This window comes from Melampsora larici-populina (assembly GCF_000204055.1).
Source record: "Melampsora larici-populina 98AG31 unplaced genomic scaffold MELLAscaffold_7, whole genome shotgun sequence".
NCBI classification, from domain to species: Eukaryota; Fungi; Basidiomycota; class Pucciniomycetes; order Pucciniales; family Melampsoraceae; genus Melampsora; species Melampsora laricis-populina.
Window position 1 is genome coordinate 251990 of NW_006768771.1, and position 70490 is coordinate 322479.

Consider the following 70490-nt stretch of genomic DNA (forward strand, 5'->3'; position numbering starts at 1 on the left):
AAACAAACCTGGGGTAATCAAGTAAGATGTGAGTACGGCAACAGGCCTTCACAAGCTTCAAAGAGCAAATAAGAAAACAAACCTGTGCTCAAGCAACAGGTATTGATGAAGGATCAGGTTAGGAAGAGTAAGTAAATAAAAAGTAAGATTCTTTTTGATAAAGAAAAAGAATCTGGGTGTAACAAAGAGGAACTACTTACAGCTGTTCTGCTTTTTTGTGTCATGTTCACAAATAATTTTTGTTTGTTTGTTGCACGCCACCAACCAGATACAGGCTGTACAGGGCTGTACAGGTGGTAAGTACAGCCTAGCTTAACCTAGCTCAGAAGGTCCAACATACTCGACACCTGTCTCACCCCCGATCACCGGAGGAACCCATCGCCCTCTTCGTATCCACCTATCAAACCATCGCAATCCCATTTTTTATATTGATTTCTATTCCCGGCGTCTTGACCTCACTCACCACAACTCTCCAGGTGAGCCTCATACCTTTCTTCACCTCCAACCAGAGCCTTTGGCTGAGCTCTGACCCTCACCATCTTCCTTTTCCAGCCATGCAAACTCGTTTGATGCGTCCTGGGAAATAAGACGCCGGGATCAAAGTCCTAGCGGTTCAATACCTACGCGAGGGAAAAACCATCGCACAAGTTCGACACCTATTGAGGTCTCCGGTCAGCCAACGTACTATTGCCCGTTGGCACGCTTTATACCGATCTACCTACTCGGTTGTTCGCAATCCTGAACACTATGAGACCGTCGGAAGGAAGACTGCCCTCACTGATGAAGACAGGGATTTCATTCTTGAGCTTCTCGATGGCAACCCTGGACTTTACTTGGACAAGTACCGTCTAGCTGTGTACCGCTGTACGGGGACTTGGCTCTGCCTGTCGACAATCGCCAAACATCTCAAGACACGCCTCAACTTGACGGTCAAGAAGGCTCGTACGGTTCATCCGAGTCAAAGCGCTTCCAAACAAGCCAAATATCTGCATGCGGTGGGCGCTCTGACCCCTAACATGCTTGTACTTTTAGGTGAGCCCCCTATACTGATGCTGAGTCAATTACCTATACATCATCACTCACTTACATTCTCTTGCAGATGAATGTTCAATTCAAGAACGCTTCCTACGCAGAGAAAACGGTTGGGCCGTACGTGGGCAGCATACCAAACGGGTACCTTGGAGCCGAGGTGGCAAAAGGTTTTTGCTGCTTCCCGCAATATTCAGGGGTGGTATTCTCGCTGTGGACTGCCAGGAAGGCAGCTATGTTCGCAAAGACTTTGAGGGCTTTCTCAAGCATCGGGTGGTAAGCTACCTCTCCAGGCCTAGTTCAGTGTTTGAGTGGACTATCACTGACAGTTTGAATGTGGTTAGTTCCCTGTAATGAACTCTTACCCTCAAGCCAACTCTGTTTTGGTTATGGACAACTGTCGGATCCATCACAGTGGCCGAGTAGCCGAGCTCGCCGAAGAGAGAGGGATCCGCATAATTTACCTTCCCCCTTGCTCACCCGACCTGAATCCAATTGAGAAGGCTTTCTCAGTCCTCAAGTCTCACTTTCGAAGAACTCAAAGTCTCATTCAAACCCCCCACTTAGATAAAATCAACCACATCATAGATACAACTTGGGAGATCTTCTTGGGCGCGCTCATGCATTGTTTGTACTCTGTATGTGGCTATTGGGTGTAGTTAGATTTCTCATCTTTGGCTATTGGGTGTAGTTAGATTTCTCATCTTGTTAGATAGTGTCATAGTCCAATGGTTTGTCCAGTAATGAAGTCAATACTTGAACGCAAAGTTCCCCCCTTTTGAAGATGAGTTCAACCTGAAATAACGTAAGACCACCTACCTGGGCAAAAGTCCCTTTCCTCGGACAAAGTCCGATAAAAATTCCAAATGCAAAAGACTTGGAAAGTGACTTTCCTCAGACAAAGTCCAAAAACAGTTTGTTTCCTAAGACATGCTTTGATAGTGACTCATTCCAAGCCTGTCTCAGGAAACAAAATTTTTTCGGACTTTCCTAAGACAAAGTCGGAAAAAATTTCCAAGGAAATTTTTGGTCTAGTAGGAGAGCAGTCGCTCAGCCACTCTGAACGTCTCACCCTCAAGTCAAGAGGTAGAGTGGAGCAGTGTTTCTTTCAGACACTCTGAAAAAGTCTCAACCAAAAATCAAAATAAACATTGGAAATTTGTTTTTGATTGCAAACGGAGATCACAGGGCATAGCAGAGACAAAAAAAAAGCGAGCATTCATATCACAAAGCAAGGCCACACATGAACAAACTTTGAGGTTAAGGGGATATCTTTTTGTTTATCTTTGAGGAGACAAAGGGACAATGACAGAAAACAATTTAAAAAGAAAATTTGAGAACAAATAAGGGGAAATAAAGAAGCGATCAAGTGCTTTCCGCGCTTTTGGTTTGAAGGTGATGTAAGAATTTAGGGACACCCTTGTAAATGTCTTCGGCATGAGCAAACGGCACACCCATGCGGTGAAACAGATCGATGGTGTAAGTGCCACGGTCCAAAAGCCGACTGAAGGTGTCGATACCTTTGTTTTTCAAGACATCGCGAGTCTTGGTCATGTCCGTATGGATACCTGTAAATTGGAGGAACTCCTTAAAGTTGGGTGTGACACCTGGGGGGAGCGAGAGAGAGCGAGACACCGGGGGGGTCACCGAGGGCGGTGTTGCCGCCACAACAGGGGCAAAACACGGGGGCGGATTGGTGGGAGGGAAAGGTGTGCCGTAATAGTTGTTGTGCACCACGGTCGAACCAACAGGCGTGGCTTTGGCGGTCGACGCTGAACCAGGGGGTAGACTCAAGCCGAGGAGCCGCACCTTCTCGCGCTCGTAGTCGCAGACGTCTATCCACTGAAAACCGGGGCGCTTCATTGGCGGATTAACCTTGTCCACACCGGGGACTCCATCGGCCTGTGAGGCATGAAACATCAAGTCAGGTGATACAAGAGGATGAGACAGGCCAAAATCAGAAAAGGAGAAGAGTACGTACCCAGTCGTTTGCCCACGTCCGGATGCGTGAGGTGTTGAGGAGTACCACCTTGCTCGTATCTTTCGGATTGGGAACGCAGGTCACGTTCTCCCCGGTTTTGAAGTCCTTTTTGAATTGGGTCATGAGAGTACGTCGGTTGCGCTCTCCCGCCTTCAGAATGGCAGACTTAAATAAGAGGGAACAACCGGGGTCAGTTTGGTCTGTGTCAGGAGGGAGAGACGTAAAGTAAAGGAGAGAAAATGACCCCTTCAGAGGCGTCGGAAGCGTCCTTGTCAGACTCGTCAGAATTGGGCGCAGTGTCTTTGCAAGCAGCCTTCAGAGCTCGCAGGGCCATTTGAGTCTTGACGGGATTCTCATGGATTATCTTGAATCCCATGGTGGTGGACTCGGGTACAGACAACGCCGCATGAATGAACTCTTTGAAAGACTCGTGATCGGTTATTGACACATTAGCCTTGGCCTTGTGCTGCTTGGCCCGATGGATAAAACCCTGGATGGCCAGCTCGTCAGCGAGCCAAGCACGGTGGAGGGCCTCAGATACTTGCGGGAGCTGTTTTTCGCAAGCCTGGAACAGGAGACGTTTGAATATCACAAAAGGTGTATGCTTTGCCCAAAGAATGAGCTTGATAGTAAGCCTGGGGTTGAAGTTAGAGTACTTCAGCTTGGAAGACTTGACACGGTTAGCTCGAGGACCGCCTGGAGTTCGTTTGCGACGTGAGTTGGGTGGGTCCACCTCGGGTACGACAAGTTGCCAGAGGTTGAATTGAACCGTGAAGGTTCGTTCTTCATTGGGCACATCCGGTACATTCGAGGTGGTAGACAGAGCAGGAGTAGGTAGTCCGGAGCCACTGGGTTTGTCATCAAGGCCGTCACCGGAAAGCTCTACATGTACCACATACTCGGAAACATCAGTTGATGTTTGTCCTCGAGGCTTCCAAAAAAAACTTACCATCATCAATAGGTGCCAACTCGTCCTTGTCATCAGACAGGTTGAGCTTGGAGGCCCCTCTTTTCAGAGGAGACCTTTGCACAGGGCGAGATCCAGATGATAATAAACGGCTTGGAGCCAAAGGAGTGTATTGTGACAATGGGGACGCAGTGAAGATGGAAGGGTTAATGTGGGGATTGATTGAGGACATCAAGGACAAGGGCGACATGGTGCAAGGGGACAGGTGAGCAGGACTACGGCCAATAACATGGTTCATCAATGTGTGATCATAACGGGGGGGTGGAGCATCACTGAAACACAACAAATTTGCCAATCAGTTTCTCAACTGTTCAGCGGAGGTCATCGCATGACTCACCGGGTTCCGGGACGCGTGGATGCTTGCATCAAGGGCATGAGCGGAGGTGAGGGTGAGATCCTACATGGTGGAAAGACGTCAGCCAAACCGCATGGTGACAAGAACCAATTCTAGGAAAAGCTCACCGGTTGCTACTGTAACTTTGAGATTGAGCCAAGAGTGCCTGGTAACTACGAGTGCGGATCGGAGGTGATCTGATCTGATTGATACGTCCATCGGTAGGCCTGCAGGTTTTTTCGAATATGAGGAGTTTGGATTTGCAAAGTTAGAAATCGGGGAAAGGCAAGGCAAGATTGAGACCAAGGCATACAATGATTGGTTGGGAATACGGTGGTGGACCATGATGCAAACTGCTGTCTTGATTGGAAAATAGGGATGATTGTGCGTTTTGAGTTGACCACATGATAGCAAAAGGCCTCTTTTGTAGTCCTTGAAGAGAACGAGCAAGTTGTGGTTGAAGAAATCCCTGGCTGGGTAGAGATTTATGGCATGGACCAGATCCATGGGTGGCTCGAATTCATTGGCTGGCTTAAGATTCATGGCTGGCCTTCATTTGACAAAATTGGTTGATGATTGAATGTCAGAACCAAAGAAAGGGTGTCCGACCGGTGATGGATGCTGAGGTGGGGTCGAGTTATTTGTGCATATTGTGTGAGATTGTTTGTCATGAAGATGGGGTGTAGAGAGTTGAACTGCGCGGACAAACAACCCAAGCGCTATCGAACTGGATGTTGGGGTGGGACAGGTGTCGAGTATGTTGGACCTTCTGAGCTAGGTTAAGCTAGGCTGTACTTACCACCTGTACAGCCCTGTACAGCCTGTATCTGGTTGGTGGCGTGCCACAAACAAACAAAATTTTTTTGCGAACATGACATGAAAAAGCAGAACAGCTGTGTAAGAAAACAAACAGCGGAAAAGCAGAAAGCGAAGCAACACAAAATTAAAAGAACTACTCAAGTCACATAGGACTTATTCCCAAAGCAGCCAACATACATAATCATAACACCTTTTCGTAACTATCTTCTATTTCTAACCTGATACGTAAACAACTTCACAATTTAATTTGATTTCTAACCTGATTCGTAAACAACTTCACAAATTTAATTTGTTGATGATTCTGTTCATGATGTTGTATTCTCTTCGAGCGTAAACTAAAACAAACACCTGAAATCCTTGACACATAAGCACAACTAATACCACAATAGTTTGGTTTATATTTGTTGAAGTTTCATCATGATGGCAATACATTGCCCAGATGTGGATGATCCATTGGTTCACTTCAAGTTGAGCCAACCACAGCAACAGATACATGAGGAGCATTCTTCAGAGAAGAAACCAAACATTGATTGCAATAATATGAAGTGTTTGTAACAATCAGTGGCACAATGCGTTATATGTCTCTTTGCCTCATTGAGATGGAAAGTTCCAGAGTTTGAACCATGGAAAGTTTTTATACACCTTCATTGAATTTGGAGGATAAATTGACCACATTCCACTCTAAATCTTTGAAAACTCTACATCCATCCTGAAGCCTGACATTCTCCAAATCTATGTTAGAGCTTAAAGCAAAAAGACAGAAAAAAGATTCTTGAAATGATTCAGAGGCAAAATATCTCACTGGATTGCAGGGAATTTGGACAACTACCGTGAATACTGTAGATCTCTGCATTGGCTACAGGAGAGATTTAGAGCCAGAGGTCTGGATAATACTTCACAACATTAAGTGTGTTGCAGAAGTTATGTAGCTCTCCCTCACCATTATTTCAATTTTCTGCCGGTCCCACAACCACTGTATGATCTTCTCACTAAGGACCATCTCAGTAAGTTATGTTGGACTCAATGAAGTGAAGGTTGCATCTACTGGCAGTTTAATGAAAGAAGTCTCAAGTTTCCAACTTAATATCAGAGCATATCACAATGTGTGAGATTCACTTTTTTAAAAGGGACTCCAATGGATGAGTTGGTCATTGGTCATCGTTTCAAAATAAAAGGCCACTGGGTGCCCAAACATGGTTCAATTTTATCACCACCGGATGGCGGATATTAAATATTGCTTTGCCAAAATATATATAATGGCTTTCAAAATTGTAGATGAGGTGTGGGCTGTGGCATTGGATAAAGATGCCTTGCTTCAAGATTGATCCAGTGATTACAAAATAACTTTATATAGATTTATTTACAAGTACAATCCATATACCAAACAGTTTAGAATGGCTTACAATATCAATGGTTGAAAGAAGTAAAATATTGTGTGATGTTGTATGTGAAATGTGTGAGGATGTGAAAAATACAGTGAGCGCGGCGGGCTGCCCATGTTGCTCTAGTTACAGATTATCTATAAACATTTAACATGTGATTGAAACTTACACAAGTGAAGCAGCTCATTAGTAACATTTACATCTATACATAGCACATCATTTATAATCGAATCAATTATTACTCATCATTGTTAATAAGAAAACCATTAAGATAAATTGAATCACTGCAAGATCAGCTTATTGGTAAACTTCACAGTAGCATCTCACAGCAAAATTGATCATACTAAAAGACTTGGCAGAGAAGGATTGCATAAGAAAGCTGGGTATATGAGCAATGAATCACTTGTAGAAGATTTACATATCACATTACATCATACTACATGTTTGTACTAGCTAAAATGGCTCAAAATGGTGAAACATTTCAGTCATATATTTGGTTTTTCAAAGCTGTTGACCATTATTAATTGTAAAATCAGCTATATAAGGCTTGGACTTTGTCCCACTTTTGTATTTTTCCCTTTCTTCTTCATCTATGATAAAGTGTTACCACAGTCCTAGTTCATTTAAACTGCCCTTATTAATCAATAAGAGAATTTGTTTTATTGGTCTTATAAGCTAAAAGCTTCATTTGGAATAACACTTTTGTGTTGAGAATTTCTCTGGTGCCTTTTTATCAAGATACTTTTCTCTTTTATCATAGTCCTGGTTATTTTTCTCTGCTATCAGGAGACTTGAATCACAAAGTCCAGTTCGTTAAAGATTCTCAGAAAGAGCAGTCTCAGACACCTTCTGTAAAGGAATTATATTTACAGATTATACTCTTTCAAGGACTGTATAGCCCTTGTTGTGCTATCAGTACCACATTGTTTGAGAGACTTAATGGTAAATTGGCTAAGGATCCCACTATTTAGCGCCCTCGGAGCAGTATCCGGCGCCCCTTCTCGGGTCGGACACCAGGCTACAAACCTTTCTGGCGCCCCTTCCTACAAAAAGGGGCTCCTTATTTGATCATAAGGGGCACCCACGATCTTTACTTCATCTCCTCTATTTATCCTCCATTGATCTTGGTCAGTCAAGGATTTCCTCTTTTGTACACGTAGACAACACCAATCTAACTATCTGAAGTAAGCAAAGTCGATACAGAGCCATTGTCACTTTGATAAAAGTGCAACAAGCTGAGCTCGATGAACACCCAAGACCGTATGCATTGCATAAACATATCTCAATTAGTCAACCAACAAGTCGCTCATCATCTCCTAGCTTTCAAGATGATCATTCCTTTACTTGAAAACCCCACTGATGATTCAGTCCAGATTGCGGTTGGTTTCACCAAAGAAGTTGGTGCTTTCTTTTCGGAGGCTGAACCTAAAGCCAATAACAGTGTTTATGAACGATCCCGTTCAATATTACATGAAGCTACTATTAGCAAACGAGTTCAATACATGATTGAAGTCTTATTTCAAGTTTGTAAGTATTGATTCAAGGATAATCCAGTCTTGCCTGAAGGATTGGATCCTGTTCAAGAGGACAATATCATTACTCATCATACCAGAGGCAGAAAACAAAACAAAACAAAACAAAAGGACACAAACTACAAAAACAAACATACCACAACTGTAGAGTGTCCAACATAAGAAACAGACTATCAATCCTGATTTATTGAATTCACAAAGTAAGGAAGAAGATTCATTGATATGGACTTTCAAGCTGTCTGATCTGATTTGTGACATGGTTTGCAGAGCGAGCTCGATATGCTTGAGCTTTAGCCTTGTAAGAGTTGAAGTGAAAAACTTTGAGATGATTCCAGACCACAAGAGGATCATGAACAATTTGCATATCTCTAGTAGTTGGATCTCTAACAGTTAGTTCATCTCCGACATGTTCATCATTGACTCCATCACCAAATTGAGAATCGAAGTCGTAATGTGAAATTTGATTTTCTTCTGTTTCTCATCAGTAAGAGATTCATCTCGATGGACCTTCCTGTCTATTTAGTCTCCATATTGTAAAGATTTGATAGCTTCATGAAAAAGAAGACTGGGAGAAAGTGGAACAATGGTAGGTAATGCAAGTGAACAAAGGCCTGAAGAGCTCTTTACAGTTTGTCAGGTGATGATGATGATTGAAAAAAACGAGTTGGATTTGGTAAAGGACAGGGTTCATGAGAGCAAAAGTTTTGTCTTCCGGATCTGCCTCTTATCTCTATAGGTTGTTGTGTAGTGTGTTGTTGGGGTGGGTATGGTTGTTTGAAGTGGTGATCAGTGGGTGAAAGGGATAGAAGAAAAAATTGGACAAGGGAAGAAAGTGCGAGGGAGAGGGCGCAAGGGGCTTACGTTAAGCTTGGTTCCATGGCTTGAAGGGCCAATGTCCGTGCATGCAAAGGGCCGGTCCGGGCACAAAACAATTTAGGTGCCCTTTTGTTTGTTTTGATGATATTTGCAGCCCCATCAAGGATGGAAGGGCACCAAATAGGTCAACTAACAGTTTAATTGGGGCTCATTTGTGAGTTTGTGCCCTCTTAGGGAGTTGGGTGTCAGCGGGTCACACGGGTTTTGGTGAAAACCCGGGGGGCTCCGGATATCAGCCAAGGGGGCGCTAAATAGTGGGATCCATTGGCTAAACTACCAAATAATAATCATCCTAGTAAGTTCGTAATATCAACTAAATAAAAGATTTTGTCTGAACTGACAAAAGTACGGTAGATTCCCGCAAATTGACAAGACTCAGGAAGTTCACCTTAGAGCAGAACCTGCGGCCAGTTGTCAATATCTTATGCAAATCTCTTCCAGGAGACATTGCTACAAGGATTTTGAAGTTTTTGGATCCCAGTGGTGGACCATGAGGCAGTACCTCCGGATACAATGCTCAAACAGGCATCCCTGTACATGCGGAGCCCGTCTATCACTACAACAAGAAAAAAGCCAAGACCCTGGACTACAACACCCACGAGAACCTGCCACGCCTTTGTGGTGATCTATATATGGGATCAATCAAAGAATTCATCATTAGTTAGTTTCCCAAGTTATGAGAAAACTTCAGTGTAGCAGAAAATTCAAAATGGGGGTTTTAGATCAATTGAAGCTCTTCTAGGCTTATGTGTTGGTCATTCGGTCAAGATTATGTCATCATATTTCACAAAGATCATTACAATCATCATAGTTTATTCACAATCATATTGCAAGAAGGCAGAACAGAAAAAGATAAGAACAATTCAAAAATATAGGTATACAGGCTTGGAAATGGGTTTTAGGGTAGTAATATTAGGTTTATAAGTTTTTTTTAGGTTAGAATATGAAAGAACAACACTGTATTATACTGCAACAACTTTAATCTCAAAGTTTGATAAGGAGAAACACAAGTTATTAGAGGAAAGGTACTTTTGTAAGGATGGTAAACAAGGGTTATACGTGTAATTTACATATGTAATGGTGGTAGTAGTGAAATTTAGGGTTGTCAAGAGGATTTTCTGGGATTATTAAGGTTATAGAGGATGATTTCATATAACATGAGCAAGAAAGAAGGAGTAACAGCTGTGAAAAGTAGTGAAAATGGGTGAATTTTGTTGAAAATGAAGGTTTTCAGCGTATGACATATGCCAAATAACATCCAATTGTGATGGTAGATAGCTCATTCAATGCAAAAGAGTGGATCACATAATGTATAAGCTTCAAATCACTAGTAGTGGAGGTGTATAAACAAAGTTATAAGGGAAATAAGAAATTGGTGTGAACTTTGAATTTACAGTCACAAGCATACATGTAACACTAAAACCCTTAACTTTACAGCTCAATAACTCAGTCATCACTCATCAGAAACACATGATATGGCACCATTTATTGATCAGCATCACAACCTCTACAAGATACACTTTAGTAATCCAAAATTGGACCCCATCTGAAAAAATTTGTAATCTCAAAAACTGGGTTTCAGCTAGTTTACAAGGAAAAAAACACCTGTATTCATCATAAGAAGTGCTGTACATCATATAACTACATCATTGATCACTTTTGGCTGTGTGAATTACATCATACATTAGTGATCATTACATTGCGTCATCATATGGTCTTTAGGGTTCTTCAGGCAGATTTGGCTGTTTTTGAGGCTGTTGACTATTGTAGGAGTTTTTACATGTGGATATAAATACTCTCTGATGATTTTGGGATTGTTGTTTCCTTTTCTGCATCTTATCCCTTTGTTGTAGTGTTATAAATCATTATTTATTTACTACATTTGTACCAAGATCACTTAAATACGGCCTTTCAAAACAAGGAGAAATTTATTTATGTGTGTTCAAGGCTATAAGTCTCTTTGGGAATAATACTGACAACAGTATTGCTAGTAATAAAAATTGTTTGTAGACCTTTGCGCTTAAGATCTGGAATAGTACTTATACAAGTACTGAGAACATTTCTCTGGTGCCTTTTATCTATTTCTCTGTTATCACAAAGTGGTCAGCAAGTGCCCTTGTGCTGGTTTCCTTGAAGAAGGCAGTCTTTAGGCAACTTCTACTATTCTTACGTAGTAGATTATCCCTTCTTAGGCATTGTAAAGCTCTTGTTGAGCTTTAAATACTACATATTGGTGACTCCGCTGGGGCTTTTACTTTCAACAAGCAACAGCCGTCATTTATATTTAATAATTCCCTTAATCATTATCTTAAAACATCCACAATTTATTATTAAAATTAACTATCAAATTAACAATAAATCAAAACTCAACATTTCAAAATACAACTATTATCATCAAGAATTAATTATAATTAATCAATTCATATCAAAATTAATCATATATATACTATTCAACAATAATTCATCTTTGAAATTCATAATATAATTCAAAAACCATGCATATCTTTAAAATAATTACCACCTTCAAAATCATCAATATTCTGAGTTGTCTTTATTCAATAACATATTTCATTATATCAAAAGAATAATCTGTCTTCAGTTATTCAAATTCATCATCAAGAAGTAGCAGATGAGGGAGATTCAGAATTAGATCTACCACCAACATCTCATTATAAAAGAACTTCATGTGCAAGCAAAACTTATGTTCAAGAAAATCTTCTTAATTATTCCACATCTTCACCATCTGGATCTTTACCACCACCTCCAGGACCTGCTTCAAGATCAACAATTTGTGGAAAACAACATGAAGAAACTGTGTCTGAGGATCCAAGACCTCCTACAGCAATTATTGGCTTTAGAGAACAGGAAGCATTATTACCCTCTGACCAGGAGGAAGAACCTGATTGGCAATAACAGTTTTTTAATCAACAACCATATTATTTACAAAGAGAGAAAGAAATGGCTGATATGATAAATTTAATAAGAATTAAGGAAGAAAATGGGAAGAAGGAAAAGAGTGACGAGGTTATTAAGGTTGTGAAGAAAGGAAAAGGAAAGAATATAACAAAGAAGATTGTTAAAGAAGAAGAAAGTGATGGGGATTCTAGCACCTCAAGTAGTTCAAGTGATGAATCAAGTTCTACTCCAGAAGAAAGTGATGAAGATAAAAATAATGAAAGGTGTAGAAGTCATATGAAACCACAAAAAATTGACAATTCTGACACAAGTGTGAGATTTGAAGTTGGAGGAAATGTCAAGAAGTTTATTATCAATTTGGTGCTTCAGAACTTGATATGGTTAGACAATTTACCAGTCTTGTTGTTGGAGAGGAACTTGAGGAAGAAATACATGATATGGAAGGATGGGGAGCGGGAGAATGGAGTTGGAAGAAGGTTAAAGAACAATTAATTGCAAGATATCAGACTACCACGCAGCAGCCAAGATATTCTATTGATCCTTTAAGGACTTTATCTCAAAGGACTATGAGAAATGGAGGTGTTATGTGGAAAATTGAATATCAAACTTTTAGAATTAACTTTGATAAGATTCATCAATATTTGGCTAGACATGATTTTATGGATTCAAATGACAAAGAGGTGGCACAGTATTTTTATAAACACCAGCTCCATTCTCGTGTAGCACGTCGACGTGCACACACGAAGAATGTCCTGTAGAAGCGTGATACAAGCTTCGAACAGGTCTTTAGAAAACAGCTAGGACTCCCTTTGTTGAATCAATCAGACGGTGAGACCGTAAGAGACATAGGGAGTCTGAGGTGTCTGATCTTGTCTGTTCAGCGTGTTGTCTGCGACAACGGCTAACGGCTGTGCCGGGCACGTCACCAGTTTGGTTTCTTACAAAATACCTCGACTATCTGATTGAACAGTTGAAAAGCTTGCCTTTGAGTCCTACCATAGACATCTGTGGACTATCACCTGTCTTGCGAGCAGTTTCAGTTTCTGTTTCAGTGACCTGAAGTTGAACAGAGCGGTCACAATGTCTTAGGCAATATATACCAACAAAACTGCATAAACAGCAATGTGATGCTCGCAAATGTGTCTTAGAATCGAAAGAAACTGACCACCTGTGGCATGTTCTCATATTCGGTTTCTGTTGGTGAGGAAGTTCAACAGAACATTCTTGAATTTATATGAGATAAAGCCGCACACACAGCGGTCGTTTGAATCTGACTCTCGCCTAGGCACTTGATGTTATCACGGCAAACGAGTCTTAGCTTCAACAGAAACCTCTCTTCAATGTTGATCAACAAAAACTACAAACCTTTGGCTTGCCCGCCCACCTATTCCGAGGTACCTTGAGACATACCATCGTGCTTTCATCACATATTTATATTGTGGTCTCTTGCTCTCGTGTGGGCTTCAAACTCACAAGACTTGTTGATTTCCTTGTGATCATCCGCACACATCATTCTTTGATCTGAATAAGTTCATTTTCATTTTCCAAATCGTCGTATATTGCTACAAAAGATTCCATTTCATTGCTACATAAATTCAAAATGCCTCTCAACCCTTACAAAACTTCACCATATCACTCAAAGAGTGTTAAGAGATGGCAACATCTTGTTCGTAAAAACGCGTCTCTTCGCACTATGTCGAAATATGAGATGACTATTGTTCATGTGAGTTTTTCTTACATTCAAGCCATAACCATCCTTTCCGATTATTCCTGTCTGATTATCTTCTATATTTTCCGTTAGTCTCTTGTTCGCCGACACCTCCGTGTCTTGATGGGCCGAGAGTCCAATCAAGCACCCATCCCACCCTCGCTTTCAGGACCTGAGAAAGAGGGTTTGCTCGAACGGTTCCCGGAAGGCGATCCAATGCCTGTCGGCTGGTCTGTCCCTCTAATCAACAATACAGACCTTGTGAAGACTGGCCCTCACATAAGCAACGAGGAGTTTCGAGAAGTCGAGAACAAATTGATGTGATGGGGGCTCAGACGTTTTTCATTTGACTGGGAGGCGGACCTAGAAGCCCCGGTGAACGTCTTGGCCCGCGAAGTATTATGGAATTTGTTTTATCACGCAATCAGACATCGTGCTTATCGCTTCACTATTAACGAACACCTTCTCAGGCGCCAAATTGTCTTGCCTGTCATCTTGGAACAATTCAATCTCCTCGCTCGGAAGTATAAAGATCAATGCAACAACCCAGAGGTACTTGAGTATCACTACGTAGTTGCCCAGAAAAAAAAGGTCAGCAAGTAATCTATTTTTTTTCAAATTCATGGTGCTGACTAAGTTCTGAGAACAGGTTTTGGAACAATATCGGGCTTACATGATCAAATCGGGTGCTAGTCCTCGCTTGGTGTCCATCTTTCAGCCTAGAAACTACTCCCTTCTCGGAGATTTCTTCGAAGTCAAAGTTTCGGCCGCGATCACTTCCGTCAATGAAGTACACTTCTTGGTACCTAAATGGTGGTCTAAGGATACCTTGTCGTTCATCGAGACGATTGAGAAACATGTCCACTTTAATTCAACCTCTCGCAGCGATTATCCCGGAACGATTCGACCTGCTCACAAGTACATACCCACGGACTCAAAGGATTACGGTGTCGTAACTCGTCACCTTCCTTCCGATATGTATAGCAACGATTTCGAAGGTTCCTTACTACCAGCTGAGCTGTCAGACCTCAAGATGAAGGCTCCTGTCTTGCCGGACCTTCTCCACATGGAGTTAATCTTCCCTGTTTCTTGAATCGATTTCTTTCCACATCTACAAATTGATGGAGACGCGGGAAACGATTATTACACAAGTGACGAAGATGTGTCTGATGTAGAGCTTGAAGACAATTCCGAGATAGATTCCAAAACACACCCGTCTGATACTACTAGACTCCAAGATGAAATCGAGAGCTTAAAGGGCGACTTACAAAAATCGAACAACACTCTTTTGGAGTTCCAAAACCAAATACAACAGTTGATGCCCATACGCTTGGAAGAATTGATGAAAGCAAAGGAAGACATCAATATTATCAAGGCGAAGCTTGATTCGTTGCAGAACGTGGGAGGAGGTGCTCAACTCGAAAATTCCGAAGCTGAAGTGCAAGGAGTTGGTCAACTCAAAAATTCCGAATCTGAAGTGCAAGCTGGTGCTCAATTCAACACTGCCGAAACTGAAGTGGATGTGGGAGGAGGTGCTCAACTCGATACTTCCGAAAGTGAAGAACTTGATGTTCCACAACCTATGCACTTGAGCATTGAAAGCTCTCTCTGAGATCGACTGCACTCTGTTACCGGCAACGTTGATATTGAGTTGACAATGGAATTTTCTTTGATTAAAAATTATGTATCTATCCCCCCATCATGTTTTCTCCACTCCGATACAAAGTCTTGTACAGCCCATCTGTGTAACGGGTCCTCAGGTCAAGCACATGCAACCATGTTGTTTTCTGGTTTGACTGATTTCTTGGAGCGCTTGGTTTCCAAATGTTTTATCAATTGAAAGATGTTTGTGATGTGAAATTTGGCTGCGAAATTTGATTGATGTGATGTTATGGTCTTATGATAATGAATATTACCTCGACAATTCTGCATGCCAACTTCCCGAGCTCCAGGTGCTCGTTGTTCTAATCTTGTGCATATGTATCAATTGCCTTCAATTCATCAGAATCTTTATTGTCTTGTTTGAATCCAGCATTTTTTTCTTTTTGCTCTGCTTCTCGTTATTCTTTTTGGTGTGTGCTTTCTCACTATTTGTGGTACTAGAGTCTCCATGGGGACCTGAAGTGGGATCCTCTATATTCGACCGAGGGCTTTATGGGGCAGATTTAAAACTATCCGTATTGCCAGAATGTTCCTGTGGCAAGTTCATAGTCGAAGGATCCTCTTCGAGATCCACATCGTCTCTAATCTGGTTCTTTCCAGTTCAGATCATGGTGGGATTCATGGGAACTCATCTCAAATGAATCCTTTGTGACTGAAGGAGTCTGTGTTGGACTCTGCGTGACCTTTTTTGGATCTTGTTGATCACCCTCCAATTTTTTCTCTACATATCCATCATGCTTCTTCTCTTTGACCCATGTATTTAATCCAGGTGATTCTCTTGGCGATTCCATCTTCACTGGATAATCCACACCTTCTGAACCTCATCCCTCTGGGTTGGTTGTTTCCACGATGACAAGATCCTTCTTTGATCCGACAAGCTTTGGCATGCCAGTTTCTTTGAAAGCCTCGCTATCAGGACTGCCGCGCAATATTTCCAGACGTATACCCTCTCTGGGAGTGGATACTTGCAGCTTCGCGATTACTCCTCTTGCGCGCGACGCTTGCTCTGCGTTTTCAAGTTTATGCTCCTAGCCATCGAAACTCCCCCCAAGATGCTGGGTTGGATCCTACAACTCAGCTGTCTGATATTCTAGAAGGCTATTCGGGGGCAACCCCTTCAGGAGATGTAGTCGAGCAAGGGAATTTTTGGTTCCGCCCGCATGTATAGGAAAGTGGAGGCCGATGCATATTGAGAACCTAGGCTTTACAAGTTTGGTGGTGATCAGTGGGAAACATCAATTTATCGATTTAATGATCCGATACCTCAGTGGTTGTGAGAGGGCTTTTTCAGCCACATCAATGGTGGTCATCAAGATCGAGTTCTCAGAAATCTCTTTGAAACAAATATCGAGGTTGTGGAGGTTTCAGAGCAGCGTTAGATAAATTTGATCATGCATTTCTTTTACAAGGGTGGATATGATCGAAGTTGAAGGACACCAGTAACGGTACTGGTGTGTTTGACCAAGTTTTAAACGTGGCTGTGCTTGTGGTGGACAGTCCACAGGTGAGAACTGTTTGTCGAACAGCCCAAATAGGAAGACTGATAACATATTTGTTGGTGGGTTCTGTAGCCGGCTCTGTATTGCCACATCAGCTCTTACGAATTGTTCAAGAGCTGTGAATTTCGCCTATTCCTCCTTTATTTCAGTGTAACATATCTCTTCAAAGCCTCTTTATTTTTTTCTCACTTCAAACTACATTCACTTGGATTTACTTATTTCGTGTATATTTTTAATCATGAGTCATCAACCCACTGGTACACAGAACACGGCATGTAACTCACAAGGAACTTCGAAAAGACGTCGCTGTGAAGACGATCCACAACAAGAAGGTGTGCTCATAGTTTGGTCGCAATCTATCGTATATGTGATGTTTGGTATTGATTTCATGGAATGCTGTCTCGATGTTTCCTGAAATTTATAGATCAAAACAATGCTGGTCTAGGAGGCGTTTCTGATTCTGATGATGAAAATAGTTCAGGTTTGTCTTATCTTCCATGTAATCCGATACAATTAACGTTGAATATGCCCTGAGATTGTTATTATTTTTCTTTGGTATCAATTTTAGATGGAGACCTTACACATGAAGATATCATGGAAAGAAAAAGAATGAAGGCTGCACATTCGAAAGTACTTACACAGATCTGACAACGAGATGAAGGGATTGGGAAGATAGCTGGTTCCCATCCGGTTCCGAAATCGGCAACTCCTCTGGCAAGAGCGATTCACGAGTTCACACGGACGATCATGGGCATCCCAAGGAAAGCAAGGGGCTCTTCAGCATTTCAAAGCGCTGGTACAGCAAAACTTCCTGATCCTCCCACCGACGACGAACGCCACGATTGGCTGACTCGAAGACAGGTCCGAGAACAATTTATTCGGAATGCACAGGATAAAGCTTTAAAAAAATACATTTTGAAAAAACCCATGGGTTTCAAACCAAACCACAAACAAAAGAAAATGGTCGAAAAGGACGCCGCCGAAATGGCAACTTTGTCGAATCCGATGCAGCCGGTGGTCTTCAAGTCTCGCATATTGTCTAACAGTCGAAGTAAATACCCTCATCATTTCGCAACTCAATGTGAGGCAAGCTTAGCAATGGCCGGTTTCCCAAGATGTATGTTTGACTGGGAAGCTTCTTACGATACACCTTGGAACTCCGCAACGGCTACTATCATATTATCGCATTGGCTTAAGGCCTACGAAGCAAATGGTGCGAGAGAGTTTGGAATTCTTACGAAGGACAATACTGCTCCGAATTGTGAAGAAGTACTTCGACGCTGGTGTGGAAACAAGGCTACAAAATTCAGAGAACAATCTCGGAATGTGGAGTTGATGAAGACACCCGAGGGTCAAAAGAAACTGAACGATAACATATTAATAGCACAAAGTATCACAAACAAAAGACGTCAGAAAGACAAGGTTAGTGGCTGCTTTCTCTGTAGTTGGAAAGAAACGTAGCCAAAGACTCATCTTAATCTTTTGTATATCAGATTTACCAAGCAAGGAGGGCCACAGGTGTCAGGTTGTTCGGCGAAAATTCAGCAGAGGTGCAAATGTTGTCTCACGAAGAAATACATTCTGATGATGAACTGGTCGTATCTAATACAAGCGGCTCTCGTCAAAAGTTACGCCTCGAATGGCGCAGCGCAGCATTGGATACTCTCATCAACCTGCTGGACCAAGCCCATTGGAAGCGCAAGAGGATCCCGAAAGACATTAGACAGGCAAAACAGCTGGTTGAAAGAGGGGTATACGCGCCTGAAGCTGATAAAGATCGGTACCCACCAAAGGGGTTCCAATTGTCTCTGGTTTCTCCTGTCTGGTATGATCAACAAGAGGGTTTGTTGTTGGAAGAATTGGCTTTGAATGAAGAAAACCCCGTCCACATCGCCAATGCTATCCAAGGAGTGATGCAAAGTTTCAGATCTCGTGCCAGTATGGCTGCTGAAGAGGCAGCGGGGAGTAGTTCGGGAGTGATGGCAACCCAATTGTGATGTTCTCATATTTGCTTCTTTTTTATCTTAACATCTTATATACAATTACCTTCTTGTTTATAAGACTGCTTCTTATATATATGTGAATAGTGTGAATAGTGTAAATAGTTATAAGTGTTGATACAATTACCTTCTTTTTGATCTTACTTCTTATATACATGTGAATAGTGTGAATAGTGTCAATAGTTATAAGTCTTGATAGTGTATAAACATGAAATGTCTTTGTCATTGTTTTAAGACTACCTCATATTTTTCAACATCCTCGTCAATTCACCTCACCCAAATTTTTGAACGAAACAGGTTACAAGGTTTGTCATTGTTTCAAGACTACCTCATATCTTTCAACATCCTCGTCAATTCATTTCACCCAGATTTTTGAACAAAACAGGTGACGAGTCAATTATATTGACTCGTCTTCTTTATATCCTGAGCATCATCTTATGATACTCAGCATTTCGCCAATCAGGGCCGGGGCTGGTAAAATGTATTGAAGCTTCGCATTTCGCGAATTGCCAAGCTTCAATACAGATCCACATTTCACTCGTGCCAAACTAACGATTGCTACCTGAAGACCAAATTCAATACACCTGACGATCAATACCAGGGTGAGTTTCACCTCGTAAAGCGAGGACAGTCAATTATTCGGTTGGTTTCAATACCAAATAATCGACTGTGACCGATATGCCTGAAGATCGGTACCAGGCTTGATACACCTGACGATCAATACCAGGGTGGGTTTCACCGAGTCAAGCGATCACAGGCGATGATTTGGTTGGTTTTAATACCAAGTAATCCACCGTGATCACAGCCGATATGCCTGAAGATTGATACCAGGCTTGGCTTGCAATGACACTTGCCGATTTCAACAGTTTCCATAACCAACTGTGATCATAGCACCGATATGCCTGAAGATCGATTCCAGGCTTTCAACGGTTTCCATAACCAACTGTGATCATAGCAAGCAAGCCTGAAGATCAATACCAGGCTTGCTTTACCGCGGACGCTTGCCAACATGTATATTTTCAACGAGCTCAGCAAAGGTTGGCAAGCACGGGCCTTCCACTGGCGCGATAATCTTCAGACCAAGATTACCATTTGGATTGAGGGTCAATGTGATGTGCATGCAGGGTAAAATGTCTAAGCACCCATGCATATATTGATCAAACACTCTTAGAAACATAGTTATCTTTACACATGTTTCTGAATATAAGAATTGCCCTTCTCATACTTATCTTTCCCACGCGCCCCTTTTGGTTTCTTCAACTTTGATCTTCATATCGTCATTTTTCTTCGTACTCCCTGTTTTCTCTTCCACTTCTGGTTTTCAACTCTGCTATCCAAACATATATGGCGTCTTTTGGGCCAGATCACACCTGCTGCACGTGTGTACCTCTTGGCTGTTCCAAAAGACAGTTTCAAAAGCACGGAGAGATACACACAGGGCGCCTTTTCCATCGCACAAATTACCCTCGACATCTGACAGAGTCTACTGCTTGCTCTGCGGCTGACATAGGCAAGTTCATCAAGAAGTTTTGAAAGAAGTATGATTATTTGTCTCATCATATTTCCTTCACAGCTGTTGTTCCATCGAATATCTGTACAAACCGCTCCGATCTTGCTCCTGCCCCTCCTATACTTGGGAAACGCGCTCGATCCCCCAACATCTCAGCCTCTGGCCCAACCTCTCATGTCTCTGCCGAGGAACCACTCCAAAAGACCACACGCTTGGCGGTCTCAGTTGATCCGGTACTTGATTTACATCCAAATTTGGATTCACTAGAATCCACCTCTTGCCAGGCTAAGTGTGCCCCCCTTCCACTGAATCAACAGTTCACATTCCAACTTGAACCTCAACTCCATTTCAACACAGACACCTTCTACACTCCGCGGACTCACTTACAACATCCATCATGTGTTCAGTCCATGATTCAAGTCTTGAATGAGCATCTCATCAAGAACGGTTCTGTGCACGATTGTAGAACTTCACTTAAATTAGAACGTCACAAATTTGAGGCTGCTTTTGCCAGGACCGATCCCAAAGTGGTATCTCTCAGCACTGAAATTCCGCTTGGTGTACTCAAGCTTTTACGCGCCTTTAATCTTGAAGCACGCGTGCATCAAAGTGTCACATGCGGCAATTGCTTTTCATTATATGGCCCCCCCGAGAAAAGTCCAAATCAGCCCACCTGTAACAATTTTCAATTCTCGACCACAAAGTCAAATAAGCCAAAGTTTGAATGTAAAACCGCACTTTACAAACCAGACACTAAGAAAGCCGATTCAGTGCGCCCTCGAAAGGTTTTCTATCACCAAAAATTTGTCGAATGGCTTGCCACAATGTTACATCACACAACATTTGAAACCAATCTTGACTCCTTGTTGACTCGTCCCAGCCCACCCTCAGGGATCTTACAAGACATATGGGATGGGACCCTCTGGAACACGTTCAAAAAAAATGGCGCAGTCTTCACGCGGACTTCTGGGAATTTGGTTTTCGGATTCTATGTAGATTGGTTTGACCCATATGGCACCAAACGAGGACGAAAGCATAGTTCTGGCCTCATGATGCTGATATGTTTCAATCTACCACCGGATATTCGATATCATGCCGATAACATGTTTGTATATGGCATCACTCCCAGCCAAAGAGAACCGACCAGTACCCAGATGAACCCCATATTAGCACCCTTGATTTCTGAGCTTAAAGAGCTATGGAAAGGTATTTATTTCAGCAAAACATCCCTTCACCCCAAAGGCAGAACAATCACGGTTGCTTTGTGGCCGCTCCTTGCTGATGTACCAGCAATGAAAAAAATATCCGGGTTTTCTGGCCACAGCCCAACCAACTTTTGCTCAAAGTGTTATATCACACTAGATGACATCAATTTTGTTGATATCAAAGTTTTCAAAAGTCGAACGGCGCTCACCCACAAAAGGCAAGCCCAAAAATGGCTTGAAGCCGATTCATCCAAGCTCCAAGATGACCTAATGAAGGACAATGGGGCCCGATATTCAGCGTTTTACGAGCTTCCTTACTGGCAGCCTCTTGATTTCGCCACTGTGGATGTGATGCATTGTATCATTCTTGGCTTATTGGCCGACTTCTCAAACACATACCTTCAAATCGCATCCGCAGGGAAGGATCTGAAGAAGCAACAGGATATCAAGCTGGGTCATGGCGATTATCCAGTCTTTGAACATATCTCAGCTCTTGGAACTCTTGACGCTGAAATGAGCGAGCCTGACACAGCTTCTTCCTCACGCCACAATGATCAATCTGCTCATAGCTCAACCGCACGAGCCAAATATCCACGCGCTGCTAAATCCTGGACCGACACAGAAAGTTCATTTGCTCCCAGCGGAGAAGGATCCGAAACGTCTCAGCAATTGCATAGTACACTCAAATTCTCTACCGGCCCAACCCTTACTGTTCACGAGCTTGAGATTCTTCACAAGACTGTCTGCAATACGATTGTTCCATCATGGCTTACTCGTGTTCCACACAAGGTTGGCATGCCAATGTGTGGTACTCTTAAAGCGGCGGAGTGGCTGAGCCTGTACACTGTGTACATGGTTCTCTCACTTGTAGCATATCACAACGACGCAGAACCCCACTCTGACGCGTCCAAGATACATTTAGGAATCACACTCGCCACACAGATTGTCAATATCTGTTTCTCACGTAGTCTGACCCCCGATGATGTCAACACACTGCCATATCTACTCAGTCAATATCGTAATCACCTCTTGGACGCTTGGCCTGACATCAAATCCAAACCCAACTTGCACTTTGCCCAGCATTTGCCAGCTCAATGCCGACTGCTTGGCCCACCTTCATACACTGCTTGTTGGGCTGGAGAGCGGGTCATAGGTAACATGGTTGCGACTCCAAAAAGCGGGAACCGTGGTATGTCTTTTCTTCCAATATCAGATTTTTGGTACTTCAAAATCTAATCATCAACCTTTTTTAAACTTTATTCTAAAGGGGTTGTCGGACAGACAATGATAAAGAAGCACACCCAAAGAGGGTTCTTTCTCAATTTCCTCAGGAACATACCTCCGAAGTATGCCAAAGAAATAGGAGCTAACATAATCCTCAGAGCTGCTGCAACAAACTGGAAGCCGTATTCGCCATCTTCGGAAATCGCCGCCGCAATCAAGCCAATATTACACGAAATGGATTGTGACACCGCACTCCAGTTCCAGATGACTTCAAGTTGGAAATTTGGTGGCAAATGTTTCAGCACATATGCTGAACATCATGGGGATAGTTATGTTGAGTTCATCCATCAAGGGACCAAAGGATATGGTGTCATTCATTACATAATCAGGTCTCATGAACATGCCCAGCCTATGTTTGTTCTGCACGTTTTCCGGGATCTTGACTCACAAGATGAGCATAAGAACCCTTACCGATTGCTACCTCACCTAAACGCAACAGTCAAGTATAATCACAATTTGATACTTAAGGCTTTCCTTACAAAGGATATCATAGGTCACTGCGCTGCATTACACAATCCAGCACAAACCTTTTGCATAAACAAGCCAACTGTCTCTCTTGTCGGTCTTCAAAGTATGGTGAGTTCAATTTCATCCATTGTAGGGACACGTGTCTAAACTGACTAAATTCTTATGTGATTAGAGTATGGCAGACATGTCTTCAAGTGATAATCGAAGGTCTTGAAACTAAGCTGCTTGTTTGTGACGTGGGTATTCATGTACTGGCAGTCAGTGGTTAGTTTTCCTTATATGATACGTGTAGATTACATGTATGAATACTTTATTTTATTGCTTGATACACGTTACAAATATATATATATATACATATCAGTCTCTCAATTTCCCGCCACATATCTATTTGTAAAAAAAAAACTATATCTGGTACTACCTGATTTAAATACGAGCGAGATACTAAAGTTTTGTATGACATTAGGTAAAGTATTTAACAGGCTTGACACAGGCTTCATTTGAAGTGCAGCTTTTTCTTCGTCTGTCAGATTGAAAAGGAAGAGAGGATCATAACAGTTTTCGGGAAGGCCCGGACAAAAAGCAGCATTTGAGTCAACCTGAGTGGCCTTTGTTCGACATTGGTCAAATCTCCGAGAGGCACGGAGAGGACCCTGGGTAGATGAACAATACTTGAAAGATAAGCCGTCTATTTGCTGGATTATTGAATTGTACTGTTGACTTCGCCAGACCAGGCCTATTGAAGGATATGAAGTCTCTTCAGGGACCCACTCTGTTTCTGAACAACAATCATGATGTGGCAAAAGTTCGGCCGCCTGGTCGGGAAGATTACTGGCTCGTAGAAGGCGCGATAAAGATTCGACTCTATATTTAAAAAGCTGGATCATTGCCAAATTAGCATCATGAGTTCTGTGAATGATCTATCCCAAGATGAGAATCTGTATCAACTCACCGTCCTTTTCTTACGCCGCATCTCTTTCTGGAGGTTTTTTTGGGCAGATCGACAATTTTGGCGAATATCTACACGCTGACCGCGTACCCATCGAAGCATAATTCCAAGGCAGTTTTCTTCTGTTTTGTGTTCTGGAGTTATCGATTGTTTGTCAAATGCACCTTGCAATCTAGCATATTGCCAATGCTTAACGATGAAGATTGCCATTGTTTGGTTCCATGGATCCCTGTCCGGCATCCCCCAATCAAAGGTCAATTGGCTGAGACCGTGGTTTTCCAAGTCAGTGCGGCAGAGGGACTTGAAGACATCGAGTTGTTGGGATGGTACGCAATCAATTAAAGTTGGCACTGTTGAGAAAATTCGCCGATCACTCATGATTTCCTTTCGAGTAAGGGGTCAAAGTCGGCATCTTTCATCGGGTGTAGGACCAGGTGGGTAACTCTTAGTGGACTTGTTGTATCCAAGCAAGGACCTTGCAAAGCTAGCCAGTGAGTGGCATATTGCTTCATTCGAATCTGGAAGCAAGTCGCGAACCGAAGCATTTAAAGCTTTGAGGGATTGGACTGCAGCCCCTCTCTTCCAGTGATGAGATGCTGAATGGTTTGAAAAGAGATAAAGGTAAAGATAAAGATCTTTACAATAGACCATGAAAGTAGAGAAATTTAGGACAAACCCATTGCCAGTGCCTTTAAAATTTATGTATGGAGATGCAAGGTGATAGAATGATGATTATGTTCCGACGACACAATCTGCTATCTAAATACTTGTATTGATGAGCTATGATGCCTTCAAAGGCTCAAATCATCACTGCTTCAATTCAAAACATCTCAGTATGTATTTACGATGGCCGGATATCAATCTAACGGACAGTCAGTTAACCTCAGAGTTAACAAAGGCCGAGTCAACCCTTTCTGCCATGATCCAACCGCCGCCGAAATTCTTTTTCGTGCGAATTGTTTCTCTACAAAGGGGTGATCAGGCCTGTATTACAATCTACGATTTGAAACTCAAACAAAAAACATTCAATCTTGTTTCAAACGTCTCCGTGTGTGCACGTCGACGTGCTACACGGTGATGGACGTGGTGAAAGCTTTTTCAGATGAACTTCACAAGAAATTTGAGAAGAGAATGATTAAGGAGAAAATGATGAAGAAAGTGTCAAGTGGAAGATATAAATTACCTAATTTGGAGAAATTGGAGCAGGTAGTTGATCATTATATTGAAGAAGAGGCGCTTTTGGTATTTGAAGATGTTGGAGAAGAAAAATATACTATTAAAAATGAAATTGCTGGAGTTCACAGTGAAGTTATTCAGAAGGATACTAGTAGTAAAGTTGCAAAGAGTGGTGGAATTCAAGGTAAGGCTAATCAGGAAATGCAGATTTTGTGTACTGATTTGAAGAATCTACAAATTAATCACATCCAAAATCCTTCACAATTACCTCTTAATAATGCTTATAACTTTGAAATTCCCATTTCAAATGCTCTACAGAATCAAATTCATGAACAAGTTGTTCCTCACCAAAGGGATAATGGTCAATTTCCGTCAAATAATAATTCCAGGCCTCAACAATTTAATAATAATCAAAGTGATTTTCAATCAAACAGAGCCCCTAATAATCAAAATTCCAATAAGTTGAATAATAATAATAACAGACCTGTTCAGAATCCTGTCAATAATAATGGGCATCAAACTCCCGCCATTAATATAATCAAAACTGTATGCCTCAACAAAATACTATGCCATTTTGTTCTTATTGTAACACGGAGGGACATTGTATGGGAAGATGTAAGTGGGTTATTCAAGATAACCAAGCTGGATTGCTTCAAGATAGAATGGATGGATTATTTTTACCTAAAAGTATTGAAAGAATGTATAAGAAGGCTAATGAACAAATTAGACAACAAGTTATTAAATATTCTGAAGATGAAGCAAATGCTATGGCACGGAATAATATGCAACAACAACAACAGAATGCTCCACCTGTAGATAATTCACCTGTAACTAATACAGAAGTTGCACCACCTGTAGTTCCCACGAGTATTTTAACCAGAGAAGAAGGAAAGGATAAGGTACATGAATTGAAGACTAATTGTAGTGTTTTGGAGGAATGGTCTGTTCCTGAATTGACTAAGAAGTGTGCTGAAGTTGAAGCTGGAGCAGGAAATGAATTATATGGCGTGGAGATGAAGACAAGCAGTGGAAAAGCTGTGGATCAAGGGGTTGTATTAAATAAATTGAAGAAGAAGAAGGAGAAGGTATCAATCAATGATATGATAGAAGAAATTGATGCTATGGACATGGATGAAGAAAATATTGGAGAAGAACAACATGATATACTGGATGGAAGTTCAAAGAGAATTTATAGGGATGAGGAAATTGATAAGAGTGGAAATGGTTCAGCTCAAACAAAGAAACAAATGTGTATTATTCCAAATAATGAAGATTTTGTGAAGAGTAGAACTGAGAAAAGATTACCTGCTTTTGCACATAAGGCTAAAATACTTTCTGAGGTTGTAGAAAAAATCATGAAAGGTGCTATTGAACTTCAAATTGAAGAATTATGCGCCATTTCACCTGTAATCTCTGATGAAGTTAAGAAATGGGTTTCAAAAAGAAGGCTTAATTTAAATCAAACAACTATGGCTTCAGTTGCAAATACTTCTATTTCATCTGACTTTGAATATGAAACAGAATCTGATTTCTCTTTGGAAGTTAATGTGCCTCAAGCAACTCTTTGGTCAACACCTTTGGGACATGTGGAAATTAAAATTGGGAAGATGAAGGTTAAATCTCTTATTGATTCAGGATCTGAAATCAATATTATTCCTTTGAAAATTATGCAGCTATTACCTGTTCAGACTTTAGTTAATTTAAAAAGTGGTGTGAGAGGTATAATTAGTGGTCATAGAACTCCTCTTTGTGGTATTGCTGAGAATGTCAAGAGTCATGTTGGCGCTAATATTGATTAAATAGTACATTTCTTTGTGGCAGAAGGCAATGACATGCCTATCTTACTTGGAAGACCTTTTCTCTTTGATTTTGAAGCTCAATTCAATTTTGAAGAAGATGTAGGGGAAAGAATTACTATAAAGGTTGTAGAGGTGTATGGATGAAAATCAGATTATGTGAACCTGATAGAGGCACGTGGGAAAGGAAATTAAATGTTTCAATTGAAGAAAGACAAGTGTTGATGGTGAAGAAAAATGAAGAGAAGGATTTATTTGAGGAATTACATGAAGAATTAAATGAAGATGAGATATATGGACTTCAATTTGAAAATGAAATCAATATGGAGCAGACTTTAATTGATGAAATTAATATTATTATGAACTGGGAGAATGAAGATATATTTAGAAATCCAGATGGAACTGAATATAGAAGTTTTGGTGCTAAATATAAATCAGTTGATAAAAAAGTCAAGCCAGTTAATGTGCCTATGCCTCAATATTTAAGTTTTCCTCTTCAAAGACCAATTTTATCAAGGGATCCTTATGTGACTCCTTCAGTTCCAAATCCTCCAGAATTCATTGATACTGAGAAGACTACAGTGGAAAGGTTGGAGCGGTGTAATTTTGGACCTTCAGGATGGCTTTCAGATGAGGAATGGAAGTTATTTCCTTTTATTTTAATTTTATAAGAAGGAGCTGTGGCTTATTGTGAAGAAGGAAGAGGATTATTGAAGCATTCTTATGGCTTACCTTATGTGGTTCCAGTAGTTGATCATGAACCTTAGCAAATTAAACCAATTCCAATAGCTACAGCAATCAGAAATGAGTATATTGAACTAGTAAGACAAAGAATCAGGACTGGTCTTTTTGAACAATCATCTTCAAGTTATTCTAGTCCAGTGTTTTGCATTCTTAAAGGTGTTGGGAAGTTGAGATTTGTTCATGCCCTTCAAGTATTGAATGAAGATGCGGGAATACCTCCTTCACCTGAAGAATTTGTGGAAGGTTTCTCTGGAAAAGCTTCTTATGGATTAGGGGATATTATGGGAGGATATGATGTAAGAGAATTGGTGCAAGTTTCAAGACCTTTAACTACTTTTGATACTCCTTTGGGAAGGTTACAATTCACCAGATTACCTCAAGGTGCAACTAATTCTGTGGCAGTTTATCAGGCACAAATGATGTGGATATTGCAAGATGAACTTCCTTAACATGCAGGAATATTTATTGATGATGGAGGATTTAATAGACCTGAAAGTGATTATAATAATGAAGTGTTAAAAGAGAATAAAGGAATAAGGAAATTTTGTTTGGAGTATGCTATTATATTGGAAAGATTATTATTTAGAATTGAAGAAGCAGGATTCACAGTATCTGGAAAGAAATTTGCCGTGTGTGTGCCAGCTGTAGAAATTGTTGGACATATAGCAAGCGGAAAAGGAAGAAGTGCAGCTGTTAAAAAGAAGAATAAAATTCAAATTTGGCCAACTCCAACAAATAAAACTCAAGTTCTTGAATTTTTATGCACATATATTTATGTTAGAATGTTTATTCCTAGCTTTGGACACCTTGCTGCACCTTTAAGAAGATTGACAAGAATGAATGTTGATTGGGAATGGAATCAAGAATGTGAAGAAGCTTTTAATTCATTAAGGAAGATAGTAGGAGAGGATATTGTTTTGGCAGCTTTGGATTATAGTGAAGGAGCAAATAAAATAATATTGGCTGTGGATTCAAGTTATATTGCAGCTGGTGGAATTTTAATGCAGGAAAATGATGAATGAGAAATGAGGCCTGTGTTTTATGAATCAGAAGTTTTTACTGAAGTTGAATCAAGATACTCTCAGCCCAAGTTAGAATTATGTGGTGTGGCAAAGGTTATGAGGAAGTGTAAAACAAAATTATGGGGTTAACATTTTGAATTGATGTCAGAATATAACTCAATTCATCAAACACGTCAAACCACATAAATACATTATCAAAATACATTACATCAAAATTCAATTAACTCAAATACATGACATCAAACCTAATTCATCATACACATGATTCAAACCTAGTTCAAAAAAGTATCACATATAAATATGATTTTCACTTCTCCACGTCAGCCTCTTTTCCCTCATCAGTTCACTGAGGAAAAAGAGGCGTGTAAGTGGATTTCTCATACAATTTCTCAAACTCATAAACTCTATTAAAACTTTCTATTTTATTTTACTTTGTTGTACAGACTGCTCCTGTTATCTTACCTTTATAGGTTTGTCATCCATTCTCGTCTTCGGTGTTCAGAGCCGCTAGACTCACACCCGTTTGCTGGTGTTATAAGGTTAGAGATATTAGTTGACTATATGAAATATAATCATCAGTTCACTGAGGAAAAAGAGGCGTACTGCTCCTGTTATCTTACCTTTATAGGTTTGTCATCCATTCTCGTCTTCGGTGGTCAGAGCCGCTAGACTCACACCCGTTTGCTGGTGTTATAAGGTTTGTCATCCATTCTCGTCTTCGGTGTTCAGAGCCGCTAGACTCACACCCGTTTGCTGGTGTTATAAGTCACCATTGCAGGTGACTTGAGTTTATTCAGATTCTCTCATGGTAGCGAGAGGATAACTCGATTCACAAAACCCATATATGTCCTCACCTTTGGACGCACCATCTCCTACAAACTCCTCTGTCGATCCTACCGACGAATCTCCTGAATCTCTTGAAAACCAAGATAATCCTTCTCCGAGTTCATCTGAAAAATCTTTCACATCCATTCAAACTCTTCAACGTAAACCACCTGCCATCATGTCTTCTCAATCCAATCAAACTATACCCTCCACTCAAAAAGAATTTGCCATAGCTTTAAACTTCAATCTAAGTAAAATCTCAGCCACCGTCATTTTGGGAAAGAACAATTATACCCATTGGGCGATTGGAATTAAGCGTTCATTAAAACACTTATGTCTTGATCAATACCTCATCTCACCAAACAAACCCGATGACATAACCGTAGAAGAACATCTCGCTAACAAGGAATGCCTTACGAATTTCTTAATTAATCGAATGGACGCATCTACTTCAGCTTTTGTAGAATCAAAACTTCAAATCAAAATCAATGAAGAAGTAGATATTGAGTACGAACCTTCAAAGCTATGGAAAATCATTCGAGACAACAAAGCTCCTGTATCCGAAGCTGCACGATTTCAACTTGATAATGAATTAGATGAATTTCGTCAAGATAGTCGTACAACCTTGGAAGCTCACTTAGCAAAGTTCAGAGAGATGAAAGATGAATTGATGCTCGCAGGAGGAGATCTTAACAATGGTCAACTAGCAAGAAGACTCATCAAATCTCTTCACCATAACAACCAATTCATTCTATCTAATGTATTTGATATGATTAATCCTTTAACGTATGATGGAGTTGAACATTACATCTTAAAGAAGGAGAAGGAAATTCGCAACTTACCTCAATTTTCAAATTTATACAAGAATCAATCATTTGTACCAGGAGCTCATTCTATCAATCGCAATAACAACAACAACCGTAGTAATCAATACACTCGACCCAAATGTACAGTCGATCAATGTGTATGTAGATATGGGAAAGATGATTGTTTTGAGAATCCTAAGAATCACGCTAAGAAGGTAAAATGGCAACAGGAGTTAATTAAGAAAGGAAAATGGAGAGGACAAGTTCCAAATCACTTACAGCAAAGTAGTTCATCAAAGACTTTTCAACATCGTCAAACATCTAATGTTGAAGAAATATCGAATACCGAAACCAATAATAACTTTGACGATCTAACTCAAGCAATGAATTCAATGAACGTATCAAATGATGATGGACCAACAGTTTTTCATACCGATTACTTCTGTAGCAATAAAGCTGTCGAAGCCAAGCTTCCGAGTAATTCCTTTGGTCTAGCCGATACAGGATCTTCTCATCATATGTTTAACAATCTGAAACATTTTGATCGAAATTCACTCGTTCCGAATCCTGATCCAAGCAAACGCCTCAATCTAGCCGGTGGAAAAGACACACTTGAAATTGAGAAGATCGGAACTGCTTATTTGCTGGATGCCGATGGAAGCGTCATGAAATTCAAAAATTCTCTATACGTTCCGTTATTAAACAAAAACCTGATCGCTGCTGGAGCTTTAATCAAGAAAGGAGTTACCCCTTCCATACATCCAACTCAATCTCATCTTTTCACTTTAAATCTCGGCAAGAAAGTTTTATTTCGCGGCTTCTTCTCTGGTAATCTCATGGTCGTGAAATTGATTGAATGTCCTGTAGGTCAAATTCCAGTTCAACCATCATCGTCAGCCACAAACTCTCAATCTGATAGCCTGTTGAATCTACATCGTCGACTAGGTCACCCTAATTTCGCCTATCTCCAGAAAATGATTAAGCATAAGATGGTTGATGGTATTTCGGATAATTGTGACATGTCTAAACCAGTAGATTGTATTGCTTGTATTAAATCTAAAAGCGAAAGACTTCCATTTTCTCATTCTCGACCTCGTGCTCAAAACAAACTAGAAAATGTACATGTCGATCTCAGTGGTATTATCAGAGGTTATATAAACAATGACTACCTATATTATATCCTCTTCACCGATGACTTAACTGGGATGAAATTTGTATACTTTCTGAAATCAAAAGATAAATCATCAGTATTCAACGCCATATGTGCTTTTATAAACTTTGCTGAGCGACAGAGCGAAAGAAAAGTGAAATGCTTCACCTTGGATCAAGGATCCGAATTCTTCAATTCTTTGTTTGTACCTTATTGTCGAGAACAAGGTATTTGGCTGCATGAAACCGCAGCATACACACCAGAGCAAGACGGAGTATCAGAACGAGCTAATAAAACTATCACTTACAAAGCAAGAGCCTTACTCCAACATGCCAATGTTCCACCGAGTTTCTGCTTTGAAGCAGTAAACACAACTGTATATCTCGACAATAGAACTATATCTTCTGCTTACAATAATGGACTAATGACACCATTTGAAGCTTGGTATGGTCGAAAACCATCTATATCACACCTTCGTACCTTTGGATGTGGTGTTGAGTACCTTATCAGGAAACCACAAAGAGAAGGCAAATTTCATTCTATTACCCGTACCACCATTTTACTCGGTTTTGCTACAGACAACTTCAACTATCGAGTGTACGATCTTGAATCAAAGAAAATCATAACTTCCCACAACATCATATTCCGTGAAGATTTCTTTCCATTTAGAAAATCAATCAAATTCAATTACGATAATTTATTCTCAAAGAAAGAAATAGAAGAACTCAAAGAATCAAATCCCGGAATCGATACCGTAATCAATCTTGATGACGATGATTTCCCTTTTATCAAAACCTCCAAACCCGGTGACAACCAAGATATTATCCCAGAGTCTGAACCTCTGCGTGATAATGTTGAGGACACCCCAAATCCAGAACCACCAATTCCATCTGAAGCAACCAAGGAGTCTGAACCTCCTGTGGAAGCAACAATAGATGATGTGAACAAAAGCTTAGATCAATTGAATGTCCGACGATCAACTAGGGAAAGACACCCTCCCGATCGATTTACACCGTCTAGCCAGCATGCTTTCTGGGCAGATATAAATGCTTTCATTTCAGAAACCGATGACGACGAATTGTACGCTTTCAGTACAATGCCAACTGTCAGACTAATCAATGAGCCTAAGACTTACAAGCAAGCGTTGAAATCGAAAGAACGATCAGAATGGATAGATGCTATGAACAAGGAGTTATCTTCAATTGACAAACGAAAGGTATGGAAAATAGTCCCTCGTCCAAAGAACAGAGCGGTAGTTGGCGGAAGATGGGTCTTTCGAATTAAATCAAATTTAGACGGTTCAATTGCTAAATACAAGGCTCGATATGTGGCCAAGGGCTTTTCTCAAGTGCCTGGGGTTGATTATCATGATACCTACTCTCCAACAGGTAAACCCGCATCTCTCTGTGCCCTAGTTGGAGTCGCCGCATTAAACGGATGGCCAGTTCACTCCATGGATGCCATATGCGCCTTTCTCAATAACTATCTTGATTACGAAATTTTCATGGAGCTTCCGGAAAACCTCAAAGAAGAATACGGACCTGATATGGTAGCATGCCTCCTTCGAACCATTTATGGTTTAAAACAATCAGCAAAATACTGGAGTGATGATGTGACTAAATTCCTACTGTCTATTGGATTCAAACAATCAGAAGCAGACGCTTGTGTATTTGTGCGCATATCAATGAAAGGAACAAAATTCTCTGCTTTATATGTACACGTTGATGACATGGCAATCACGGGAAATGAAATTGACGATATAAAGAAACTGATTGCTAATAGATGGGATATGGAAGACTTAGGGGTATCTCATTGTATAGTTGGAATTCAAATATGTTGAACATCAGATTTTTCTTACGCAATAGGTCAACCTGCAATGATAGAAAGCGTACTTGAACGTTTTGGTATGGCAAGTTGCAAAATAGCTAGCACACCTCTCCCAGCTGATCTCAAGCTTGTTCGAGCGACTAACTTTGAAGTTCAAGACTTTTGTCGACAAAATTTACCTTACCGCAACGGAGTTGGTTCCTTGATGTATCTCTCACAGTGCAGTCGTCCTGACATTGCTTTTGCAGTTGGTGTACTGTCTCAACACCTTGACCGGCCATCCCGAGCTCACTGGAACGCATTTATTCACGTCTTACGATACCTTAGAGGAACCACCCATCTTTTCATTGAATACAGCGCTGATGATAAAGGCCTATCAGGTAATCAATCCTGGAACTGTCCGTATGGTTTCTCAGATGCCGACTGGGCAGGTAACAAGGACAATCGCCGATCAACGACTGGATACGTTTTCAAGTTTCTAGGTGGAGCAATCAGCTGGAAGAGTCGTCTCCAACCGACCGTGGCGCTATCAAGCACAGAAGCCGAATATCGAGCGACAACAGAGGCCGGACAAGAGGCCATCTGGCTTCAAAATCTTCTGAGATCATTTGGCTTTGAAATTCAAGAGCCAACACGTTTGCATTGTGACAACCTTGGTGCAATACACCTCACCTCAAAGACTATTTTTCATGCTCGAACTAAACATGTAGAGATACAATATCATTGGATCCGTGAACTAGTTAAACAAGGAGCTGTTGAATTACGCCACTGTCAGTCTCACAAAATGATTGCAGACGTCCTAACCAAACCATTAAGCAAAGCACCTTTTCAATGGTTACGCAAAATGATTGGACTACACCATAGGGAGTCAAATTAATCTCTTTTCATCTTATGTTTCTTTTTTTTCTTTTCTTTTCTTTGATTTCTTTTTTTATTCTTTTTGTTATCCTGTTCTTCTTAATTTTGCTAATTTGTTTGACGTGCTTGAGGGGGCGTGTCAGAATATAACTCAATTCATCAAACACGTCAAACCACATAAATACATTATCAAAATACATTACATCAAAATTCAATTAACTCAAATACATGACATCAAACCTAATTCATCATACACATGATTCAAACCTAGTTCAAAAAAGTATCACATATAAATATGATTTTCACTTCTCCACGTCAGCCTCTTTTCCCTCATCAGTTCACTGAGGAAAAAGAGGCGTGTAAGTGGATTTCTCATACAATTTCTCAAACTCATAAACTCTATTAAAACTTTCTATTTTATTTTACTTTGTTGTACAGACTGCTCCTGTTATCTTACCTTTATAGGTTTGTCATCCATTCTCGTCTTCAGTGTTCAGAGCCGCTAGACTCACACCCGTTTGCTGGTGTTATAAGGTTAGAGATATTAGTTGACTGTATGAAATATAATCATCAGTTCACTGAGGAAAAAGAGGCGTACTGCTCCTGTTATCTTACCTTTATAGGTTTGTCATCCATTCTCGTCTTCGGTGTTCAGAGCCGCTAGACTCACACCCGTTTGCTGGTGTTATAAGGTTTGTCATCCATTCTCGTCTTCGGTGTTCAGAGCCGCTAGACTCACACCCGTTTGCTGGTGTTATAAGTCACCATTGCAGGTGACTCGAGTTTATTTAGATTCTCTCAATTGAAAGTAGATGCAAAGGCTTGATTCAAATGATTAATGTGTCTAGTTTACCAAATGCAGCTATGACAAGATGGGTAGCATATATTCAGTTATTTTCTTTTGATCTTTTTCATAAACATGGAAAGAGTTTGGGATGCCTGATGGATTATCAAGAAGAGAACCTGGGAGTGAATCTGATGAAGCTGAAAGTTTTAATGAAGACAAGAAAGAAATCAAAGTATATGAAAGTTTTCCATTACAAGTGGGAAGTTCAGAATTAGAAGAAGAGGAGGGTGTACTTGAAGGGAGTTCTATATGGAGTCAAGAAGGAATATGGCATAATTTAGGAGAATATTTAACAACTTTCATTGGACGAAAAGATTGTGAAGATGCCAAATTTCAAAAGATAAAGAGTAAAACTCCTTTATTTCATGTGGATGGAAATAGGTTAAAGGAAAGAGGAGTACCTCAAGCAAGATTGGTAATATCAAGAATAGAAGCACAAGAACATATTTCAAAGAAATTACACAAAGAATTGGGACATGAAGGAATTGAAGAGACTTATGGAAGGTGTTTGATTAGGTTTTGGTGGCCTGAAACAACATTGGGCTGCTGCGTTACGTTGCTGGCAATGGGGGGTTGCCAAACAATGCAGCGGTTTTTTTTTGGCCCACCCAGGTACAACGCAGTGGGCAACTGTGAAAGCCGCTGCGTTGCGACACAATGCAACTAACATTGCGTACAGTTGCGCACAGTTGCGCACCCGCAACACGAGATAATGAAGAAACGAAAAAGAAAAAAGACAAGGCCCGTTTTTGCGGTTTTTTATTGAGTCATAAGACTAAGACTACAACAACTTTCATTGGTGTATTTAATTGCATTCATGTACAGTCAATTTCATAAAGGTTGAAATCAAGTTGTTTTGAAAATCGAGAGGTGGACCGTGCGCCACCTGTGACAGGTATCAGATATGCATACAGAAATGCTGATATAAACAGAGTAGCCACGAAAGGTCCAAATAGTCTCTGGCGCAGTTGGGTGAACGCCCTAGTGCATCTCGGTATGAGCTTAGTGTAAATGCCTTATATTTTTGGGTTCGAGCCCCAGTGGCTTTCTTCTAAGGCATCACACTTTTTGCAAAGTTTTTCGTGTTTTATATGCTTGTTGTCATGAACTAAAAGAAAGAAACAAGCCTCGCTGTGTTTATTTGCTCGCATTTTCTCCCCTCATTGATTGTAGACAAAAACACGGGTAACAAAAGCAAGGTAGCAAGTCGAACACGTGATTAACCAGCAAAGTCAGGCCAACCTGCATTGGCACGTTCAAACCACTACACCACCAAGGATTTATGATGGGGGGTTGTTAAAGGTTTGGATACAGTATGTTATTCGATCTCAAAGGTAATTTTGAGACCTGTCACGGGTCGCGCACGGACCACCTCTTGATTTTCAAAACGCCTCGATTTCAACCTTTATGAAATTGACTGTATTTAAATGAATTACCCCAATGCCTCAATGGCTTCATTCACCTTGGTGTAACTATGTGCCAAAGGTACACCTTGACAAATCCAAAGGCGCAAACCGACGTTGTACTCAATGGTTCGCGGAACCAGACAAACTCAATCACACAAACAAATGTCCGCTGCCGCTGAGAAAGTCCGTTCCACGATTGCAGAACTGGCCGAGAGACTTAAGGAGTCTCGCGCAAGAGACGCTAGGACGGGGAAAACGGTGCAGTTCACCTACAAACAGTTGTATAAACAATTGAGTTGAATGTTTGACTGACAGAATGACACAAGCGAGATCACTTACACTCCACCATGGTAGGACCGCTTTGCAATCCCTTGCGTTGTCAGAAGCAGCCATGGGATGAGTTCCCTTCAAGTAGGAAGTGACTTTGTCACGCGCCACTTCAGGATCTTGACTTTTGAATAAATCAAATACACTTTTCACTCCGGAGTTGCTGGAGTTTGAGGTTGCTGGATCAGATACTACTGTGATTTCATTTGCATTGGTAATTGAATTGTGCTCCTTTTTACGCTTCTTGAATTTTTCTGGAAACCGGTTTTGTGCTCGGATTGTGTAGCGATGTTCTGGTCCAAACCCTTGCTTGAAAATCTGAAGCCAAAATAAGGGATTGAGAATATCAGCCATGGCTGTTGTATCACAGTTCAAAGCCTCATCCAGGTATTTGTCAACACGTGATTGCATTGAGGAAATCATTGGCAAAAGAGCCTCTCCCATGGAAAGCTCTTTTGCTCGGCTGTCCAGATGAGCCTTGAGTGCATAAAACTTGGCAATAACCATTGAGCCAGTGGGCCCGTTGCCCTCCATGAGCTTTGTGAGATCAAGGAAAGGCTGATGAGAAGTGGCCATCATCAGCAAAAGAGTAGATTTGGAAAATAATGTTTCAAAGTCTTACCGCGAGCTTGTTGGTCAAATCCGCAAGCATATCCCAATTGTTGTGAGAAAAGTTGATCTTGTGGAAGTAGCCTCGGGGTTTGTTTGAACCCTTAGATTGACGCTTCTTGGCTTTGACACAGTCAAGATCCTCAGAAAGAAGCTTGCTCACAACCTAAGGATTTCAAAATGTTAGAATATGAAGCAAAGGAACTAAGCTGTTGAAATGAAGTTAGAATCCCCTGAAAGTTTGAAGGCTAACTCACCTTCCGTGCCTGAACCAATCAATTGAGGGAATCAAACTCTGCATTCCAACATGTTGCATTGTATCCAGGAGTTAACAGTAAAAGTTTCATATCCATTTATTTTGCTTTCCTTGAGAAGTACCTTCTCCAAGCGGCCGAGCAAGAGACCCGACAAGAAATGAAATTAGCCTGAAAGTACCAGAGTGTCAGTGTAGTTCATTAACAGTGTTTAGTGGCTAACAATACCCGTCCCATCAATACATTTAGACGGTTTGCCTGTTTTCTGGACTCTTGGGTATGATAAGGATTTGTGGTGGCCTTTGGAGCTGTATCTTCAGGTGAGTCCGTTTCTTCATCAAGCTTGTCCTCCACATCTTCATCATAGTCTGGAGCAACACCTTGGAAGTCTTCTCCCTCTGAATCACCTTCTTCTTCTTCTTGTTCTTCATTGGCAAGATCAATGACTTTCGTGTTCATTTCTTCATCCTTGTCTTCTTCTGCTATGACGGGCATTTGCTTGGATATTGGAAATGCTCCTAAGAGTGATTCTCTTTGAGAATCTTGTGAAGGCGCCGTTTGACCGAGTTCCAAAAGGCCACCTTTGATAGTTGACAAAAGTTTATGAAGGAAGCACCTGGCGTAGTCGGTGGTTGGATTCCACGTGTAAGATTGATCATTGGAAGATGTTACATTGTTGGCTTCTTCCAAGTTCCGGAACTGGGTATGCATCTCTTCCGCCATCGTGATGTTGTTTGAACCTGAGTCTGTCACCTGGAAGAGCAAGTGCCGTTCAGAAATAGATTGCAAAAAACGAAAAAACAAAAGAAACAACAAATGTCAGTCTACTGTTTTGACAACATCAGAAATTGTACTCATCTTGTATTGAAGCTTATGCTTCTTCATGAAATGAGCCAATGGTTAAGCAAGCCACTTCCGTTGTGATGCCGCACAACTAGCTTCAAAGTTAAGTGTCGGACTTGATAGTTCCAGTTCTCGTCCACGAAAGTGACCGCAGCACCTAGGAAGGCATGGATGTTGTTTGCCGTGGTCCATCCATCATGGATGAGCGTAAACCTCCCCGTGTTACCCTTTCAAAGAAAGTATGCTCACAAAGTCAGCATTCCAGAAGTAGTATACAAAAGCAAAACAAACAAACTCACTTGTATCTTGTTCAACACGGTGTCTGGAAAAGAGACATACATTCCTGCAGCTTCTCTGCCCACCCACGTACAGCCAAAGATCTTGATGTCCTTGCAAATGTAACGGAAAGCAAGGTGAAGAAAGTGATCCTCAATGTGGTTCCATGGTAGCGCTTGCGCCAAGATCCCCATTGTGAGTATTTGATTCAGTACTTTGTTTTTGAATGGCGTCGGTGATTTTAAATGAAAGAAATCAGCTAAATTGCGCTGGTTCTTTTTAGCTTTCTGTGCGTCAATTTCAAAACCAGAATCAATTGCGTCCTGCCGGCCTGCACACGGCTTTCAAACTTGGCCTACCGTGTATCCATCTCGGTGCTGCTTCAAGTTTGAATTGGAGTCGTAATAGATTCGAGGAGCTTTTATGCACCATAGACAAGGACAGACCAGGGGTTTCTTGGTCTTATCCTGTCAAAAGGAAACACACAAAAGATTATAAATCGACAGTTAAAAAATGTTTATCAAGAGAGGAAAGACGATTATCAATAGGGGAGAAAGTGTCATTACTTACATCGTCCTCTGCCCATGTGGGCTCTCCTAAGTAATCTTTCACAGCATCATACTCCACAGCTTCTTCTTGATCATTTTCCAACACCTTCGCACGCTTCGCTTTTTGACAATCAGTGAGGTTGTCGTCAGAATCTTGATTCATCTTGGTATCTGAAGGTACATTGTCATCAATTTGCTGTTTGTTTAAAGATTATAATTAAAGATAGGAGTGTGGCGATTTTAATGAAGATGGACATAGAAATCAATCATTGATAAATGAAGTTGATTAATGATTGATGGAAAGAAGTACTAATCATTTTAATGGTGAGAAACTCACGTTTTGGCTGGGTCTAGTATGCATGGTGAGAAACTCACGTTTTGGCTGGGTCTAGTATGCTTCTTTGATATCAGAGGGGCTTTTCCATTCTTCAATGGGGCCTTCAAGTTCTTGGACATTGATTCCTTCTTTTTTTGTAGTAACTTTCTTGTTTCTGGAAGGTTTTGGCAGGGAGATAGTGGTCCTGCCATTGGTGGATGGCTGGACCATTCCGGAAACGGTTTTACGAGGTGTAGGAGGTCTGCTGGAGTGTCAAAGGGGAGTGCCGATGGCCTGAGATGAAAGGGAAGGCGGGTGGTTGGATTCCTCACCCGGACTTGACACCACTTGGAAAAGCGATTGTCGAATTGGGTTCAAAGCAATCCGGTGTAAGGTTAATTGATTTGAGAAAAGGATGTTTGGGAAGTCGGAAGAGTATGGCCAGCATGAGGAGACACGACTGCCTTGCCATAGCTGCATGATGTCAGAGGCAAGGGGTTGGGGTTAGCAATGAGTTGGTGTGAAAAGGAGAGATGATGACAACTTCCTTACGCAGGAGGAATTCCCCCAAATGATCAGGTTGGCCCCGTTGCCCCGTTGCCCTGGTGCTTCCTGTTGCGCTGCTCGGTTTCCCACTGCAAAAACAACACAACCCGCCAGATATTAGCCCTGCTGCGGTCAACGCAGTGGGTAGTGGTTACACCCATTGCTCAGCGCTGCATTGGCGGGTTGGTGCGCTGCGGTGTGTTGCTCAAAAACAGCAGCGCACCGGCCCAACGTTGCCTGAAATGAAAGAATCTGTAAGGAATTGGATAATTTTGTTTGAAGAATGTTAAAAGAAAAGTTCAAAGAAAGAAAAAGAAGTTGGAAGAGCTACTGGTGAAAATACCGTGTTTGGAAGAGTAGGTCTTGATGCTATTCATATCCAAGCTGGAGTCACAACCATGCTATAATTGCAAGAGATGATTTATCTGGATGGGTAGAAGCAGTAACTTTAAAGAAATTAACAGCTACATAAGTAGCCAAACTTATTACAAAAGATCAGATAATGACATATGGGTCTGTGGAATGTGTTACAGTTGATGGAGGTTCAGAATTCAAAGAAATATTCAGGGAAGCAGTGACTATGGCTGGATCAAAAGTGGTGAAATCAACAGCTTCCTGGCCTCAAGCAGAAGGAATGGTTGAAAGAGGACATAAGGATATTAAAGGTGCTTTAATTGAACTAAGTGATTGTAACCTGTTGGGAAGCATTTTTACCTCAAGTATTATTTGCTGATAGAATTTCCACAAAAAGAACAACTGGAATGTCTCCTTATGAGACGATATTTAATCAAGTGCCAGTCTTGCCTACTAATTTAGAGGCTGGAACATTTTAGGTATTGCTTGGAAGTATTATAGAGGAAGTGAGTGATATTAAGAGAAATGAGTGAATGGGTTTGAATTGAATAACATCTCTAAAACAATGATTTTTAATGAGTAAGTCAACCCAAAAGCCAGGGAGATTCTACAGATTGGAACCACTTAATAGACACAGGAAACAAGGGACAATTTTCTTGCGGGAAAACCAATTGTATCTGACTCAGTTAATTAGCCAAAATGTATTATTTTGGTGTTATATCTGTGTTATTTGTACACTATGGCTCAGAAACTACATTATGTGTAATTGGTCTTCCCGCAGGCAAATTTTCTCTTGTTTCCTGTGTGAAGGTATAGCCAAGCAGGCAGGGATAAATTTTGTACAAATGGTGATATATAACATACTATCCAGGTATATCATATACAGCATACATATGATTGTGTAAGGCAATAGCAGTTAGAATCATGGGGAATATGAAGGGCATAGAGTTAAGTGTTATGAAAGGGCTAAACAGCCAGCAAATTTACCTTGGATGTGAAAATCCGAGAGACCTCAGATCTTTACACTGAGGAAAGCTCTATCCAAGGATGCAATCTGGGGCAACGGCAATGGCCAAGTTTTGCCTTGGAGGCATTCCTCGGGTGCCCTTTTCCTTGCGAGGGGCGTCCAAGGACTTCTCTGATGTTTGTTGCTGAGGCAACTATGCAGACAGTGCTATGTTCTTTGTGGACAATCACTTGAGGTTCTCCTACTGTTGGAATGGCAATCATAAGATGGATCTGCATATGCCAGTCAGGGTAATTGATAAACCTATCTTGACGCTTAGGGACATCCTCTGTCAACGACTCTATAATAGAAAAATCAGTATAAAGTGGAAAGAGCGCAAAAGAGACACTTACCACGAAGATATAAGAGTATACATTGAGCAATAGCCAAATCAGGAACAGAGTGTTCTGAAATACTGATATCCATCCACTTAATTGTTCCAAATGCCGAGACAAATGTATGTGTAGTCAATTGTTTGGAAGGCATTGAAACATAAGTGGAATAGTCAAGATTTGACAGCAATGAAGCATAGTCAAAAAAGAAAATTGTGATGAGTGAACGCAAAGATGTTCCGATTGGTGATATGTCTAGTCCATTCCTTTAACGGGAAAGTGTGCAAGTGTGGAGATGGGACTCATCTCCCCTTTCATGACTTATGTCATCCCAAAAAAGAGGTTCAAAAGAAACTAGGTTAATCTTTCGAAGCTCCTCAAGTTTGTCCTTCCACCTAGAATACCTGGTCTAAACCTAGACCCAATACTCTTACGTGGTGTGGGATGGCCCCGTAGGATGGTGGTAGGACCCTGGAATGCTCCTGCGGAGCCCCGTGACGAAAATGGTCAGGTTTTGGCCCAAAAATCGACCAATGCACGTGACCAGAATGGTCAGGTTTTGGAATTTCCATTAAAATGTACGTGACCAAAAAGGTCAGGTATGTCAAAACCTTACTGATCATGTGGCCGGTTCCGTGAACCTTTCTGGTCATGCGGAAGGTTCCATGACAGCTTCAGTTTGATGCACTGGCGCAAGAGGGCACAAGTTGACAGTAGGCTGAGAAAATGCATGTGTTCTCTTGTGTATGTAGAATATGTAGAGAGGTGGTGTTGGAGTAGGTCGGAGTATTTGGAAATAGTAAAGGGTTCTAAAGAGTCTCTGAGAGCTATCTGAAGTCTCGAGAGTGTTGTCCTTTTGTTGAGTTTCTTCGCACTTCTTTGTTAAAAAAATATTTTCTTTCATATTCCCAAAGCAAACCAAATGTCTTCCAAGAGTGGCAAAGACCCTAATCCCATAATCATCGACAGCGATGAAGAGGAAGATGATTGCTCAAAAAGTTATACAGAACCTGCTCAAATCACTATTGATAGCAGTGAAGAAGAGAATGATTTTGATTCAGCAACTAAACTTGATCATCTTAGCTCTAAAAAATCCAAAACAACAGACCTGATAGCTTTATGTCCTTTATCCACGCCACAAGCTCCTTGTGATCGATGCAAGGTGGAAAAAATTGATGGAAACAAGATCTTCAATTGCCACTGTGGAGCAAAGTCGAAGACTCTCAAGCAAGGTCGAGTTGAAAAGGCTGTCAATCACTGGACCACTGGTTAGTGTATACTGTTTGATTAGGTTGGATCTCAAACTTTTTTAACTGACATGTTGATGCCGGTGAATACAGCAGGCTGTGTCGATAAGACCAGAAAGCTAGAGGTCACCACGAAGTTGACAGACTTTTTCGAAAGACCAGCAGATTCTTCGTCAAATACTAGACCTAAAGCGCATATCAAGGAAGTGCCATGTTCTGGACTCACTGACAAAACCTGGTTACACCCATCTCAAACTTACTCGATTGCACACTTCATGGAGAAGACATGTTCAATCTATTGAGGAACCTTGCAACACAAGTTTTGCACTCAGCTCTTTGGCCCGGATGCAAAGGAAAGCAACTTGACAACCGAAAAAAAGGCCAAACTTTTGACGACTCTCGATTCTCAAGCAACCTGGGAAGTCAAGCGACATGCTAATCGTAGTGCGATATATTCTAAGTCATGTATGAAAACTATACCAGTCAGACATATCCGAATCAACGAGGATATTGTTTGTGATTCCTGTCAGAAGATCAAGCATGAAAGAAGTTTAATACGGGCAATCAATTCAGAATATGCAAAGGATGAAACTGTTAAATATATCCCCAAGACCTTGATGGCAGCTGATGCGTTTCACGCCACATTAATGAAGCACAAAGAGCTTCAGATCCTTCAGAAATCACTTGAATCCTCCTCTCGCGGCAATTGGGGTGATTTTATGAACCATCTAGCGATCTCAGCACGAAACGGTCTCCTTCAAAACCATGGAGCTTTTTGTGGTTTAATCAAAGCGGTTGCTATCAAAGCTGAGCAAGAATCCGAAGGAAAATCCACTCAAGGTATGCGAATCGACTCCTGTCTAGACAATTGCCTCACGACTCTTGGTGCCATGAGCAGCAGTGCTCTTTCTCTCTTCAACGAAAACTTTGCTGGACGTTCAGCTCGGAGCCAACGTATGATCCGTGCAAAAGAGGGCATCCATCTACTTGATGGCCTCAATATCGCAAACTTCAAACGAGTGGCTCAAGTTTTGTTGGATCTTGGGTATTCTGGCCCTATCACTGGTGCATCCGATCAAACTGTATGTGTCAAAACCCTTCGTCACCACAACAGCTTTCTAGTTGGCGCCAAAGGAGGTGACATCGCTTTTGATAAAGCTGAAGAGCTCGGTAATCTGGTTAAGACTCTTACCAAAGATGGCCGGTTGTGTAGCAAGGTGAGTTGATTCATCAGATCTCCTAGACTTCCAATGTGCTAATTAAAGAACTCTTTTGTGTTAAAGATTCGAGCTTATACTCTGCAGGTCCCTCTACCCAACGTTCCAACATTTGTAGTAGCACTGATTGCTAGTCGAGCCAAAGAGAAGTCTCAAGACATACTGTCTGAGCACAAGAAATTTATCGAGCTTTGTCAAACAGCCGGTATCAATCTCCTCTCCATTGGATCAGATGGTGCACCTACCGAGCTTTCTGCACAAGCTGGTCTCTCAACATTAACAAATCACTTCCTCCGCTTTGATCATGAAGCACTGAATATTCATATAAAGGTACCATTGATAGGTAGTTCTTTACAACCAATAGTGGGTGCACAAGACCCTAAACATGCGAAAAAAACCTCAGCCAATCAATTTCTCTCGGGTGCTAGACTTCTTTTGTTGGGTAATTATCATGCTTGCGTTCAGCAGCTTGTTTCAATCTTACAAATACCTAATAGCCCACTTGTCACGAAAGATGTCATTGACAGTGACAAGCAGGATGATGGTAGAGCTTACCGGATCTGTAGCTGGCAAACACTTGAAGCTTCTCTTTCGAACAGCGAATCAACCGGTTTATCAATCCTACTCTTCATCTTTGGCGCGATGACCAATGCTTGGCTGAACCAAGAGATAAGTCATCGAGAACGAATCCAATCAGCTTTTACAGCACATTTCTTTTTACGTCGTTGGAAGCAATACCTCAAGCTTCGCCAAAACGAACCAAACAGTCTCATGAGTGTTCATCTCAACGGTATCTCACCCCGAAGCTTCAACATTTTCTTCACTCTTGCAAATAGCCTACTTGGCCTTATCCTCTCACATCGTGATCACTATCCCGACTACCCTCTCTTGCCATGGAAGCACGGAACCAAAGCGTGTGAACACATCTTTGGCTGGATGCAAACAATTTCACCAAATTTTAGTGTTCTTGATGCACGACTCATGATCCCAAAGATACATGCTGTGGTAAGGAGTGTAATGAAGGGTAAGATGAAGATGGCGCCTTCTGAACACCTTCACTCAGGCTATCAATACGCCTTTTCCAAGGAACACGATGGGATTGACATCAAATCTCTCGGTTACTTCCCAACTAACACGGAGATAACTCAAGATTTGGCTACAGCAAACGAACAAGCCAATAGCTTACTCCATTTCACAGGAATGGGACCTCTAATTCCCCTAGAAGACGATTTTGAATCCTCTGAGGTAGAATCTTTAGCCATACATCATACAGCCAATAGCCCAGGTATGTAGTATTCATAGCCTCACCCCCTTTTGGAAATCTTTACATGAAAAATTTCTCCATCAGATGTTTCTCGAAGTCTTGCAAAGAACTATTGAGTTAAGTATACATATCCACCTGGTAGTTGTCCTGGAGATCTTGCTCTTGAAGCAGCAGCAAATTTGTCAAAGGAGCAGAACAGTACTCGATTACTTCTTGATGAACTATCTGATGAGGTGGAAAGCGAAGCAATGAAAAGTGCTGCGATGTCAATATCCAATCTGTTGAACCCGAGTCAGTAACTTTTGTATCTTCAGTAATGATTCATATGATGCTAACTCACAGTCCATTACCATCAGCTGAAGAGAACATCCAGTCCGAGTTTTGCACACCTTCGGCTGAAGAGAGAATCTCAACTTTGGTTGATGGTCGCAAACTACATACCAAAGTTCTTATTTATCTTCGAAAGCAACACCACAGCCAAGCTCAAAAACACAAAGGTAACGAACGCGACCGAATCCATCCAGATGACTTGCGATCATCTATCGATTCCACTACGAATGACGGCAGACCAAATCCCAGTGCCTGCTCAAAGATCATCGCAGTGTATATGAAAGAAACAACTTCGATATCAGTAGGCGCTGCCCGCAAGCACCGATGCAATTTACATGTCAAAGTCAACATGGCTGGACTAGTCCAAAACAGTTCCTTTCATCAAGACCTCAACATGCAAGCTCTTTTTGATGGAGGTATCATCAGTCGGGAGAACCCTCTTGAACCGGGTAAATTCATCATCATAATCAAGAATAAGGTAATTATTTTGCTTTTTTCAACCTCGTCCACCTTTCCATGAAAGATAACAAGATTGTTTTGTAATATAGGTACTATACCTCGGGCGTGCTCTGGTTGTGTGCAAGTATAGCAGCGGAAAACACAGCTTTGTGAACAGCGCAATATCTCGAAAGGAGCTATCACATATTGCTGCACATATCCTCTTCTTCAATCCAGCTTGGCCAGTGGCCACATCCACCCGGGATATGGCTGGCTGTGAAGCTTGGACGTTTGCTCTGTTGGATGCTGTCGACATAGCCTACGTTTTCAAACCTTCAGATGGGTCAAACTTCGCATCAATGGATGGTGGATGCTACTCCCTTCCACTTGTCTTAAGAGAGATGTTGGGAGGTTCAGATATTGCGTAATTAGTCAATCGATATGAGACAGAGGTCTCACGTTTGAAGGCCAAAAAACAACCTGTGGTTCAGCACGAAAACAAACCTGAATCAAGTGACTCCAACTGAAATTCAGTCGCTTTCTCTACAGTCACCCCTATTGAATATTCCACCATTTCATAACTTTCACTCTATCTTATCTTCGCTTCTACACACTCATTCACTTCTTTCCTTCTCTTCAATCTCATCTGCTCAAGGTTCTTCTTTGCGTACTCAGTTACTGTTTGTTTTTTCTTCTGCACACTCGTTCATTTCGTTTTTTCTTTCCTACACACTCGTTCACTTCGTTTTTTGTTTTCTACACACTCGTTCACTTTTTTTTTGTTTTCTACACACTCGTTCACTTTTTTTTTGTTTTCTACACTTATTTGATTTTATTTACCTCTTTTATTGTTGTTTTTCTTTTGGATATATAAATGTTAGACCCTCTAAGTCCCCTACATGTTTTTTGAAATGTACGTGACAAAAATGGTCAGGTTTAGAGGGATGTTTTGCCTTTTTCCTAGTTCGGTCCCAAAAATGGTCAGGTTTTTTGTCACGGGGCTCCGCAGGAGCATTCCAGGGTCCTATGGTGGTACTCGAGAATAGGTCTATACCTTATTTCGAGACTACCACTTACGGGGCGAGAACAGACCTGAGAAGGTTCAACTTCTCAACCCGGGAGGTGGGTGGGTTTTTTATAAATTTTCTAAAGTCAAAGATTTTTAGAAAAGAAACTTGATTCCTTGATGAAGAAGCACAAGTGCAGATAGGAAGTTGATGAGATGGATTTTCCAGCTAGACAGAAATGTTAGAACAATATGGAAAGGTAACTATTGCATCAAGTCATAGAACTTACCTAGACAGAAATGTTAGAACAATATGGAAAGGTGAAGAGAAACCAAATCCAGCTAACAATTTGTAATACAATATATAAACTAACTAATGCTAATAGTTAATAGAGAGATTGAATGAGAACTATGTATTAGCATATAACAATGATGTCATACACAACAAACACAACTGTGACATTCATAACAGAAGTGATTTTAGAGAGAAGGTGAGGAAAAATTTCTCATCTTCCAATTCTCCTAAATCACTCGTGGTAAATTCAAAACTTCAGGATCTTGTTTCACACGAGTGACACTCCCCTGCACCTGTCACTTCTCCTTTCCCTCTAGGAATGGACTTCAGTGTACAACCACAGGCTATATGAACACTAAGCAAAGATAGGTTGAAGGTTGGATTGCTTATTATTGGAGCTGTTGGATTGCGACGGAGCAGAATGCTGAGAATTTATAGGCGTAGGATAGGCGCAGCAAAGAAGATGAAATAGGTAGGTAGGATTAGAGCTGGATGTGATAGATACTATATGGCCGAAGTAGGCAAAATAAATAATACATGATCCAAAATTGTTCCCCTATCTAAGAGACCATAAGACCTCTGTAGTGTCAGGCTTCACAATATTATTTGCATCTGGCACGTTGTGTCAAACATGGAAATTGAAGTCTTGATGATGCTGAGTGAGACACGTCAAAATTGAACAGATTCATTTCTTAGGGGAACATGTTACATTACCAAGTACATTAAGTTCTCTACTTGGTATGATAAGGTTAAAGGTATGGTTAGTGGCAGGCTTGTAGACAGAACAGAATTTTGCTAAAGGTGGCACATTCAATTTAGCAAATTAATTGATTGCATTGATAGGTGTATTACAAAGGTATGAGTCAAGATGAAAGATTCATTTAAGTACAAGTGATGCATACTTATGGAATTTTGTACCGATGATGTTTATGCTTTTGACAATGAGAGTGAAAGATAAGGTGATAAATTCAAAGTTGAAGAGAGAATTGTTACATGGCAATAGCCAAAAAATGGGTAGTTACGTTGGGAGGAATATTACAAGAGAAAAACTTGGATGATGATACAGAAAGATGGAGCCATCATAATAATCCGCTTAAATAATTTTGACACTCTTGATAAAGCATTACAGATGGCATAAAGTAAGATCGGATTGTCAAAGACATATTGATAACCTTGGAAGAGACTGGGAAGCTAAAAAAGAAAAACCAATAGAGAAACATTGGGAGGGATGTGGCAATCATTGACTGCAAGGGTGTTACTTTTAAAGACTGGTCAGGGCTGCAAATAGGTATTTTGCCTTTGTCAAAAGATAGAGTCTATGGAGGTCCAGATTTAACTCATCTTAACGGGAATTGCGCTTCAATGAAGCATCATTGGATGTATCATTTATCAGAGCCCTAATTTGATGACACTGAGGAAAAAAATGAGACATAGTGATTACTGAGCAGAAAACTCCTAAAAGGGGGACAATGAAGCTAGTCAGGGGAATACTACAATACGTGATCACTATACAAAGTAGTGTATAAAATTAAGGATAGAACGTAAGGTTTGAAATTGAACAGACAATAGAAAACCGTAAAAAGATAGTAGAAGGACAAGATTTATTATCTGAGGACATAACAGAGGCTGAAATAATCATTCAAGTTAAAGGATGTTTGGCGGCAAAACCTGATTAAAATCCCAATCCCCACTACCAATTTCCAGGTTTACACGTTCACCATATTTAATCTGATTTTCACGCACCTCACCCCAAATCGCTCCTCACCCTCTGATCAAATCAACTCTTCACCGCCTACATACCAAGTTGGAAACAGGTATGCATCTTTGTCTACATATCTCCCCTCAGCTCAGCCAGGCTCAGCCTCAATTCACCTGATTATTCACCTTCCCAATCTTATCCCATTGATCCTGATCAAGCACTACACCTTTGCTCAAGTTGGTAGAAGATGTCTGGATTCTCTTCAAGGATATCAATTCTGCTGTTGGTTCATCCTCTGGCTCAAGCCTTTTGCCGCTCCCTTCATCCCCTACCAGTATCAATTGTGAGCTTTTTCTTCTACTAATTGTTCTAGAGACACTTCAATTAATTCACTTGGAGCTTTTTCTGACCCTTGCTAACTTCATTCTTAATCATAGGATTGAAACTATCCAACATCATCATCAATCTAATTCAAATTCAACTAAAATCTTCAATGATGATAAAACTATTATACATGATGTAGTGACTTAACAAAAATGATGGGGTTATCATGTTTTTCAGCTATCAGCACCAGAGCAAAAGAAGGTGGATTGATTTACAGTAAATGGTTTCATTGGTGAACCTTCTTTTTATAACTTAATCTTTTTAAAAGCAAATGTTCTAACTTGAATCTTCTTCTTTTGAATTTTTTTGTGCTGCTTTAGGTGCTGTTTGTGCAATTATTTATAGATATCTGGTTGAAAGTCATTTTTATGCATCATTCAAGTCAAAGGTACAGCATGTTTGGCGGCAAAACTCAATTCAACTATCAAGTCTTACATACTACAATTTTGAGGTTTGCTCCTGTGAATAGGATCCTAGTATCAATCATCATGTACACATTCAGTAACAAGGTCACTCTAACGCCTGACATAACCAGCTACCCAATGGCCCAGCCTCACAACCACAATTGATTGCAACTAAAATTTACGGAATACATAGAGCGCCATACTGACATATGATTAGCACTACATTTACATACATATTTTTTGTAATTTAAATTCAGCTGTACACCAAGTTGTGTACTACATGAGTCGGACTGACACAATAGAATTCTCTATTTCACTACACAAACCATGAATGTCAGTATGGTGATTCCCTTAGTGGCAAGTGGTACATCGAGTGACATACTGACTAATAAGGTTCTCCTTCTTTATTATAGTGGCAGTATGCCTACCACCTATCTACCCCCACTGACACTTAGGTCACCTGTTTTTGTTTATCTCATCAACATGTATGTATGGGCGATGCCATCCCCCTAAATGTAGAATATCACATACCTACACTTTCTACTAGTTATCGTGCATTTCTCTAGGTTCATCACAACATAAACAAACTTTCAAAGGTTGACTGAATCAATCACCATTATCATCGTTTTACCAACCCTACAGATCACTACACCATGTCTTTGATCTGTAAAATCTGTAACAGTCTTTCAATGGACGAAACAATTGAGGGTGCTTGTAGGCCTTGTATTATCAAGCTTATCAATGTCAACTGTGATCCCCCCTCATTGTCTATAACTGCTCAGCAATCCACTTCAAGTACTGGCAACCATGCATTTCAACTGCATCAGTCAGCTACAGCCAAGAAACAAGACTCAATAATACTAAGTAACAAATTCTCACAAGCAAAATCATTAGAACGTCAAGGGCTATCTGAACCTCCAAAAAAGTCAAATCCACCACCACCTATCCTCACCCATTACAACTTCAATGCTTGGATGAATATGTATCTTAAAGGGAAAATAACTACAAAATACTTAGAAAAATCTTTCAAATTATTGATTGTATTGACTGAATCTACAGGTGAACTATATGATTGAGTTGCTTCTAGCATTTATCATAGTTTTTTACCCTAAATTCAAGAAGCAAAGAATGATCTTCCTGATTTCCCTACCCAATACAAGTTTAATGAAAAGTACTTCTGTCTGAACAATTTTCGTCCCGCTATAGAAATACAGAAAGATGACCTCCCTGACTTGCTGCGAGGTGGATCAAAGATGCTGGAACTTTCATTCAACTCAGCGCGCTATGATAGTAGATTTGGTATTTTAGAAAAAACAGATAAAGATAAGAGATCAAATAAAGCATCAAAGAAAAGAAATCACAAGATATCCCCCTCTGAAGCTGAGTTAGACGACTAAAGCAAATTAGAATCAATTATATTAGCACCAAAGAAAACATCAAAGAGAATCAAAAAGAATGCAAAGGTTCTTCAAGATTGGTCACAATTCTCGGATGATTGTGAATTTGCTAGTGATCAGTTTGATACACATCCAATGAAAAAGTCTTCAAAGCCAGTCAAATTGATTCAAAATTGCTCAACCTCACTCTCCGATAACGTCTCATCAGCCCAGCTACCTGATCCAACCTTTATTAATCCATCACTACTATCAGCAACTTCCACTGCTCCTCTGTGTGGAAGTAGTACAGCTTGTTTTCATCTCCCACCAACTCAACTTAACTACGGAACCAATTTTTCAAAAGATGTACTAGGTACAATGGTATCAGATGGATTTTTGAACGAGAAAGCGAACTACACTACATCTCAGACAGTTGTCAAAGATTTCAGTTGTGAGTTTTTTGTCTGTCGATACTTATGTTTTTGAACTTCCATTCTGATTCTTCTCATGCAGATGATTCGACACACATCAAACAGATGTGTGTAACAGCTTTTGCAAAACCACTCCCCGTCCATGACCCTATATCCCCGACACAACTCATTGAAGGAAGGAAGCTTGTCCTTCAAGCCAGGAATGGTAAAACAGTATGGATTCCAGCTCCATTCAGATTCAAAGTTTTCACTGACAAGGAAGTGGGAAGAGGCTCGACTTGGATCTGCTATGAAGCATTGGGAGAATCTGGAGGAATTGTATACAACATGGTCGCAACACAACTGATCAATCATAAACTTTTTTGAGGGACTTATTTGGAGCCTTATATTCAAACAATGCAAGCTTACATGGGTGTTGCAAAGTACTTGAAGCGCTTTCAAGACGATTGTGAGAAGCTTGATGGGTTATTTCCTATGTACAGTATTATACAGGACTTAAAAGTGAGTGTCTCTTGAAAATTGGTCTTGTATGAACAAATTCTGATTTTTCTACAGGTTGTAAAATCATTTGTAGTCTACTCTGGATCTTTGAGCCAAGATCTTGACCCAAAAAACATTTGGTTTTTTGAAAAATCCCTTGTAAAAGAAGGTCAATTCGAGAAGTACACATCCAACATGTGTTTCAAGATACGATCATCATGTGATTCAACCCATATGGCCCTTTCTGCTTTCACTCATTACGTATATGAGAAGAACAATCATCAGAGATTAGTTGCTGATCTTCAAGGATTTGGTGAATATCTCACTGATCCACTCATTTTGGATATAAAGTGAGCAAATTTAATGTATATGAAATATATAAAACTCTTACTGAATTCATTATCTTATTCTACAGGAATGCTTGGGTTCAGGAGACTAACACAGCTGAAGAGGGAATTCAAAGATTCAACGAACAGCACCGGTGCTATGAAATTTGTCACAAACTAGGACTGCCGTTTCCACCTGGTCAAGAAGCCAATCAAAACCATAGTGAGAATATGGAAAAAGATTTCATTGAAGATCATATTGCTAATGGGGGAAATCCAGACTTTACTGCACCCGAGAACGCACCAAATGAGTTCTGGAAACAAAAAACTACTCAAAACCGTATGAGACTCCGTTCTCAAAAATCACCTGATGTGTAGTAATTTTATTTTGCAATTTGTTTCTAATTACTGTTGTCAAGAAAGTCTCTAGCCAATCTTTACTTCTATGGATTACAATTGCAGCTCTGAGGAATATGAGACCCAATCATGACAGTTGTCCATGCCACTCACTTTATTTGTCCGGATTGTGTTTCATGTATTGTGGTTTCAAGGTCAAGATCTTATACAACGATTCACTCTTTACAATTTGTAAAATCCAAAAATATTCCCATGAAAAAACGGAGAGCAATATTAAAAGAAAGTAGCAATCATGATTGATTGATACAATCAAGAACAATTGAGTACAGCTACAAAATGTGAATATAATGACTGATAAGGACTGATATGCTGGGTGTTTTGGACGTACCAAATTGCACCCAACTGCAGGAAATTGGATATAAGCATATCCTATGCCTGAATCTTTTTCAGGGGCCACGTAAGTGTCTCTTCCAAGCTTTCTCATCTCAATCTTTTGTCTATCATCTTCCTTGCTCAAATCAATCATCATTTCCTTGAATCTATTCATGAGTAAGCTCTTCAACACTTTTCAATATATTGGAGAATAAAAGCATGTCTAACTAATCTTTTCTCAAAACAATCCTCTTTCATCCATTTCTAGTCAAAACGATTTGATTCTAGTTAAGCAAACAAATCGATTTGAATCATTATCAATCCAATTCTAATCCAAAAATCAATCAGGTTTTTGATTCTAGTCCAACAAACAAATCGATTCAAACCCCAATTAACACAATCACAGTCTAGACATCTGTTAGTTTCTTTCTAGCTCATAAACTTGGATTCTTCTAGTACAAAAATCCAATTCTAATCGTGATTGATTCCATTATGTCATCTACTTGCGATTGATTCCATTCTTTCATCTAATTGTGATCGACTCAATCCTTTCATCTAATCACGATCAATTCAAACCTTTCATCTAATCGTAATCGATTTGATCCTTTCATCTAATTGTTCTCGATTCAATCCTTTCATCTAATTGCGATCAAATCAATCCTTTCATCTGATCGTGATCGATTCAACTCTTTCAACCAACCATTTCACATCAAATCACTTCAACTTTAATTCTAGTAACAAACCGATTTCCATCACAATTAATTCAAATTGATTCCAGTCAAAAAAAGATACATTAAAAACAATTGAAATTATTTATCAAATCAGCATGATGTGAGATACCAATATGCATATTTCTTCATTCTTCATTCTTCATTCATCTTTCTTTTGTCATGATCAGCAACTAGAGGATAGCAGAGCTCCCACAGGCCAACTTGATAATGGATGGAATTTCATCTTGCATGTTCTATCTTGACACAGTTAAGATGCAGAACTACCTGATGTCTCCATTCCACCATCAAGTTGGTTTTGGACCTTGATGATCTATGGTCACTGATATGGGTTTAACTGCCCTTGTCCTCCCCAAGAATCTGGGTTGGTTTCACACACCAAATTCTTGTGGGTAGGGTTTGACGCAAACCTTGAGCAAACCTAATCTTCATTGTTCGAGTGTGGGAGAGTTGTGACACTTCAAAAAAGTTGATCTCTGACATGGAAGATTATTTAACTAATGTTTGATGTTTTTTAATTCCTCATCAGTAATAAGAAATATAGATCCCCTGCACAGAAACGTGCTTGAGCAAAATTTAATACTAGTCAGATCGAAACTCGAGTTGCAATCAAGAAGAGTAAAATTGTTGCACAATGGGTTGATCATAATACCCCACAACCTCCATCTTCTGATCGACCCTTCAAGTTGAATCGTGCTCAAAACTGAGCGCGCATCAGAGCTGAATTCAAACAAAAAATACGTGATCGGTTTGGCCTTCCCAAAGACGCTGCCTTTGTCTTCCGAACTGAGCATGGTGGACAGGCCCTTTTGTCACTTTCTTTTGGTACAGTAGTTATACTTAATAAACATGGAACTAAACTCCTTGCGGTCGTCCAATTCAACGAGCGAGAATATACAGGGAAGCGGTTGAATAATGGAAAGCTGAAGCGAGAACTTACACCTGATTGTGCCAAACTATTTGACAATTTTAAAAACTCAATCATGACCTTGTATCAGCATGCAACAGCCCGTTATTGCTGCTATACTAATGGTGCAGCTGAAGGTCTGAAGCATATGAAATCTGGTCAGATGTTTGTGGTGGGTTTTTGTGGTGGATACAGAAAGAAAAAATTTGGAGGTGCGTAGTTTCTCATTTATTTCTTTTGGTTTTTAAAATTTTTGGTTGTTCATGTATGTTTTAATTTAGGTACCTATGCTCTCAATGCAACAACTGCACGTCTTGTTGCCCGGATGGAAAACGGCCTACGCCGCCAGATGTATCTCCCATACATCAACCATTTTCTAGCCAAACAATTTGCCTCCCTATCTATTGAAGCCTTTGAATCCAATTGGAATCAAGCTGCTAAATGTTGCACACCCTCTTGGTCTTCAAAGTTGTTTTTCAAATCTCCAAATGGACGGGTCTTTGGGTCAAACTTTGTTGTAACACGTGATGAGTTTGCCAACATGATCCATGTTGATAATGATCATTCTGGTTTCACTTTTGGATTATTTAGCCTTATACATCGTGACACAGGTAAATTATATGGACGTGGAAGGACCTCCAAGCACGGCTACGTCAAAGGGGCTCAATTTGTATTTCCTGACTACAATGTGGAAATTGATTTCGATAAATGTGATGGTGTTGTAGAGATGGTTTGGGCTTCAGATGTTAGGCACTATATTACTCACTCCAAGACTTATACACATGATCATCAGCCTATTCCACCAGAAGAAGCAAAGATAACCCGATTTGGATCGTCTTGTCAAATCGCAAAAAGTATTGTTGCATGCATCAAACTTCTTACTGACATGCAAGGTGACACGTGTGATCAAGAATGAGAGGTATATCGAGAAACATTGGCTGAAAACTATGCAGATGAGTTGCTTCGTAAACTTCAGATGTTAGAAGATAAGAAGAACAAGGCAGAGATGGAAGAGCTTAAAGCAAAATTGAAATCTTTGTAATATTTCTCAAATTCTTTATTTGTCTCATAACAATCTATAATTGTCCCTGTCACTCCATCTTTTTTTAAAAAATGCTACAAGAAATACAAAGAGACTGTTTTCTACCTCATTGATAGATCTTCTGTTAAACTCTGATCTTTAAGCTTGAACAAAACTCTCATTGGAATTGAATCAACCATTTGCCAAACAAAAATACAAAAAATGCTTTCATTTATCAAAGACACATAAAAAATGAAACTGAATACAAGAGAAAGAGATGATTTTACTTGAAATATATTCAGCATAAGGATTCTTTCTTTGTATTACTACATGATCATTGAAGATGGAGGCTGTCCAATGGAGTTCCAGTCCTGTTATGAAGAATCAAAGCTTGTCGCATCAAGTTGAATGCTTGCCATATGTTGGAATACTTGAGGTTATCATGGTACAAGTTGAGCCCGGGCATCAAAGCATCAGCAACAGTGGAAAACCAGGATGGTGTGTAAGTAAAGAGACTTTGTATATCCGGGTATTGTGCTGAAATCCTTACTTCAACATCTTCATTTGGCACTTTGATCAAACCATCAATCCCCCCAAACAACTCATGAGGATTCTTATAAGCAAAATCAGCACTGGTCCCACTGGGAAGGGAAGTTCGAGGATCCTTTTGTCTTCTGAAGTTGTTGTACTGGTTTGTAAATTTCCTCAAGCGCTTCTGCATGAACGGTATCCAAAGATAAAGGAATAATAAACTTTGAAAAGAGTGAACATTTTGTAAGTTGGGTGTACCTTTGTGAACAAACAGATGGAGAAGAAACCCACCGATCCAAAATATTATCAGAGTTATATTGGCCCTTTTCCAGCGACTCATCAAATCCATTGATGATCCTGCGTGTATGACGTCAACACATTTGACCCCAAAAGCACTCAATCTTTTGATTGTGAACGGATTTAGTGTATTTGTGCCGTTTGAGTGCCTTGACTTCTTCTAGACCACCAAATACACAAACAAGAGTAGCATGGCTGGCTGCCATCTTGCCAGTCTCAGTGCCACAATCAGTGTGAAGATGCTGTGGGCTACCACCATGCCATTTCACCACATCAAGATAATATATATCAATGTGCCAAGGGTCACTATTTGTGACATGTACATATAGTCCAAGTATGTGACAAGACCAAGCATCAACAAATCCGTATATTCTAATTCCCCAACTTTGAAGCTTGTCGTGCCCATCAGCCGAACAAATATGGTGTGGTCCAGGACATCTAAAGGCACGGCAAGTCAGAACTCTGCAATGTCGACGTTGAACACCTTCAGGATCCACTTGTCTCAAGATTTCTGCTAGTCGCTCCCTGTCAATGAAAAAAATGCAAGTTTAACAATGAAGAATTTGAATAGAGATGTGTTAAAAGTCAAGTGCCTGTTGATATGAATTTTGTGTTCACTGAGTAATAAAGACTTGAGCAATCAGATCCCAGTGTTTTCATGGTTTTCCTTCTGGACCTCTAGAATAAGTTGGGTTATTTCTTCAACTGTGTATAACCTCTTTGAATGTCATCATATCTACAAGAAAGTCCTAAACTCTTGCAGTGCCGATTCAGAGTTCGTCTACTAATATTAATCAGATCCTTATTTTTCAGTGCAGTGAGCATCTCTGACATTGTCTTGCCTTGGTGGTATGTGATCATTAAACAAGTTCAGGATTTTTTGGAAGTTTATGATGAAGATTCAGAATAATCAATTCATTATTTTACTCTGGAGTGTTTAACACAAGTTCATTTGCTGAAGTTCAAACATTAGGCCAATCAAAAGAAAATAACAACAAAATGTTTTGTTGATTGCTTATATGGTTAAACTTAGGGTTCTTTTGTCAATTTATCCTTATTCAATGATTTTTCTCCATCTTAAATTGGTTTGTTGAGGTTTCTTGTGGGAATGCAATTTAGTATTCGCTCTACATAAATATATAGTTCTTGACAATTGAAAGATATGGAAAGTTTGACTTTACGGTGGGAAAGTGTGTACATAGGAGTTTGTACTGTTGAGACTTTCCTGTGAAGATTCTAAGCTCCCTAGAAAGGTGAGAAATAAATGAGATGACCTTCACAAATTTGGAAATATGGAAGATAGTATTTAGCGCAGAAAACATTGACACGAATGGAGTGGAGTCAAGAGAGAGCAAGTTCAGATTGGATAGATTGACATCCATAGCCTTTGGTGAGACAGTCAGGTGGTTATAGAGCAGTGACACTGAGACTTTGAGAGTCTCACTCAAAGTTCCATGGTAAATGCGTAATAAGTAAAAGGCAACCTTGAACATGGAAACTTGTGTGTAAAAGGCTTAGAACACTATCAAATCAGTGCCGTAAATTTAGCACTCTTCCCCAACACAGCAGGACCTGGGAAAATGGACCCAAGTTTCATGAAAAGAAGGTTAATGAAATTTGCAACAGCTTTATGAGCTTATAGAGCTTGTAGTGAAGATGATCTATTGTCACTACAAGGAACATAACATTTTCTGGGCAGACAATTAAATTATCTGTATACAAAAACCTGGAAAGGTCAGAAACAGAGCAGAAAATATGAAAAAATATGCATCCTGTTCCTCGGTTTGAGATCTCCAATCTGCATATTTTTCCGTATTTTTGGGCGTCATATTGGTGAGTGTACTAACAATAAACCCTCATAATAATTAGATTACCACCTGTAACAGATGCTGGAATTTGGCTGATCAGTGCTGAGAGAAAGTTTTGATTACTACAAAACCCCATAATTTTGTCAATTATGACTCAAAACACTTGATTTTGAGTGCATCGGAAAGCTGGTATTTGCCTGAGGATAGCTTGTAAATGAAGCAAATACGTGGCGGGCCTGCAAAGAAAGATCTCCCTGATGAAATCAAATCTCACATATCATCAAGTAGAATGTCAGTCATTGTGATTACACATTTTGTGTCACAATAAAAGTTGTAGTTCAGGAATTCAGCTTTCCAATGCACCTAAAATCGAGTGTTTTGAGCCATAATTGACAAAGTTATGGGGTTTTATAGTAATCAAAACTTTCTCTCAGCACCGATCAGCCAAATTTCATCATCTGTTACAGGTGGTAATCTGATGATTATGAGGGTTTATTGTTAGTACACTCACCAATATGAACCCTAAAAATACGGAAAAATATGCAGATTGGAGATCTCAAACCAACGAACAGGATGCATATTTTTTCATATTTTTTGCTCCATTTCTGACCTTTCCAGATTTTTGTATACAGATAATTTAATTTGCTGCCCGGAAAATGTACACTATTGATGAAGTCATTATGTAATATGGTGAAAAAATAACCAAAAACATGGAATCAAAGTGGTTGACAATTTGTTGAACTTGCAATGCATTTTTGAAAAGGTTTGATAAGTGTTTTTGGGCAAAATGATTGTGGTTTATATGGAAATTTTTGTGCATATACTTGGGAAAAAATATAAGATAGACAGCATAATTATTCAATATTCTTGGATATCCATGTACCTATCCAAATTGACATCTTGAAGTGGCGCCCACCGCTGATGTGCTAGTTTGATCATAATGTATAACCAGTGAAAGTAACAAATGTTTACTTCCACGTCAAAAGAAGGCAATTAAAATGAATCCATAGAGATATCATTTTCCTCAGCTTCCCCCTCATCATTGTGGACTGGGGCTGCAGTTCTTTGACGCTTTGTTGGGGATCTAGGTGGTGGTGCTTTTGCAGATGTTTTACCTTTCCCTTTAGAATTTGAGGCCACAGGAATGGAGTTGATAGCTCAAGTTTGAGGGTACATGCGTGATATGTTTCTTGGAAGTCACTGCTCCTCTGATTCATCTGGTCAGAGCCACATCATTTTTTGGTCTGAAGACCTGGTCAGATGTTTTCAGGCATCATCTTGAGCTCTTTTTAAGCTTTCCTGAAGCTTCTATGACGCTTTCATGAAGTTTATGTTGAATCTTTATGGATCTTTCATGAATCTTTAAGAATCTTTCATGAATCTTTCATGCCACTGCGGTAGTCCCTGGCCTGCCAGAGCCTAGTAGACGGGGGCTGTGATTCTAGATTCTCAAGAGCCAAGAGGACATTGTTGTAATACCAAGTGATTATTTCTCCAGTAAAACCTCTTCAAGGTGAGAGCATTTGAGCCAGCGTTCCCAACAACAAAAAGAAATATCATAACTTGTTCCATGATGGTGACATGTTTGGTATCCTCAAGTTCTCCTTCAAGATGTCTCAATAGGCCATTTAATGCTACTTTGTTCATTTGGCATGATTCTCGGAAGTGTACTGGACTTCCTTGGTGAACATCACGCGCATACATAGCACCTGTAAGTGCCAACATTTGACACAGAACTTTTGGGTGATTTGCTAGTTCGATACGGTCTTGAGCAGCACCAATGAGGAGCTCCATTAATTCATCATTGCTGTCAGATGAAGCTGATGATGACGAGGACAAGGAGGTCCATTGATCTTCGTCGGATGAAGAGTCAGAGTCTGACATAGTTTTGGGATAAAGGTGTTAAGTTCAAAATGGCGGTCAACAGAGGTTATGATGATTAAAGTTGATCAAATCTGATCAACTTCTACCAAGCGTGAATTGAATTATGAGGTACATTAAACACAAAAATTCAAAAAAAGGAGAAAAATCAAATTAACACATTTTGTGGCAACAAAATGCACTCAACTTTCAGGTGCATGAAATTCACTAATCCCAGCCAAGTGTAGCCTTAATGTCAGATTGAATATTACATTATTCATATAATTTATCATCACTTAATTTTTTGCAAATTTTATGTGAAAGTATGTTTGTCTCAGATATTTCAACATTAGAGTTTTTGCATGTGTCCCATCTGCATATGTCATCCACCACTTGCTTTTTGGGATTGAACCAGTAGGTTTGTCTTTCTTCTTCAAAGTATTGCTACCTTCCACCATGTGATCTAACTCTATCCATTGGTCATTGAAAATGGTCAATTTGAAGTTCAATTCTAGTTTTGTTAAATGATTGTTCCAGGACTTGCTAAAACCTTGTAGACTTGAGTTTGAAACCTTTCCACTATTGTTGGGAATAGTATTGACATTCTTCTCAGAAGCAGTTTTTGTTTTACTTGACTCATTTTCTAACAACTTTAGAAATTGTTGTACTATCTTTGTATTACCCATTGCTAGAGCCAATTTTGCAATGTCTAAGGAAACATCTATTCAAGATTGAAGTCAGTATTTGATCTTAAGCTTCCATTTTAAGAAGAGTAGTGGGATATTGTGGACAGCTTGCATTCTGACAAAGAGCAGTGGTTTGATTTTATGCAGCTTGCATTCTTTGAAGCAGAGTGTTATGACCTGTTGTCACGGGGTGCAGGAGATGAAGGAAAGCTGCCAAGGGTTCTGTTCTGTTGTCTAAAGAGATTGTTGGATGAGGGCTGATACAAGTTATGTAATACAATGAGTATAAATAGAACCAATATGTGACATGTAGTTGTTTCTTTCACAGGCTGTTACATATAGAGTTGTAACATCATCCCCCTTTTAACGCCCAAACTTCCTCTTGCAAGTTCTGCGTTCTTCCCCCGGGCAGCATTAAAAAACCACTGTGGGAAAAAGCTATGCCCTCTCTCAATTTCTCCTCTTCCTTTTGTATCTTGATGTTGCTTTGGGAAACCTTGAGATAAAATCATTTAATAATTCTTTGTGTTTTGTAAATCAAATTCAGGTTCCCATGAGTTATGATTTGTACCAAAACCTTTCCATTTAATTAAAAATTCAGTTTTGTTGTGACACTTTCTGCAATCAAGTATTCCTTCAACTTCATATTTGTCTTCTCCATTAATTTCAGTTGGTGGAGGTGGTGGTTGCCTTCTTTGGTCAATTAGATCTGTTTGGTGTTTTCGTAATAGAGACACGTGAAACACCGGGTGAATTCCTTTCATTGAATTTGGAAGATTCATTTTGTAAGCTGAACTTGATAATGTTTCAGTTATAAGAAAAGGACCTAGCCATCTATGCTCCAACTTGGGGCTTGGTCTTGTTGTCAAAATGTTTCTTCCATTCAACCATACTTGGTCTCCAACATTCCAATTTGGTGTTTTCTCGATGTGTTGATCAAACTGCTTCTTCATTGTTTCCTGTGTAATTTACAAGCAGCTAGTCAGTTCCTTTTGCACTTCTTCGATTATATTTAGTCTGTCCTCAACAATTGAGATGCATTGTTTGTTAGACGGAACTCTGTTGAAGGTGGGATTATAGCCGTAGTTGGCCATGAAAGGCAACATGCCAGTTGATTTGTGATCCCGGTTGTTGTATGTGGATTTGGTGGTTGCTAATAGTGATCCCCAGTTGTCTTGTCTATACTGGACAAAATGACGGAGATATTGTTCAATAGTCTTGTTGACAATTTTGCTCTGACCGTCTGTCCTAGGATGGAAAGCTGTTGAAAAATGTAGCTTGATACCTAGCCTTTTATCAAGCTCCTTTGTAATTTGAGATATAAATATTGTGCCTCTATTGGATACTATAGTTTTTGGAGTCCCATGGAGCTTCCCCGCATTTTTTATCATTACATCAGCCAACTCGTTTGCTGTCATAGATTCCTTACAAGGTAAAAAATGGGACATCTTTGTCAACCACTCGGCAACAGTCAGAATGCTGTCATACCCGTTGGACATCGGTAATTTTGCGATTAGGTCTTAAGTGATGTCGGTCCAAGGTCCAGCAGGGATTGAAAGGGGCTCAAGGGTTCCAAAGGGCTTCTGGGTGGTTGACTTCACTCTGAGACACAAGTCGCAGCCATCCACATACTTCTTTACGTATGATTTTTGTGATGGCCAAAAAAACCTTTGTCGAATGAGGCTGAGTGTCTTGGCCCTTCCAGGATGGCCCGCTAGTGATGTATTGTGTTGGCTGCAAGTGATGTAGTATTTGATGTCGTTGTTGTTAGGAACCTCAATACGACCATCATTGTATAGGACACCGTCTTTCACCTTGTACAGTCGAACCCGCGCAATGGCATAATTTGGGTGGAAGACTTTTGCTATGCATTTTCAGGGGTTATGCAATTCCATTGTCAAATTTGGCAGTAAAAAGCATCAAGATCAAGAATTTTTTCTATGCATTATCACGGGTTATGCATCTGCGCGGGTATGCAATTGCGCGGGTTTGACTGTAGTTGGTAATGGCCTTCTTCAACTTTGCCAATATCGGGTTAAGTTTAGTGTTGATCAATTCACAAATACGCTTGTCCTTCTTATTTGCTTGTTGTATTAAATTGATAATGTCTTCATCCGTCATAATGTGGTCTTCAGTGCCTTTGGAATTGGTCTCTGCAAGTGTCCAAATAGAATTATGCTGGCCAGCTGGTTCACTTATACATGAATGAGAAACAGAGTGGAACTCACATCATGGGAATGTTAATGTATCTTGTAAGATACACATCCCCTCGTCACATATCCTAGCTTGCCCCATTTGCATCTGCATAAAATCCTCGGGGTTATGTTGCGGAAAGGACAAAACTGTTTCAACAGTTGCGGTGAAGGAACTATTCTCATGTGAAAAATCACCATCTAGTTCGTAATCCAACACGCCTACTACGTCAACTTTGAACCAATGCTCTGCATTGCTTAGGTTGATGGTCTCGTCTTTGAAGAATGTGTCAAATGTGTCCACTTCTACTAAGAAGTAGTCATCCGTAAGGCTTTCAGGCTTGATAAGTTGTCTAAAGGTCAAGTTGTCATCCACACCTGGAGCCAGGTCTGGCCTTTGGGATAGCGCATCAGATTTTGCCGCATCTCTACCTGGTTGGAATTTTATGATGAAATCAAAACAGCCTAATGTTTCTGCCCACCTAGCTTGCCTCCATGTGAGTTGTTTGGTTGTCATAAAGGTCTAGAGATTCCGATGATCCGTATATACGATCACCTCTAGACGGTTAGGGTTGCCTTCAAGATAATGGTGCCATTCTTTGAAGGACGCTACAATTGCCAGTACACCATGTCTGTCTTGGTGTAGCACGTCGACGTGCACACACCATAGAGGTTCGATATAGACACAAAATAGACATAATTTAGTTCTCTATGAACGTGAACAGCATTCCTTTGTGCAATGCGTTCCGAGATCAGTGGACCCTCTTTTCTGACGTACGATGACAAACATCCGTTCGCCTTATGATGCCTTTCACACTCAAATTGAGTGTATTGTCTTATCTCCCATCATGGCACAGACAACAAGTGTACATTCGCCTATGGCCAATCAATTTATGAGATGGCAAGTGATCTCGATTCTCAAAGTTGTTCATTTTATTTTTTTGCCCTCGCCCAACCGAGCCCTTGTTGATAACAATCTGGATCCTGAAGAAGGACAGATTGCTCATTACGAGGAATGAGTCTCCGAAAGTCGTCCGATGCTCTGTAGAACTAATATGATCTGAAATTCATACGCTTGATCAAGCCAAGACTCGGCGAGCTTCCCGATCGGTAAGGTGAACAAAGTGACTACACTCTTTGTTTACCGTTCTATCTAGTGGGTCAATGTTCCATCTTGCTGATTTTGACTTCTCAAATTACAAAGAATGTTTAAATATGATCTCAATTATTGCTTCAATAAGTGGGTCTGTGAACCACCGTAGCAAGTATCGAGGTTGAGAAATATGAGATAGAGAAGTTCAGAAGGCTACGTACGTAGAAGCTCCTTCTGACCCTTCCGAGTCATCTTAATCAAACAAATACGTAAACCACCCCGACTATTGTCCCCCAAAGCACGTAGTGGTATACGCTCGTGCTGAGTTACCCTCTATGTTTTCCCACTTGTAGAACAAGAGATTGAGGTGGCGTCCTTTGCTAAATCTGCTTCCAGGATTTGCAAAAAAACAAAAGCCAAAAAAAAACGGTTGGACAAACTTTTCATGGTGGCAGCGTTGATCGGCAAAAGACTACACCTCTACTTTCCATCGGTCAGAAAGGTTCTCTTTTGAAACCAAATCTACTGATTGTAGTTCTTTTTTGGTTCCTTTACATTGTCATACTTTTAAAACACCCTTAAGTGTGCTATCATTTTCAATTACCAACGCTTTTTTCGTTCTCAAGAAAAGTTCAATCGATCAACTGTTTTATATCTTTCCGTCAAACTCTTTCTGATATGCCTTCCAACCCATATAAGACATCTGCTAGTCACTTGAAGAGCGCCAAGAGATGGGTACGTGCTGTTCGCAAGAATGCCGAGCTTGGGACGGTATCCAAAACTGAGATGATCGTGGTCCATGTAAGTTCCGTCTCTGATATTCAACTTTTACTGATGGGACTCGGTCTGAAGCCTACGTTGCCTTTCTCAGTCTCTGGTTCGCAGACATCTACGTGTCCTGATGTGTCGGGAGTCGCACTTGTCTCCGATCCCCATGTCTCTCTCGGCAGAAGAGGAAAGCGCTTTCACCAACCGCTTCCCTGATGGCGATCCTCTTCCCCATGCCAATTCCGTTTCTTTGATCTCTGTTACGGACTTTGTACATACTGGTCCCCACATGAAAAAAGGAGATTTCTGGGAAGTTGAAATGGACCTCAAGCGTTTTGGCCTTCGCCGATTTTCTTTCAACTGGGAGGCCGGCTTTGACAATCGCGCCAACAAGCTGGCTGGTGAACTCTTTTGGACCTCGTTTTATCGTGCGATCAAGTCACGCTCCTACAAGTATATAATTACTCCGCACGTTCTCACCCGAGAGATTGTCTATCCAGTATTTATTATCGAGTTCAACCACCTACGCTCAAAGTATAAAACTCAGTGCAGTAGTTTGGAGGTTCTGCAATTTCATTCCATGGTAAATGCAAAGGAAATGGTATGTTTTTTGTTACGATTGATATGATTTGTTCCTTTTTTGACGTGAAATTGTTTTGAAACCAGGTTTGTAAAGAATACTCGGAGTGTTTGATCAAGGAAGGCGTGAACGAAGTGTTTATATCAATCTTTCAGCCCAGAAATTTTATGATTATGGGTAACGAGTCTGAAGTCATGATCAAAGCTGGCAATGCGGTTATCAAGGAGATACATGTGGAAATCCCGCGACGGTGGTCGGAAAAGACTATTCGGTTCATGGAAGTGATTGAACAGCGTGTACAATTTCATTCCAAATCTCGCTACATCTTTCCAGGGTCTATTCGCCCGATTCGAAAATATGTAAAATCCAACTCGTTTGACTATGGGTTTGTACCCCGTCACCTTCCGGCCGATCTCTATAGCGACGATTACCACGAGAACTTACTTCCCAACGAATTCTGGGAGCTCAAAGTGAAACCGGCTGCATTACCCAGCATTGAGGAGATGGAATCCATATTCCCTGTGGCAGAAGCTCAACTCGTACATCATCTATCTGACAAGGCCGTAAACGAGTATTATTCAAGTGACGACAATATCTCTGAAGATGAACATGTTGAATCCGAAGATGAAGATATGTCTGGTAACACCGAGGACAATATCTCCGAGCTCAAACGCGTCAAGGGTGTATTTCAAAATGAACTGTCAAATTTAAAGGATGATCTACTTGTATGCAAGACAACATTCACTTCGTTCAAAGATGGTATATCTGACATGATGCCAGTGTGCTTGGCTGAATTAAACAAGGCAAAAGATGATATTGCAACTCTTCACGAAAAGTTAAATGAGATACAAGGAAAATTGAATTCGAGTGAGGGGGTCTCGTCATCAGGAGGAAACAAAGACTGAATTTATCAATGGTCCTAATGTATCTAGTATTCGCGTTGGTGGATGAAAGATACTTGGGTGGAGTAAAAATTTTAGAATAATTAGTACTTGATGATGGTTATATACATACATACTTTTGACTAGTTTGAGAAAAGGTTTCTGAAGGGAGGTATCATCTTTCGAAAACTTATCCTTCCTGATTGTGTAGTGATGAGCTATCGTATATCTTTGTACCAGAATTTTGTGCGCGCTGGCTTGTTCTCGGTGTTTTTTTTTATCTTTGTCTTTTGTGAGGGAATGGATATGTGCGCGAGTTGAACAAACTCAGTGTACATGTGTGCTCTTTGCATACCGTGAGATCTTGTGACCCTCTACTTATTCACATTCTTGTAATTGTGAATTGTGGATTCTCTTTCAACCATAAAACAACTCTCTCGGAGAACAAGGTGACAAATCAACTTGTACCCAAAAGGGAAAATCAACTTGTACCCAAAAGGGAAACTCGAGCATATCTGCTATTATATTTCATTTGATGAGGGCTAGGTAGTCCACAATAAATTGAAGAGCTCCTTCACATTATTATTTTCGTTTATGCCTTCCAATGTAGATGTTCTTTGACACAGTTAAGCTTTTTCAAAAAGAGTGGGTCACAAAGAGGTTCTAGATCTTGGAACGGTCGAAAAATTACCCGGGTGTATCACAAAGTATCTACCAGAAAGGAAGGGGCACGACAGAGACAAATAACATGACTGTTCTAAACGCCGAGGCTTGGTGGTCTGAATTTCTGAAAGGCAAATTACAACTGCAGTGAGAGGTCCTTTCAGGTTGTGATGTCGTAGGTTTTTTAACAATTAAGCTTTGTAATAAATGAGGTTACAACTTAATCCTTCGAAATTTTATATACCAAGCTTTCTTTGAGAGTAGACAAGAGTTGTCTGGGAAGTCATCTTTTTAAATATATCAAGTCTAGGCACCACTTCAGGTCTTCTTGGTGATTCTCCGGTTTTACTGTGTCAGCGTTTGTTTGTTTCATACGTTAGCTGCTTGAATTATCGCCTCAAATAATCAAACCTTTGTTATATCCATATCAGAATGAGCTCGGCACCAACACAAACTCAGGGCTCGACGTCTAGTGGATTGACGGGTGGAAAAAGGAGACGTGAAGATGATCATCAAGGGACAGGCACCGGTGAGTAGTCTAGTGGTTGAAAACAGTTTTTCGGGTGCAAAAGAGAGAACGGATGTTTAATGGCTTGTAATTTTACTCTTGCAGGAGACCGTGATGAGTGTGTGGGGGATGATGACAACTCAGATGAAGCCTCAGGTAAGCTATGTCTTTTTGTAGAAGGTGTAAGGTGGTGTACCTACTAGATTCATAATCAGACGCTAACAAACATTCTCTGTGGGCATGTAGAAGGCGAACTGACTCACGAAGACCTAATGGAAAGAAAGGAAAGAAAGAGAAAAATGTTGAAAGAACTCACTGAAGATCGACATCGTAACACGGCGATTGGCAAGGCGGCTCAAGCACATGCGACCCCTCAAGCGGCAACGGCTCTGGCACGAGCAATACAGGAGTTTGCCAAGATGGTGATGGGGATTCCTCGGAAGGCAAAAGGTGGTGCAAAGAAAGAGGATTTGCTGCCAGAACCGCCTACCGAAGAAGAACGACTAGCTTGGAGCACTCGTAAACAGTCTCTCGAACAACTTATCAGGGATACTCAGGACAAAGCTATGAAAAAATACCTCGCAAAGAAACCAGCCGGTTTCCAACCCAATCGAAAACAACGCAAAATGATTGAGGACGACGCTTGTGAAGAAGCCGCCCTTAAAGGAGCTATGACACCAGTGGTGTTCCGTTCGAGAATGACATCCGGTGGTATCTCATGTTATCCACATCACTTTGGCACGCAATGCGAGGCAGACCTGGCTTTGGCAGGTTTCCCTCGCTGTACTTTTGATTGGGGGGCTTCGTACGACACGCCCTGGAACTCAGCAACTTCGAGCATCATTCTGGCAAATTGGGTTAAGGCCTTCGACGCGAATGCAGCAAAAGGTTTTGGGATTCTCACCTCGGAAAACACTGCTGAAAATCGGGAGCAAATTCTTCGACGCTGGGTTGGCAACAAAAAACAGAAATACAAGGATCAGGAAAAGCTGGTAGATTTGATGAAGACGCCAGAGGGGGTAAAACAGGTTCAGGAACAAGAGGCTATTGTCGAAGGTATTGCTAGGAAAAGACGAATGCTAATCAAGGTCAGCTGGGTCTTTGATTTACCTTTTGATGTTCAGTTGATGGCATTGCTGATATTGAGAATTGTTCAAAAAGATTGTGGACGCCCGCAAGGCTGTTGTGGTTAGGTACTTTGGCAAAGATTCTAAGGAGTATGCGATGGTGGATCATATGGAGATTCATTCCGAAGACGAAATCATGTCCTCAGGCTCGTCAGTCGGTCGCAAAAAAAAACGTCTCCCGTGGAGAAGCGCCGAACTCGATACTTTCCTTGGCTTGCTGGACACAGCCCACAAGAGTCGCAAGAAATCTTTCCCAAAGAAAGACGAGCTGCTGCTGCTTTTGTCGAACGCGGTCCATATGCCCCTGAGGCTGACACTGAACGCTTTCCGCCGAAGGGTTTCCAAAGTTCATTGATCTCTCCAACCTGGATCGAATCTCAAGAGGGATTGGTCATTGCCGAGTTTGGATTTGAACAACGACGAACCTGTAGACATCAACTCAGCCATTGATGATATCAGTCTGTCATTAAGGTCTGCGGAAAGCATGAAGTCCGACATAAGAGATGATAATATGACTCAATGATGCTTTCAGAAGGTCTTTTGAAAAGCCAAGAGGTGAGTTTGTTTTGGTGGAAGGATTTATGAGCAAGGGTCATGGTTCTAATTGAATAATGGATTCGTTTTATCTCAGAGATCGGCACTGATTATATCTATTGATTTGCGGTCATGGGATTGGTATATCACAATCCCTCCAGTAGCGTCTCATTTTTATAAACTCTCTTTGTTCAATGCGCTGCTGCTATTCTAAGACAACAAAAACGAGCTTCATATTTTGTGCTCTTATTTTTTGTGTTTTCACCACTTGCGCTTGTACCTTTTTCTAATGTGTATAAATCAAATCATGGGATTGTTCTTTTTTTCTTCAACCTTTTTCTTCTCTATATTTTCTTCAGAATCCCACTTTGTCTGAATTCATCCGTTGCAATTTGAGATAATGTATCTTACAATTGTAAATTCCAAACCCTTTTCGATCAAGAGGACCAAAGAATAATACCCTTGTATTAAATCCGCATACATGCATTTTCTAACCATCAATACCTTAGCGTTTTTTACCAACCTGCCTTTAGGGTCTGGATTTTTTCCCACTTAGCTTTTCCTTCAACCCTCCCAACTTTTGTTCGTTTACCTCAACTTCTCGCTCTATCTCTTCTGCTCCCCGCTCCGAGCATAGCTTTTATACATGCACAATTATACCTCTCCGTTTCTATCAAAGCATATATATATATAT

General features: G+C 40.5%; 9 protein-coding genes across 9 annotated transcripts; 6 read left to right on the forward strand and 3 right to left on the reverse strand.

Annotated features, from left to right (window-relative positions):
- Positions 1–3215: 3215 nt before the first annotated feature.
- MELLADRAFT_95125 (uncharacterized protein) lies at positions 3216–4530 on the reverse strand (the record flags this gene model as incomplete). Its single annotated transcript, XM_007406996.1, has 4 exons — positions 3216–3892; positions 3960–4249; positions 4315–4336; positions 4440–4530. 4 exons carry the CDS (start codon positions 4528–4530, stop codon positions 3216–3218), a joined length of 1080 nt encoding a protein of 359 aa, XP_007407058.1.
- An 8906-nt stretch (positions 4531–13436) lies between these two features.
- MELLADRAFT_103724 (uncharacterized protein) lies at positions 13437–15156 on the forward strand (the record flags this gene model as incomplete). Its single annotated transcript, XM_007406673.1, has 5 exons — positions 13437–13559; positions 13638–13774; positions 14015–14135; positions 14194–14542; positions 14672–15156. The coding sequence occupies 5 exons, from the start codon at positions 13437–13439 to the stop codon at positions 15154–15156; spliced, it is 1215 nt and encodes a 404-aa protein (XP_007406735.1).
- A 2296-nt stretch (positions 15157–17452) lies between these two features.
- MELLADRAFT_95127 (uncharacterized protein) lies at positions 17453–18702 on the forward strand (the record flags this gene model as incomplete). Its single annotated transcript, XM_007406674.1, has 2 exons — positions 17453–18127; positions 18199–18702. The coding sequence occupies 2 exons, from the start codon at positions 17453–17455 to the stop codon at positions 18700–18702; spliced, it is 1179 nt and encodes a 392-aa protein (XP_007406736.1).
- A 3231-nt stretch (positions 18703–21933) lies between these two features.
- Positions 21934–23386, forward strand: MELLADRAFT_103726 (uncharacterized protein; the record flags this gene model as incomplete). The annotated part of the gene is made up of 3 exons (XM_007406675.1): positions 21934–22438; positions 22688–23280; positions 23345–23386. 3 exons carry the CDS (start codon positions 21934–21936, stop codon positions 23384–23386), a joined length of 1140 nt encoding a protein of 379 aa, XP_007406737.1.
- Positions 23387–23537: 151 nt separating this feature from the next.
- On the reverse strand, positions 23538–24496 carry MELLADRAFT_103727 (uncharacterized protein; the record flags this gene model as incomplete). The annotated part of the gene is made up of 2 exons (XM_007406995.1): positions 23538–24047; positions 24122–24496. The coding sequence occupies 2 exons, from the start codon at positions 24494–24496 to the stop codon at positions 23538–23540; spliced, it is 885 nt and encodes a 294-aa protein (XP_007407057.1).
- A 12127-nt stretch (positions 24497–36623) lies between these two features.
- Positions 36624–39078, reverse strand: MELLADRAFT_60767 (uncharacterized protein; the record flags this gene model as incomplete). Its single annotated transcript, XM_007406994.1, has 6 exons — positions 36624–36641; positions 36915–37156; positions 37304–37460; positions 37525–37677; positions 37994–38381; positions 38948–39078. 6 exons carry the CDS (start codon positions 39076–39078, stop codon positions 36624–36626), a joined length of 1089 nt encoding a protein of 362 aa, XP_007407056.1.
- A 12724-nt stretch (positions 39079–51802) lies between these two features.
- MELLADRAFT_95128 (uncharacterized protein) lies at positions 51803–53261 on the forward strand (the record flags this gene model as incomplete). The annotated part of the gene is made up of 5 exons (XM_007406676.1): positions 51803–52097; positions 52160–52407; positions 52459–52578; positions 52633–52907; positions 52973–53261. The coding sequence occupies 5 exons, from the start codon at positions 51803–51805 to the stop codon at positions 53259–53261; spliced, it is 1227 nt and encodes a 408-aa protein (XP_007406738.1).
- Positions 53262–65413: 12152 nt separating this feature from the next.
- Positions 65414–66988, forward strand: MELLADRAFT_60768 (uncharacterized protein; the record flags this gene model as incomplete). Its single annotated transcript, XM_007406677.1, has 3 exons — positions 65414–65536; positions 65607–66104; positions 66170–66988. The coding sequence occupies 3 exons, from the start codon at positions 65414–65416 to the stop codon at positions 66986–66988; spliced, it is 1440 nt and encodes a 479-aa protein (XP_007406739.1).
- A 1845-nt stretch (positions 66989–68833) lies between these two features.
- On the forward strand, positions 68834–69328 carry MELLADRAFT_60769 (uncharacterized protein; the record flags this gene model as incomplete). The annotated part of the gene is made up of 1 exon (XM_007406678.1): positions 68834–69328. The coding sequence occupies one exon, from the start codon at positions 68834–68836 to the stop codon at positions 69326–69328; it is 495 nt and encodes a 164-aa protein (XP_007406740.1).
- Between the last annotated feature and the right edge of the window lie 1162 nt (positions 69329–70490).